The sequence below is a fragment of the Adiantum capillus-veneris genome, chromosome 25, assembly GCF_014529385.1.
Source record: "Adiantum capillus-veneris isolate H3 chromosome 25, ASM1452938v2, whole genome shotgun sequence".
Taxonomy (NCBI): Eukaryota; Viridiplantae; Streptophyta; class Polypodiopsida; order Polypodiales; family Pteridaceae; genus Adiantum; species Adiantum capillus-veneris.
In genome coordinates, this window is record NC_140955.1 from 99,639,415 (window position 1) to 99,711,503 (window position 72,089).

The window sequence follows — 72,089 nt, forward strand, 5'->3', positions numbered from 1 at the left end:
GGAGGGAGCGTGAACTATAGATGCAAAAATCATCTATGAAGACCCGTATTGACGTTCCAAAGTAGGGTTGGAAGACAAAAGTCACATAGCGCTGAAATGTGGCCGGAGCATTGGTGAGGCCAAAAGGCATCACTCTGTAAGCAAAGCATCCCAAGGTGTGATGAAGGTTGTCTTCTTCTGGTATTCTTCCGCAATTCTAATTTGGAAGTATCCTGAGTAGCCATCACATACTGTGTAGCACTCATGACCCGCCACTTCATTGAGAATTTCATCTTGGAATGGGAGGGGAAATTGATCCCTCTTTGTGGCTGCATTGAGAGGTTTATAGTCCACACAGACTCTCCACTTTCCATTCTTCTTTGGTGTGACTACTACTGGAGAGACCCATTCTAAGTCTTCGACGGGGTAGATGAAACTTGCCTATGGCAAATTCCTCACTTCTTTGAGTAGTGCCTCTTGTTGGATTCTCTCGGTTTGTCGGGGGTGCTTCAAATTGTGTCAATCTTTTTGGGTCTTTAAGGATGACCTCTATCACTTCGATGCTACTGTCACTCTCATCAGTTGTTGTTGTTGTCTCTTCTCCTGAGGTAGACAAATAGTTGCTGGTGGACTCATCTTCGGAAGCCTCCAAGATCATGTTGCGTTGCTTCCCAGTCCTCATGTCGTAGAATATGGACTTCCCTTTACGGTCCTTCATTTGAATCATTCCGGTGCTCCAGTCTTGCTTAGCTTCCATAGCCATGAGCCTGGGTCTCCCAAGAATGATAGGGTAGCCCTCCCCTTTGTGTGGCATGACAAAAATGTCTACCTCCACTTCTGTATTGAATGCTTTTACTTTGACCGCATTCACAATGCCTACGCATTTCACTCTTACGTTTTTGCCATTTTAGCTCGGCAGGGTGCCGGCCTACTCACCTCTAGGCCTAGATGGTGCATCATTTTTCCCTCATGAGGCATATTTGCACGCCACCATCTATGTAGACGTTTTAGATTCGTTGCCCCTTGATGTGGGCATCCATAGTTGGTAGGATGTCATCGAGATCCCTCCCAAAGATAGCCCCAGCTATCCTTGGTCTTGATTTCCTTGTACTCACCATCTTTGTCCATTGCCTCCTCATTCTTGGTGCAAGGTGGAGTAATTGGGGCCAAGTTATCTTCGGGCTCTGCATCAACACATCCTGATCTAAGTCATAGGGTTTAGCATACTCACCTAGTGAGAAATCCGCGATGTCTATCTTCCGTCGCGGTTTAGCTGCTTGCTTGCTAGACTCAGCTTTCCCTTTCATTTTCTCTTCCTTTTGAGAGGCTTCTTCGTGCTTGGCACCCTTCACTCCCATAGCATCCACTTCTTCTACTTTTGCTTTCCCTTTGTGCTTCTCTCGAACTAGTTCTTCTACCTTTGCCTTCCCTTTAGCTTCCAAGGTAATAACACTCGCCGCTTGGTTTACAGCAGGTGTGGTGGGGGTAGTGGTGGAATAAGAGGTGGTAGTTGTTGTTGTACAGGTGGTCCAAGGATCTGGACCGGTGGAATCGGCCCTGGTTGCCTCGGTGGTGGTGGTCTTGCCCTTGGCGGAAAGATTTGATTATGTCTCCCTCCTCTATTGAAATTCTGCCTCCTTGGATGTGGGCAGTAGTACATACCATGGCCGTATTCCCCACAATTATAGCAGTGGTACTCTTGGTTTTTCCTTTGTTGTCCTCTTCCTTGTTCTGGATTTCTGACAGGTGCATGCCCTTGCTGCACCATATGCACGGATAAACTCTCGAGTTGGGTAGTGATGCGACTCAGCACGTCTTGCTGCTCTTTTGATGCCTCTTGTGGTTGGGCTCTATGAACAGTTGTTGCAGTCACTAGGGTTAGTCGGGCTAAGTTTGATTCCTCTGACTCGTTGACTCTTGCTTGCATGTGCAGCTTCTTGTCTTTAAGGCGGGCTACGTCTACTACCAACTCATATGTTGCAGGAAACCTTCCCGTCACCTTCTCCTTAAGCGACGACCACAGGCCAGCAATGAAACGGTCCTTCTTTAGGAAATTAGGTACTCCTTCACCTTCCTCCAGTGAGGCAACCCATCTCTCCCACAAATCCACAAACTTGGACTCGTAGGTGGCATACTCTAACAGACCTCCCTACTTCAATTCCGTCAGCTGCCATAGCTTCTCCGAGGTTGTGCACCAAACCTCTTCACAAAGGCAGCACGTAACACATCCCATGCATTTTTGGTAGCTTGGATCAAATCATTGTACCAAGACTTGGCCTCTACTTTCACCAGTAGAGGAAAAATTTGAAGCCGTGAGGCGTCGTCATCCTTGTTGAAAACCACACAAGCAATGTCAAACTCATCCAGAAAGTCGCCGGTGACGTCTTCTCCCTTCTTCCCACTGAACGTGGCGAAAGAAACACTTGCCATGGTAGTGACTCAAGAAATTACAAACTTTTTGTTTTAATTATATTAATGACAATAGCGGCTCATAGTGGCTTTTTATAGGGTTGGGTGGATAGATTAAAACAAGATAAAGATGGAAACATTGAAGGAGTGGTGGTAATCCAATATGGGGAGAATGATAGGGTTTGGGGAGCTAAGGATTTCTCCTAGCACCGCGGCGTCGAACAAATACACAATCTTTTGTTGGTAGAAGATCTTTCTATCTACATAAATATTCACATGCATATGCTGCAAAAATCTAAACGAAAACGTTGTTGGCCCGTTTTCCATCATGCACAAAGGGTAGAGCACTTACCTATACTCTTACCATGCCAGTGTTGATGAGTCGGCACATCCACAGGAGGTCGTCGCCTTTCATGGGATCTACCTCTCTTCCAAAACAGCGAGAGCAGTAGCCGAACCACTCTTCCTTAGGACATGGGAACCTTCTTACCACTTCTGCTTTAGGATTGTCGAAGTGGACTAGCAGTACTCGCATGCGTCGTGTGAATTGGTAGGCGACCTTCCATCGCTTAGCCTCGGATGACCTTCTCTTTGGCAAACTAGGTACGGCCCGGCTTTCTGAACTTGACGCACTCGCTTGGCCAAACACTTCTTCCTTTGGGGTCATGTGTTTCCAGACTGGCTTAGCCTTTCCTTACCTTTGGCTGGAGCAGCCCCTTTAGGCCATTTTGGAGTAGAGATTATATCTTTGATTGCAGTTTCCTTAGCAAAGAGATGCCTTACCGTTTTCTTTCCTCCTTTGATGTGGATGACTTCCTCGCGGTGAATGTTGATGTAGACAATTTCAACCCCTTCACTGCCTTTGTTGTTGGCACTCATTGACAGTGTGTTTTGGTTGTCAACAGTGATAGCACTTCATAGACCTCCCACTTGATGCTCTCAATTTGTGGTTAGAATGAGCAACATGAGATAGGGAGCTTACCTCTTGAATACCGACAACACTACAGCCTGGCAGTAGTACTTCAATGAAGGCGGCTAGTGCCTCCTTACTCTCCTCCTCTTTCGTCCACCAGTTAGAGAATTCCTTCAGCCATTCGTCCATGATTGATGATGTGCGTTAATTTTAGCATTGTAAACTAAAGGTTTTCAAGAATCCCTCCTTCGTGGGGGCACCAAATGACGGGCGCAAAGCGCGACATGAACCCCGACGGCCTCTAAAATGCCGAGAGCCGATGCACGCCGCAAGCTGGTCATGGTAAGCAAACAGGGGGCACCACCTAGCTTTGAGCGGCTAGGATGCAGACAACAATGATTTAAAAATATCACGAATTCTACACACACACACACACACACACACACACACACACACACGAGAGAGAGAGAGAGAGAGAGAGAGAGAGAGAGAGAGAGAATAGACAGGTGATGAAAACCCTCGGGGGTGTGAGGGAGAATTATTCTCTTGCCATATTTACAGCAACATTATTTCCGGCCAGGTGGCACATCATGGTGATAGAGAAACAGAGGGAGAGATAGTGAACCTACTTGGTGCGTTCTCTAGAGATGACTCATTGACATGAAAACTTGCTAACATGAGTGTGTGTGCATCGATCGTTGGAGTCGAGATGTGGACATTGCTTCCTTTACATCATACAATCCCCAAAGCAAACCACTATGCTAAGTCCTCTCTCTTGTGATGCAAATGTTGTCAATTCCTCCCACTAAAATACTACCAAGTGCTGACCTCTCATGAACTTGCCCCCCCCCCCCCTCGATAGTGACCTCTAAGTGCCCTTTTATAGGTGTTGGCTGCTTTAGATTAGGGTAATCTAGCTTGATTAGGGTAACCTAATCAGAGGAGACAAAGCACGGCGGTGGGCCCTGGGTGGTTGACCCTTGCTTTGTCTTGGTAAATATTATAAGGAAAACCTCTAGGTGGGCCTCTGTGACCATCACCTAGAGAGATGAGAATTTACAAGTTTGGGATTTTTTACAAGATTTGGTTGAAACTGGGAAAAATTGATGATAATAACCTATGATTTATTGACGAGGGCATCGTGGACATGATGCTGGTGAATAGCAGCTTCGCCGGTGTGTCGGTGTAGCGCGTTCGTCACTTTGGAGTCGGCCGAGGCAAGCCTTTGGCGCCTTTGCTTGTTTTGGTGTCGGTGTCGTGAGATTTAGGCCGTCTTCCTTCTTGTTGATGGCGTCGATGTCGTTGAGTCCTTTGTTTTTTTTGTATTTTATTGGTGTGTGTGTATATGCATGCGTGTGTATGTATGGGTGAGTGTGGGTAGGTGTGTGGATATATGTACGTGAGTGAGTGGGTGTGAGTGTGTGTATATATATACGTGTGTGCACGAGTGTGCATGGGAATGGGGGGGTAAAGCATATTATGTATATATAATATATATGTGATTTTTTTATGTTTTTTCGGTGGTTTTACTGCTCTGCAGGGAACGTAGAGCGTGAGAGAGGGAGAGTATGTTAAGGGGTGTGTGTGTGCGTGTGTGTAATGGGGATGAAATGTGTGTGTGTGTGTGTGTGTGTGTGTGTGTGTGTGTGTGTGTGTGTGTGTGTGTGTGTGTGTGTGTGTGTGTGTGTGTGTGTGTGTGTGTGTGTGTGTGTGTGTGTGTGTATTTACCATGTGCGCCCACACGAGCTTGCTCACGGTGAGAGGGCGACAGAGAAGGGGGAGGTTCGGACCGACCAGCATGCACCGAGGGGTTGAGCGGGTGAGGATGGGGTGTGTGTGTGTGTGGGTGTGTGTGTGCAATGCGAATGAAGTGTGTGTGTGTGTGTGTGTGTGTGGGTGGAGAGCCTCCGGTTTTTCTGATGCGCCCGCACTGGCTGCCTAATGCAGGTGAGCGAGCGCGAGGGGGTGAGAGAGGGTGGGTGAGGTGGTGAGGGAGGGAGAGGGAGATAGGTTTCAATGGCGCTCGCATGGGCTGGGTCCGGGGGGCGAGGGAGAGAGCATGGCGTAGGTGAGGGCGCATCCGACAGAGGGGGAAGGGGGGGATTTAGTCAACGAAGAAGAGGGGTGTTTTTTTTAGGAGTTATAGAGAGAGAGAGAGAGAGAGAGAGAGAGAGAGAGAGAGAGAGAGAGAGAGAGAGAGAGAGAGAGAGAGAGAGAGAGAGAGAGAGAGAGAGTATTATATTTAAGGCAGGGTCCCACCATGGGGGGGGGAGAGAGTGAGAGAGAGTGTGTGAGTGGACGGGAATAGGGAGGGGCTGTGTAGGGAAGTGATCAATGGAGAGAGAGAGAGAGAGAGAAAGAGAGAGAGAGAGAGGGGGGGGAAGATGGGGCGGGGGGGGGGGGGGTATAACGCCGAAGGGGTGTGGATGAGAGGGGAGATGGGGGTATAATATGGCGGCCCGCCATAGCTGGAATATGGACGATGGCAAAGAGAGCAAAGAGAGAGAGAGAGAGAGAGAGAGAGAGAGAGAGAGAGAGAGAGAGAGAGAGAGAGAGAGAGAGAGAGAGAGAGAGAGAGAGAGAGAATATTTTGAAAGAGAGGGAGAGGGAATATACAAAAATGCGTGGCAGCCCGCCAGAGGGTGTGACAGAGGTATCTCGTCTCGTGCGCCCACTGGGCCAGGTGATGCAATAGCAGCAGAGTAAGTGAGAGAGAGAGAGAATTGGTGGAGCCAAGGTGTAGGAGAGAGACTGTCGTCTGGTGATAATGGAGAGGTGTGGCCAAACTGGTGGCGCCCCGCTAGTGGTTAAGCCTAAAGGGTGGTGAATGGTAAAGAACTTTTCCCTTTTTTTGTTTTTTTTTCTTTGGTAGTTGGGAATGAGCATTGAAGAAATTGGGAGGAGTTCAAGCTAGCGATGAAGGAGGAGTACTTCATGGAGGAATCTGAGAGAGTAACAAAGAGAACTTTCCTAGAGTGGGTAGCCAAGCCGAAGGAGGGGCTCTCTCCAATAGAGCTACTCAGGGAGTTTGAGCGACAATATGCTCAACTCACAAGGAGAGAGAAGGCCACACTCAACTCAGAAAAGACAGAGCTCTTCTTACAAGCAACAAGAAAGGAGCTCTAGGAGCAATTGGAGCTACTTCTTGAGGACAAAGATGCTGAGCAGGGACTGAAGACAGATTGGAACAAAGTTGAAGCTGCTGTTTCATTACTTGCCAAGCGCCAAGGGAGATGGGATAATATGGTTTTTGGTAGTGCACCATCTACCTCCACAACTTCTGAAAAGATGGTAAATATTTCTTCCTTTATACTTCCAAAAGTTGATGACGCTGCAATAGATGAGCTTGTGAAAGGTATGAGCAATTTAAAATTAAAACTTGCAAAGCTTAAAGAGAAGGGGCAACCATTGGCACCATCTTCAAGGAAAAAAAAACAACCTAAAGAAGGTTTTGTTCATAGATGCATATGGTGTGACAGCACAGAGCATGCTAGGAGAGAATGTGACAGCTTCAGTGAAGCTTTGAGAAAAGATATTGTCTTCTTCAAGGATGGGAAGATTCACTTAAGGGAGACAAGTTTACCCTTAAGGACTAACTTTGGGAAAGGAGGAATGCAGAGTCTGGTAGAGGATATGGCCACTACCCATGCCATCTCTACATCCGAGGCATCTACTTATACAGTCAAGATTGAACCATTGAGGATTTTTAAAGAAAATGGTAAGCTGCGGCCAAGTGCTATGGAGCTAGCAAAGAATGGGAAGCTTGTGCATGCCTATATTGCAAAATGTCAAAACAACGAAGTGTTTGTGGAAGAAAAGCACAGGCGAGAGAGTGGTGACGAAGGACCATAAAAAAGAATTACTAGAAGAAGTGACACAATACCTCCTTGAGCTCCTCCGACACAGGAAGCACTATGGAAGAAAGTAGAACTGGGAGGAAAAAGGAGTCATCAAAAGGTAAGTCTAAAACTCCAACTTATAAGTTACAGTCTGATATTGAGGCTTCTAGAGACTTAAAGAAAGTTCTATAAGAAAGAATTTTGAATAGCAAAATAGATTTTACCTTGGGGAAGGTCCTTGGCATAGCCAAGCACGAGTTTAACGAGGAGATCATTGATATCATCAAGAGGAAGAGGCAAACTCTTGTTGCCATCATTTGCCCATAATCTGAAGGAGAAAGCTCAAAGACACAGGTAATACATGTGGAAGACAGAGAGCATGATGAGGATGTCGTAGGTTGCTACCATTCTTCTGGAAGAACAAAGCAAGTACAGTTTTCAAATGGAGATGAGGAGTACGAAGCCATTCCAAGAAGTCACTTTTCCAGGAATCATTGGGCAAGAGCTACGACAGAGAGAGTGGTCAAGGTGGGTGATCTTGAAGAGACATTTGTTGCCTTGATTGACCATGGCTCAGAAATAAACATAATGTCAAAGAGCTTATTCAACAAGTGCAAATTACCAATGAACACAGATCATGGCTGGATGGTTAAGGTAGGAAATAATTCATCAGGTGAGTTATATGCAGCTTGTCCTAGTGTGAAAGTGACTATTGGAGATGTAAAGGAAGAGCAAAGTTTCTTTGTTCAGGACACATCTTCTTATGATCTCATCCTTGGACAACCCTACATTGTAGGGGTTAGAATGGAAACAAAGGTAATGGATGATGGTTCTGCTTATGCTAGGATAAGAAGTAAAGATGAAAAGCGTGCTGTTCAATTTCTCACTGTCTGTGTGAATCATGAAAGAGACCAAGTACCTCATCTGCCAGAGTCCTAAAGGCAGGTGACTAGATCCACAACCCATTTATAATGCATGGCTAGTGGATAAGTAGGATGTAACCTATCACGATGTCTCACATTTGAATACATTTAACATGTTACACATGATTCCACAAAGTGGGATACATCCTTGTACATACCTTTCCACCAATACCTTTCCTTTAGCTTTGAAAAGGTTGCCCACACACCACGGTGTTCAGCCCATAGGTTCTCATGAAACTCCTGCATGAGCTTTACTTGACTCTGTTTGTTACATACTACCCTTTGTGGTATAGCACCCCTCCGTTTTGGATGTTTCCATAAGTAACCATCCTACAGAAAGTACTCGTATGCTTTTCTGCGTATCCTCTTAAACTCATGCTGATAGCAATCACCCTGTTTTGTTAAAGTACTCAAATAACGACCAATAAGCAGCCAATCTCCTTCATACCCATCTTCTAAAAACAACTCAAGTGCACTAGGTGTGCCAACATCATTATGCTCAACATGATTAATGGAGTAGAACCTTGTGCCTACATCTTCACTATCATCTACCATGTCTTGCTCATCCTCATACCTTGCCCGTGATAGCATATCCGCTATCGGATTGTCTTTTCCTACTATATGCTTGAACTCAGGATTCAAGGACTTAATGTAGGTAATCCATCCTAGCGTGGCAATGTCTATTGTTGAGCAGGTTGTAATCATTCCAAGGAGTGGTAGACAATCTGTTTCCACAACCACATATGCTCCAATCAAGTACTCCTTTTGACACTTTAGTGCTGTAACCATGCCCCACAACTCCCGTTTTACCTGTGGGTAGTTCCTTTGTTGAGTACTTATAACCTTGGCTCCAAACCTTACCACATACCTATGTCCCTCTTCGTCATCTTGCCCTATTGCCCATCCAATTCCTGTCGGACTTGTATCCACTGTCACTATTACTGGCTTTCCACACTCATAGTTTACCTTTCTTAAAGTCAGTGCTTGTTGTAGCAAATCTTTTAGCTTTCTTATAGCCCTTGCTTGTGCGTCTCCCCAATGAAACTTTTGATTTTTCCATATAACATAAAACACACATGCACCAAGAAATCAGCAAACTTCACTCACATATATGCATACCTCCTTCATCTTATGAATTGCATCAATTTTTGTTGGACAAGTCCACCTCCCATCGGGACCACACATGTGCCCAACAATCAACATCTCCTTCACTCCAAACACAGACTTTTGTCTTGAGAGGGTAAGGTTCACCTGTTCTAGTATGGATAGGATTTTGTCACAATCGTCTATGTGTTGTGCCACAAAGTTGCGGCACCCCTTGGAATCCAAAGCTTCATCTTTATTACTTACTTCACATCCTTTGATAGGAACATCATCAAAAAAGGGCATAGTTACTTGGGGAATAAAGTCACGTAAGACCTTATTCATAACATTCATCATATGTGCAACCGAATTGGTTGCTCCCTGTGGTAAGGTACACATCCTTACCAAACCCAAAGGTGTCCTCATGGCAGTCATATCCCTGCTTTCCATTTCTAGTTGGAACTGATCATACTCTGAGTACAAATCTCCCATAGAATATATTGCCCTTCCTGCAAATGCTTCTACAAACTCATCCACAATTGGCCTTGTACCCATATTCCTGATTGTGACTTTGTTGACTGTTGCATATCTTGGATGAAGTGCAGAGCTCCATTCTTCTTTGGTACTGTGAACCAGCTGTTTGAGTATGGAGCACATGAAGGCTCCAAAATACCCATCTTGATCTTCTCATTTAGCAGCTCAATTAACTTTAGTAAGTGAGCTTTTGGAACTGGTATTGGCCGTAAGCTCCAAGGTACATGAGGGATGGTAAAGATCACCATAGGAGCAACATTGGTAGGATCTACACATCCTATCTCATGTGGCTCAAATGCAAATGCTTTTCCATGTTTAGAGAGCATCTCTTCAAAACATTCCCTTTCAACCTGTGTCAAGGAGTCCTCATTCCCAATCTTCAATTTCTTTAGAGACTCCTTTGTAAACCTGTGTCCAATCCCTTTTGGATCTCCAAGACTAGGTTGCAAAGAAGCTTGTTCTAGCTTTTCCTTGCAGTCCTTTGGCAAAGGAAGTGGCACTGGTTTTATCTTCTTTGCCACAGTCTTGTACTTGGTGTCCACCTTTACTTCATGTTTTTGCTTCCTATCCTCCTGTTCTTTTTGAAATGCCTCAACCACATTGTACATTTCAAGTGAGCACACTTTCACTATCTCATTTTGGTCATGCGAAGGATAATCTACTATGGACTGCAGATCTTGTAATGTGTCCACAAAAGAAAACTTCTCAAACACACCTGTTATGTTTTCATTGTTTCCTAGAAGAACATGTTCTTTCCACTCCTTTTGTAGACTATGTACATGTTTGCGAGAACCTCGACTCCAGTTCTCACATTTTAGAAAAGAGAGATATCCATATTTTGTTAGACCTGCAAAACCTGTACAGAAAACCTCCTTATGTGAGAGCCTTTCCGTTTTTGTACCATCGTAATCTCGCTCTACAATGGTACCTGGCCAAAATCCATTCTCTCTTGATGATCATAAAACTCTTTACTCAATCTGGGCAATGGGCGCTCTCAGAGACTGTCATGATCTCCTTGAGGATGTAATCTGCCGCTATGGTTGTGTGGGAAAGATAACTACAGACAGAGCAGAGCTGGATGCCGAGGAAGAAAGGGAATTCTTTTCTAAGATAGGAATCAAGCTTTCCCTTACCACCGCTTACAATCCGGAAGGCAACGGGAAAAGTGAAAGAGGGCATCCACCAATCATCAAAGCCTTGGCTAAAGCTTGTGAAGGGATAATTAGTGAGTGGACAAAACTATTGCCATATGCTCTATGGACTGATCGCACAACACATAGCTCACAAACTGGCTACACGCTTGCAGAAAAGATGTATGGTCAAAAGTCTGTAATTCCCATTGAAGAGACCATTCCCACATGGAATGTGCTACCTTGGCAAGATGGGCTTAGCAGAGAAGAGCTCCTTGCCTTGTGTAAAAGACAGCTAGAAAGAAGGCCCGAAGACATTGAGGTTGCAAAAGAAAGATTGAAGAATGCCAGGTTGAAAAGCAAGGACTACTTTGATAGAAGACACGGTCTAAGAAGGAAGGTAATTAAGCAAGGAGATTGGATTTTAGTGTATGACATTAGTCTTGATAACCATCATACTGTCATGCGAAAGGTTTCAAAACGATGGTTTGGACTGTATATAGTCAAGTTACGTACATGACAATGCCACTTACACCCTGGCTGAATTGGATGGAACAGAGATAAAGATACCCATTGCAAGAAAGAGAATCAAGGTATTCAAAAGAAGAGAGGATAGTCATTCGGCTGATGAAGTGAGCGAGAATGAAAGATAATTTCAAGATATTTTGAAAAGATAGACACTTGCCACACAAATCCCTTGGATATTTTTATGCAAATATCTTCTTCAAGGGGCAACTTCACCTATAAATAGAGCCTCTTGCCCCTCACTTGGGCATCCAACGATCCATCAAGCAATCAAGCACTCAAGCAATCCCCATAATCAAGCCACTCTATCAAGCCATCACCCAACCTCATAGCCATCTCCTTGAGTGAAACTTTCTCTCAATTTCAGCCCAACACATCTTGAGCTTGCTACTTCATGCCTCAAGCCTTCTATCTCCTCACTTGTAATACTCATACACTCTATGTAACCTTCTTTCATCAATAAAGACGCATTTTTGGTGGCTCGCAAATGGTGTTGGGTACTACTACTCATCTTCTACTTCATCAAGTTGGCTACAAGACCACAAAGTCTTGAGGTGTGCTTCACTTCTTTGGCTTGAGCTTGTGTGGGTCTTTGTGTGTTGGTTGTCTCTCGTATCTCTTTCATTCATTGTTTCACTGCTTTCTAAACTTTCTTAGATGAATAATCCCAATGGTGTAACCTTTCAACCCTTTCACTTTGTGCAAAATATTAGGATTAATGTTTGTATTAGCCATAAAATTCACTTCCAACAGAGAATTGTGTTACTCTTTGGGCCAGAGAGACTGCGAGAAATTATTATTTCTCCACGTCCTCTTATTTTGCCACTGCTAGACTACTCTAATTCTTTCGATGTGCACATATTTATTCTCCTCTAGGGGTTGAGTCTTGCTTTCTTAATATTACTACGAACCAAGAAGACTTGTACACACGGCTCACTCCTATCACTAGGCAAAACATCTACATCTTTGTAAGCACTAAGTTACAGTCTCAAAGAACCATTTGCAGTCTATTTGGAGCACAACGACTTCCTGCTATAAATGCATCAGTGAACCCTTTCATCTTACCTTTGATTAGATACGATCAAAGCCTTGATGTTGAAGCGGTCCGGGGCGGGCAACAAGAAGAGCAACCTCTAGACACCCTTCAAGGCTCCCGTGTTGCTCAATGGGGCTGGGGCACAACACAACACAAACCAAAACAACAAACCCCCAGCCAAATCCCAACTACACAAGGGGCACCACCTAGTTTAAGAGCGAACTAGGACGCAAAAGAGGAGAATCGTTAGAGCAACCCACAAACAAGCAAGGAATTTACACTAACCCTAACACCAATGGAACACTCTCACACACTAAAACACGAGAGAGAGAGAGAGATGGTGCTCGGGCTGCTTTGAAGTGTATCGTTAATTATCAAGCAAACATAAATATATATATGTAAGAAAGAGAGAGAAGGGGGAAGGGGGTGCTTGTTGCACTAATGCCTTCTTACAAATCTGTCATGACCAATCAAAGTGAGATTAGTATTTGTTCAACATAGCCTGTGTAAATTACACCACAACACATCACAAGAAAAAAGCCACCCCAATCACTGTCTTAAGGCCAGGGGAGTCCTCTCCACCCTGTCGCCCTCTTACAGCATGTGGGATTTATGGCTAAATTGATAACAATACCCGTAGACAAGCTATCAAGAACTTAAATAAAACACCAAGACACTTACACACCATTATTGTCCATGACTTCACATTGGAAGGGAGACAAGGTATCCATGCTTAGTCCAAATTCACCCTCCTTGATTCAGCAAATGTTGGGCTTACTCTAGTAGGAGAAATGATAGATTTTCTACTTTCAATTTAATGATCACTCTCTCTTACAATGGCATAGAGTTCCCTTGCTAATCACCCCTAATACAACACATACATATGCCTAATGCCAATGAGATTCCACTCAAGAGCTCCTTCTCAAGAGGTTGAGCTTGGCTTCTCAAGCTATAGCATAGTGCTCTTTCTTCTCCCCCCTTTTGTGCTAGCTACACCCTCCTTTTATAGCAATTTTGAAGGCTAGGGTTACTCCTCTAACCATGGTTGGGTTAGATTTTCAGCAATTTATCTAATTTCTTTTGCTTGGAATTATCAAGAAGTTGGTGGGGAAAGAGAGAGAAGAGAAATGGAGGTGATAGGACTTTTCATAGTGGGTTAGTGTTAGTAGAGTTAGTATTAATTTACAAATGGAATTGGATATTTACAATGGGAGTATCCATGTAGGATACAAATAAGGAAGAAAAACTCTTAAGAGGTAAGAAAAGGTGGATTTCTTACAAGGTTGATGCTCCAAGTGTCTTGAGTAGGGCCAATTTTGACGCTTGTTGACGGTCCACTAGCTTTGACGGTACATTTTTTCTCCACTCTTGACCTTCCTTGAGAGACAAGGTAATTGAAACTGAGTAATCAACCACCATGATGCTGTCTTTTAAGAGAAGAGGCTGAATTTTGTGGTTTTTTTGATAGATATGGGTAATTTGGAGGAGGAAAAATGAGACTAGGTGGTCAATTTTGGAATGGAATTGTGTGTGGGAGGTATGAGTTCACCATGGTTTCTCTTATTCTTCAAGGTTGAGGAGAAGGTGAGTAGGGTGCAGAGAGGAGTGGTGAGAGAGGTGGGGATGATGAGTGGAGAAGTGTGTGTGAAAGAGGAAAATGATAAAGTGGAAGAGAGAGTGTGGCTGCATAGCATGGGAAAACTGGGGTCCACTAATAACATCATAGCTCACAGCTCGTAGCTCAAAAAAATATGAAAAAATTTGAGGCAAAAGTTCAGCCCACGAGCTACAACTTTTGTTTGTATCACCTTTTCAAATTCGGAGAGCAAGTGAACTTTAAAAATTCAGCAAAACCGACCGTTTTTTTCCACTGCACAAGGTCCTTGTGGAGTCCTTCTTTGGATGATTCTTTTGAATACCTCCAAGAGTGAGCCCTCCATAGTGCATGTATGCATGCCACCTACCCTTGACCTTATTTGGTAGGTCTATAATTGAAGATATTGTTGAGATCATGATATAAGTGAATAGTACAACTAAGAAAATCAAATATTGAGGGGTCTAAAAAATATGTACATGTCAAATATAAATAATATAAGTGGAAAAAATATAAAGGGGTCAAAAAAAATCTCTCTCATTATGAGGCTACCATAAAAAGATAAATATTTTTGGTGTTCTAATTTTTTAGAAAAAAAACAAAATAGATGTAGGAAGGGAAAAATCACAATAGTGAAAAAATATACACATAAATAAAGCTAGTTTTTTTGGATTTTTGTTGGGGTGGAGCTACACCAAATATAAGAGAAGCTTACATGAAAATATTTCTATATGGAATAAAGAGTATGGAAAATGGTAAGAAAAATTGTGGTAATGGTGAGGCAATGTACAGAGCATAAATAACACACACCTAGGTAGAAATATTTAAATAAATACCAAAATAATTATGAAAAAATATTTTATTTAGGCCCTATATACAAAGAAATATTTACATACGCATGGGCCATAATATACTTATTTTTTTTATTTTTTTGGCTCAACTAGCCCAATGACTAGCTAATTGAGGGTTTTTTATTTCAATAAGGAGATATGGGAAAAGTCCCCTAACTCACGCGCACCTATATACAGTGAAAGGGTGAGGGTAAACACAGTGTTTGAGTGATTTGATAGGGTGAGATAACTCACTATGGCAATTACAGAGAGCCGAAAAAACGGCTATCAATGTTTTCATCTTTGTTTTGTTTTGAGGGTTTCACGTGTGCGTATGTGTCTACATGTAAGATTCCAATGGCTACAGCTACAAACACTAAGCTTGCTTAAGTGAAAGCCTTCACATTCTCCCCACAAACCCTCACAGCTAGAGGCCCGATGCCTTCTTGGCAAGACCGCCAACTCTTTGACAATGTGGCAAGATAGGCCCTACAAAGTCTATTTCCCATTTGGCAAATGCTCGTTCTCCCATTATTGGTCGCAGTGGCATGTCATCACGTTGCACCCGTACCTTAGTACGTTAGCAAGCGTCACATCATCTCACGTAATATTCAGCATCCATCAACAGAGTAGGCCACTAGATTCCTACTAGGAGTATGGATTTTATGGTTTTGTCTACAGAAAGTGTTCTCTTACAGGAAGGGCATGTGCTTGCTCAAGTATGGGTAGGTACTCATGTTCTGCAGCAAAAATCCTTAAGTTTTCATCTATTCCTTTCCGATAAAGGTGGGTTTTGATGATAGCATAGTTTTTCTCTTCTTGTTGAATCAAGAATAATCTAGCTCTACTCAAGTTCTCTGGTAAAACTCCTTGCTCTAAGTGATCCACAATGTACTTTTCCCACTTGGTTGTTGTTGTTATCCTGAACAGTGTACCATGCTCGATTGGCTTGTTGATTGCACAAACATCACATGAGCTAGCATAGTCGTGTATGATTCCAAGTACCATCAGTCTTTTATATGTTTGCATTTTGGCATGATGAATACCCGTAGTTTGTACATGAAACTTGCTTTAGATATATCTCTTTTTTTGAATGGCTCGATGCATAATCTGAGTATGTTTTCATGTCCTTGCTGATTGATGGTTGTCTATCATATGGCAACAAACCAATGGTGAGCTATGGTATAACCTATTCGCTCTACCTTGGTACCATATGTATGTTGAAGAGATACTGCAGGTGCAAAAATTTTAGGTTTGGTGCAGGCTATGATGGTCCTCTCTCATTTTGGTTTCTTTTTTGAAACTCACACTTGTTGATTGATGGTTGTCTATCAATTGGCAACAAACCAATGGTGAGCTATGGTATAACCTGTTCGCTCTACCTTGGTACCATCTGTATGTTGAAGAGATAATGCAGGTGCAAAAATTTTAGGTTTGGTGCAGGCTATGATGGTCCTCTCTCATTTTGGTTTCTTTTTTGAAACTCACACTTTTGGATCCCTCAGCCATATAGGTAAATGATCTCTCTGAAGATGTATCAGAAAGACTCTCCTGCAAGATCAACTCTAAGGTAAGTATGGTCTCTTGTTTGACACTACCCTCAGTTGAAATATGGCTTGATTGGTCTCTAATGCTAGGGTTTCTACTTTGATAAAGTTTGCATGGATGCAAATACATCAAGAAATTGAAGCTTGAAAAACCCTAACCTGTTACCTTTTATGGTGCATTCAGTCCTTTGATCAAAAGCAGCTTATTTCCACTCTAATCCATAGAACTTGTACAAAATTCACTTGGTGGCTATAGCTTTACAACCGTTGGGTTAATCAAAATCTACTGGAATCAGAATTTGTTGAACTTTTGACACAAACTCCTATTTTGCTTGCAATATGCACAATCCAAATCCAAATTAAATTTTGAAAACACCACTATGCTCCCAAGGACTAGTGCTAACTTTGATATCAATCTAGGTAGATATTGTGATTGACAGGGGGTCATGGATCACGATCCATGTACCCCAGTGTTAGAATCACTTGAAACTTGGCACACGAGTCTCTCACAGCCTCTTGATAGCTGTTAAATGATTTCTAGGTGGTTTGATTCCCCTTAGTTCTCCCAAAAGTTATTTTGTCGGTCTGTTTTGCAATTTTTGGTCCCCATTGACCCTGGCTTGTTTGAGCCTCTTCTTGAAGGTTTTTGGTACCCCTGTTTTTGGATAAGTTGTTGGTGTTGGTCTTTGCTACAAGTCTGTAACGTCACAATCCCAAACTCTAGTAAGGGGACATGGATTCCAATCCATATTCCACCATTTTGAACCCTACACTTGGTTAGATGGTTACTTAAGTCTATGGAGTTTTCCTATCCACTTTTTTTTTGGATTTGAACTCTTTTCTCCCTGCCAAAAGCAAAATTTTGTGGCTGCTTGTGGTTTTTGCCTTGCAACTTGTACTTTGGTGTTTTGATCGACTTTTTATTGTTTTTTTCTATGACAACCTTCACAAAAATTGTTCCAAATGATATCATCTACTCACTGCCCAAATATCAGTCTCATATGCTTCAGGGGGTCATGGATCGCAATCCATGTTCCACCACATTTGGTCATGTAATTTGGTCAATTGTGTGCCTAGGCCCTGTAGAGGTCAAATTTTCACTTTTTTTTTGGTTTGAACACCAAAAAGTCAAAAAGGCCCAACTTTTGTCTATTTCCAAGATTTTTTTGTGTCTTTGCCCAAATTTTTTTATTTGACTGAGCTTTTAGAGTCAATTTTTCACCAAAAGTGTGTATCTGGAGATTTGGAACCCAACAGAAACCTTTGGTATCAGTTTTTGTCCAATTTGTCTCAGGGGGTCATGGATCCCGATCCATGTTCCTGCACTTTTTAGCGTAAAACTTTCCAGATCAGCTCTCTGTAGCTTGTCTAACCCCTCTTCTCACTTATTTTTGGGTTTGACTTTGCTTTTGTGCTCCAATCATCAAATTTCTAAGATTTCAAAGTTTATGGTCTAGGTAACCAAAATAAGGCTTGATAGTTTTTTCCTTGATCCGTTATAGATGTTACCTAACCTACTCCTAATTGCAAAATTGAATCTTATGACTAATCAACAACGAATGGTGCAAAACTGGAAGAAAAATGGAATATGAAAAAGTACTTTCAAAGCATCACAAAATATGTAGAATAAAATGCTTTTGTATCTCACTCACAACTCCTAATACCTCTCAAGAGTAGGCCTAGCAAGTCCTTGACTTCTAGCCTCTACCACGCACTAAACCCCATGTCTAGGTGCCGCTAAAGTTAAATGAAGTGGAAATCAAAATCAAAAGTCTATAAGTAAAAAGTTACGACTAGGTCACTCCCCACCTAAGGCTCACTTTCCCGGCAACGACACTAATGTTAGCGGATTGCCACGACGAACATCTGTAACATAGATTTATGGCACTAACATAGTGTCAAATACTCAAGAAAGAAAGTCGGATGGGGCACAAAGACTCTTTGAGGGTGTCAGCCTCAAGAAGTGAACCTACAGAATGACAATATCTCTATCACATGCAAATATATCGCTCTCGGATCTAGCAACCTACATATGTCCTATGTCACCACACTTAGTCGTCAACCCATTTTGGCACTCAAACAAAGTCCAAATGCTACAAAACTTTAGGAGGAGGTCTAGGGCACAGAGGGGACTGGCCAAACAAGTTTGGTAGCAATTTGAGGAGGTACCAAAATCATGATCCATCATGATCAAGGTCCTAGAAAGAGCAATAGAACATACCAAAAAGGTTTTCCTAGGGCCTAGGAACACTCTCCTATGGTCAGAATGTTAAAAAACAGTCATTATTGCACTCAAAATAGACAATTTAGCCTACTAATGAGTACTCCCTAATGATAGTAGAATCGACAATGAATATACTTGAATGAAAGAGCAATAGACAAGGAACACAATGCAAGTTTTGGAATCAAAATGTGATTACTAGAGCTCAAGATATGAGGATTACAAGATGCATGAGAGTAGCCACTCTCAGTCGTCAACTTGATAATAATAAGGGTTCCCATAACAAGGTCAAAGCGTGCATGGCATTTTGAAAGAGAAATCAAAAAGCAAGTCACATAAGGCCTTGAATGACGAGACCCATTTACACACAAAAGAATAGACATCCAAAAATTTGTATTCCTTTCCCCTTCTCCTCTATGGCATGTTTTTTTTTTTGCAAAACTCACAAATTGTGAGTAGTAAATTAAAGATGAAAAAGAATTAGAGACAATAGCCCTGCTCAAAACAGGCTAGGGCATCAAAACTCACAACCAAGTCCCTCATCTACATGTCCATGATTCGACTTTTTAAAGGGAAGCCGAGAAACCTATTACAACATCACAAATAACATCGAGCTGACCATATTGGGTGCCACCATTACTGACCCACTCACGCCAAGCCAAAAATGTCCAATATAATTAGCAGATACATAAAAAATATTTAGGAATAGAGATAAAGTCCCACAATGGGTGGAGTCAATCACCTCCTTCACAAGAAAGACATCCCAACAACAGACGACCCTCGAACCACAGAAACACCTAGATCTCAACAGCACCATCAACCAGCCCAGCAGGGGGACCAAGGGCTACCACGAACTGGTATTCTTCTTCCACAAATGGACCACTTCTCCCTTGGTCCCAAAACCTTAACCAAAGCATCCTTCAAAACCAAACCAACAGGCCACCATCAGCAAAGATTCACCCAACCCAACAAAACCAACCAATGAATAGTAATCAATGCATCGGAAGAGATCCACCATCCAAACTTCAACAAGGGAACAATCAGGCACATCAAATCCCTTGCCAGCAACAAGGGAGAAAGGCTATTGCTAAGCCCCTAGCACAAAAAGAAAAGCCAACTATGAGAGGGAAAGAAAGCAACTATGTAAGGTGGGGCAGTCGGGTGCCCCGACTCGGGAGCACCCCTGTCCACTGATGCTATGGCTCCCTACCACAGTTTCCTTGTTTTGCATGTATAACTAAAAGTTCCACTATGCAGCAGTGAAGCGCGGCCCCAAGATGACCCACAAGTGAGGCCCCTCCTCGATGTGAGCATGCCTGAGCTGCCACCCCCGTCCTACAACAGAGCTCCCCCTCCCTTGCTTCGGCACACAGAGAAGGTCCTTCTTTTAGGTTTTTTTCTCTGTGGCATGTTTTAACATGCCAAAAAGTACATATAGATAAATAAGAAAGAGAAGGTGGATGAGCTGTGTAAGAAAGAACTGAAAGCATTTAGTTCTTTTTTACACAATCTCATGGCACTAATGGGACCAAAAGTTTAACCTTTGAATCATTGCATAGATAAAACTTGGGACGAGAGGTGAAATATAGTATAAGACCAAAATAATATGGCCAGGCTTATGCTAAACCACCTTAGCCAAATTATAGAGCAACCAAAAGACTACTCACAAGTGGCCAAAGATGTAAGAGTAGTGCATCTTAGCAATATAAAGATTAGTGTATAGCCAAGAGAAGTGGAAACCTTGGAAAGGCCCATATCAAAGAATGAGTGTTGGGTGACCTTGAAGGCAATGGGAAAGAGAAAATGGAATAACCAGATAAGCTTTCAAAAAGTTTTGAGAGCATCTTAAAGTCCTGATAGCTCAGATGGCAAACAAGGCTTTGTTAGAAGGACATATGGATGCTAGCATGAAAAAAGGGCTGATAAAACCTATTCCCAAATTAATTTGGTTCTCTCTCTTAAAGCATTGGCGGCCTATCTCAATGATAACATTGGCCTACAAGATTATAGTCAAGGTTATCGCTCTAAGGGTTGCTCCTATTTTAGAAAAAGTGATTACATCCCTAAAGAAAGAATAATTTATAACAAGATTTTGGCAACAATGATTGGCATTGAGTATGCAAATTTCACCAAGCAAGAATGTATCCTTTTACAACTTGACCTAGACAAGGCATATGGAAGAATCTCTTGGTCATACATTGAAGTTGTCATGAAGTCATTAGGCTATCAACCCAGAATGTGCACAATTATGCACACCCTAAAGAAGATCCTCCAAATTCCTCTTCAATTACACGATTGTAGGAAGTTTTGAAGTGAAGAGATTAATCAAGAAAGGCTACCCACTTTCCTTGCTTCTCTTGGTAGCTGGGTCACATCCACTAGGACATCACACAAGAACAATTCTACAAAAGGACATATTCAAGGTCTTTTAATTATCGGGGGCAAACAATTGCTAGCAAAATTGTTTGTAGAAGATTTTTTGTTCTTCATAAAATCCACCCCTAGATGCTTAAAAGAGCACTCGAGATTTTTCAAATGTTTGTAACAACATCAAGCTCTAAGTGCAGCATCAAAAAATTCGAGATCGATTTCACTCACCAAAAAATGACTCATTTGACCCCATTAATGGTTAGGAGAGATTATCTCAAAAACAAAAGTGTTCAGACACCTCGATGCACCATTGGGAGTGGAAATCTTAGAAAAGCATAGATTCATAGACAAAATTAAAAATAAAATGAGAAGGTGGGAATATACACCTCCCGTTTCACAGTAGAGTGATTGTGATTAACTCCTTTAGGATTCCCTACATATCCTTTATCTCACCAATTTTGTAAATGGCCAAGTGAAATTGGAAATAATTCCCAAACACTTCCTATGGAAAAATAGCACAAAATATATGACTCCATGGTAGTGTGGAAGTGGGAATGGGGGTAGAGACCCAAGGATCAAGGTGGCATTGAGATTTTGACCCCAGAGTGGCACATCAACTCCATGTGTGCAAAGCTAGTGGTTTCATTGACAAATCAAAAGCAGGATTGGATGGTCATGGCTTGGGATATGATTGACAAAGAAAACCTTTTCTCGTGATGAAGAGGCCCATGTAAGGAGGCAAAAGTGCATGAAAAAATCCTCGCTCCAAGCTAGAATTTCCTAAATCTTGGGGGTTGCACAAGGGAGGTACTAAGAAAATGCAACAAAGCAGCATTGTCACTCTACTGGAGGGAGACCTTCAGATACTTCAAATGCTCCATCCTACACTAGTCCCCTTGGATCTCTAAGCTAGGTGGAGAATCCTTGAATACCTTTTGGAGGGAAGTTTCCACACATGTGAATAAGAAAGGGAAATCCAAGGTGGCACATTTCTAGGATGATGACAACTTCTACCAAAAGGTGGTTTACTAGTTAGTGGTACAACATAGTTTAAATATGAATAAAAGACTATTGATCAATAGAGTCTCTTCAATTATGTGCAATAGTCCAATACTTCCCTCTAGGTCAAAGCTCGATTGGAAATCTTGGTGAGAGCTAGGCATTGGCCCAATGGTAGAATCTTTTCACTTCCCAAATCACTGGGAAATATTGGGGTAAAGGCAGTGTGCCTCTTAGCCCGATGGGACACATCAGAGGTATTTGACTGCCCATCACTTATACACCTTATTCTTTACTAGATATAAGAATAAGGGGCTCTCTCACACGCATTGTGTTGAGCTACTCCACCCACATCCTATGCTCTCTCTCTCTCTCTCTCTCTCTCTCTCTCTCTCTCTCTCTCTCTCTCTCTCTCTCTCTCTCTCTCTCTCTCTCTCTCTCTCTCTCTCTCTCTCTCTCTACACACACACACACACCACATTTGTGCATTATTCAATTTGTATCCGAGTGCATGGAAATTGTGAAGAGCACGGCAGTGTCAAGAGCTTCATGGAGATAGCTTGCTTGCTACTATTGGTGGTGGAGAGATCAAGAAATCTTGGAAGCTTTGTGAGAATGCAATGGGAGCTTGTGAGCTCAGTGAGAGTGATGTATGCTCTTGTGGAATCTTAAAAGAGAATGTGAAAGATAGTGTGTAGGTGAAGGTGCTCCCCTAAAAAATTGTGTGCAATAGTAGTACTATTTTGCAAATCGTTTTTCTCCTTGTAGAAGGAAGATGTGAAAATTCTACCCGTAGTTTTCCTCCATTTCAATGTGGTCAACAGCTTTGTAAAAGAAACATTTTTGCAAATTCCTCACCATTTTGTTGATACTCAGCCCAGAGTGACTACATACAAGAGTTTTTAGGTTTTTTGTTTTCACACGGTGTGAAAATTTGTGAGAGATACCCTGGGTCTATGCACAAAATATACAATTTACACCTTTATACAATTTTCAATATACATCAGAGTTGCGAAGGAAGAGGAAAGCGAGAATGATATGCTCAAGATTGATACTGATTTTTTTGGGGTCATGGTGGAAGACTCTCATGCAAAAGATGAGGTGCAACTACAGGTGCACGATGTAGGTACGAAAGAAGCAGTCAATATGCTAAGTGGAGATTTGACCAAGCAAGAAAAGGAAAGCTACGTCCAATTATGTGCATCCTTTCCAAATTTGTTTGCAACAAAGTACAAAGATCTGCAAGGAAAAAGGGGTGTTGAGCATAAGATAATCCTCAAGGAAGGGTACAAGCCTAAGGCGCAAAAGTTAAGAAGGTTGTGTGAGATTCAAAAAAAAGCCCTTTGGCACGAGATCAATCAAATGTTGGATGCAGGTATTATATACCCAGTGAAGGAGTCTAAGTGAGTTTCCCCGATGGTTATCCCTCCTAAAAATAATGGGAAGTGGTGAGTGTGTGTCGACTATAAACCCTTGAATACGGCAACCAAGAGAAATTACTGCATGTTTCTGTTTCAGGATGAGATCCTAAACCAGATAGTTAGACCTGAGAGGCACTCCATCATGGATGTGTTTTTAGGGTACTTTCAGATAGGGATTGCTTTTGAAGACCAGCTGAAGACAACATTTATCTCTCCATGGGGATGTTTTTCCTATCACAGGATTCCATTTGGGTTGGTGAATTCATATGCCACCTTTTAGGATTGGATGAACATGGTATTTTGTCCCTACTTGGGCAGGTTTATCATGCTTTTCATGGATGACATTGGGTGTTTTAGTTCAAGGGAAGATCATTTGTCAAAGTTGGGGATTTGTTTTCAAAGGCTTGATGAAGAAGGAGGCTAACTGAACCCTAAGAAGTGTAAGTTAGCACAGCCTTCAGCATCAACATTTTCCATGTGGTGTCGCAAAATGGAATTGAGGCGGATCCAAAAAAGGTCAAGGCTCTAGTCTTGATGGAGTCCTCTACCAGTTCTCAAGGTTTGGAATCATTTGTGCATAGGATGAAGTATCTATCGAGGTTTTTCTGGTGTCACAATATGTATACCCCCTTCAAAAGAAGGCGTAGTAGGTGCATGGCTTTGAATGGGACAAGGAGGTTCAAGAAGCTTTTGATCCAGTGAAGGAAATCTTGTGCCAGCTGCCAACGGTATGCCTACTTAATCAAGAAGATGATTTTTATGTTGCCATGACGGTAGGCACGGTGGCTATTGGGGCAGTATTACTACAAAAGGTGGGAAGGATCTATAAGCCTATCTATTTTGAAAGTGCTGATTCTACCGCTCATTTTGATGCAGATGGTTTCACCAAGCCCCTGAAGAAAGATTGCCATCTGATTTAGCAGAAAGACCCACATTGTCATAGATGTGTCCACACCATTGGTGTTGCATCGAGGTCCCATGTGTGCCTCGATTTCACCATTCAAAATAGCAATGTGCATGTTGTAAAGGGTGGGGATGGATGGCTTACTACCACATGGGGAAACATGGCATGTGCCAGGTGTGCACCCTATGTAAGCATTGTCTCTTTTTCCATCACTTGTTGCCAGTTTAAGGTTTTCTTTGTGTTGAGACCTCATTGTGTGTTTACAAGAGGCTAGCATCAACAACATCTATTGTTTTTAGATCGATGAAATTTACGATGGTGGTTGATGTGGACAAGGCATTGCTGTTGAGTATACTACATGGAGAAGCATCATCCTAGGCGTTGAATCTATTTGCATAGTATGGATAATATCTTGCTTTGACATTTTCTCACTCTGTGATATGTCTAGTTTCAAATATTGTGATGCTAACTTAATGTGTGTTCTAGGCTTGCTTGCAGGTAGGTTGAGCACAAATATGTCAAGGAAAGCACCCTAGCCCTTTCTACAAATGAGAGTAGACTATAGCTACTTTAGAGCTGTGGCAATGAATCCCTCCTCCTCCCTCGCCATAGCAGGCATGAAGTATTCCATGGGAGCTCTGGAATGTGTTGTTGTTGGCTTTGATGTTGGTGGTGAAGAAAACAAATTCAAGCATCACGTCAATTGTGAGAGCCCTAGGTCTTTGTTAGTATTGGATGCATTGAGCAATGATCATCATCATCTTCGTAGTCCTTATTCAGCCCCAACTCCATTTCTACACTCTATTCTTGATAGGCTTTTATCAAGACCGGATTCTTGACCTCCTTATAGAGAGGGGGGTTGGTATAGGGATTAATGTTTTTACCATCAGATGAGAGGAGCCAGCTATGGTGAGTAAGGTTGTATAGTAGTGGGCAAAAGGAGAAGCTAGACAAAAAATTGATTCCTTATGATTGTCGTGATGGTCATCTTCATGGATTTTTGTCATAGTCGTCTTCACGGGCCGACATCTCTTGAGAAAGTAGGAGACCTTTTGAAAAATCATTTTTGAGGGTAGCCTCCACTAGTCACCTCTGAGATTAGGGTTGCCCCCCATAGAATTGTCAAGTGCGTGTACCCTTGGATCATGGGTGGGACACTTCTTAAGTGCTTGCTTCTTTGCAAGTGTTGTCTAATCCCTCGGAAGGATATCTACATGTACGAGGGTGATAGAGCTTTTTGGTCCACAAAATGCTATTACTAATAGATTTTTATGAATGAAATTAAAGAAAGACACTCGGCAATACTTTGAGCTCACAAGATGTCCTCAAAAGCTCAAAGCTTGTACTCCATGTCTTGAATCATGATAGAGGAGATGCCTCTACCAGGATCCTCACCCTGAGTCCCCGAGTCCCTCCTCGAGTGTTTGATTCCACAATTCCTTCTAGTTTTCCGGCACGTACAAGCATAAGCAAGACTTTAAGGTCGTGGGATGTCCTTTGAAGCTCTAAGCTTGTACTTCCATGTCTTGAATCATGATGGAGGAGATGCCTCTACCAAGCTCTTCGCCTGAGTCCCCGAGTCCCTCCTTGAGTGTTAAATTCCACAATTCCTTCTAGTTGTCCGGACGTACAAGCATAGGCAAGACTTTGAGCTCATGGAATGTCCTCTAAAGCTCTAAGCTCGTACTTCCATGTCTTGAATCAAGGCGAGGAGATGCATTTACCAAGCTCATGGAATGTCCTCTAAAGCTCTAAGCTTGTACTTCCATGTCTTGAATCATGATGGAGGAGATACCTCTACCAAGCTTCTCATCTTGAATCCCCAAGTTCCTCCTTGAGTGTTTGATTCCACAATTCCTTCTAGTTGTCCGGCACGTACAAGCATAGGCAAGACTTTGAGCGCGTGGTATGTCCTCTAAAGCTCTAAGCTTGTACTTCCATGTCTTGAATCATGATGGAGGAGATGTCTCTATCAAGCTTCTCATCTTGAATCCCCAAGTCCCTCCCCGAGTGTTTGATTGCACAATTCCTTCTACTTGTTCGGCACGTACAAGCATAGGCAAGAATTTGAGCTCATGGGATGTCCTCTAAAGCTCCAAGATTTTATGTCCATGTCTTGAATCATGATGGAGCATATGCCTCTACCAAGCTTCTCTCTCTCTCTCTCTCTCTCTCTCTCTCTCTCTCTCTCTCTCTCTCTCTCTCTCTCTCTCTCTCTCTCTCTCTCTCTCTCTCTCTCTCTCTCTCTCTCTCTCTCTCTCTCTCTCTCTCTCTCTCTCTCTCTCTCTCTCTCTCTCTCTCTGTGTGCAAACATTTGGAGCGACTTTTGTAGATTTTTCTCTCTCATTTATCAGATAAACAGGGTTAAATGCTAATGTCTTTGTATTTTAAATCCTCAATATCAAGTAAAACCTATTGCATTTTAAAACACAATGGATTTTACTGCCAAAAATATGGCACATGTGTTTTGGAAAATACCATTATCATGTTATAGGGGTTGATGAAGCTACTTCTCCCCCATTCAATGGATATAGGGATTTATGAATATATACAATGCCTTCTACGATTGCAAGAGCTAGGTACAAAATTAATTATTGATTGGTCGATTTGTTGTTGTGCAAGTGTGATACTATGATTCAAGTCATTCAATGCAATGGGCTCACATAAGATTGAGGTAGAGTTGCAACCAAGATTAGCTCAATCCCTAGAAGTGAACATAGGCATGCCATTGACCTTTTTTCTAGCACTACTAATGTACCCATGCTATCCCACATCAATTTTGATAGCCATTATGTTACACTTGACAAAGCATTTTCAAGAGGAATACAAACACATTAAGGCCACATATGTGTAGTCTAGCTACAATCCCATACTCTCCATGTCAACAACCGTTCAGCGCCAGTTTTTTCTTTGGCCTTTTATGGATTAGAAGGATTAACTACCATGACCCCAACAATGCTTCCTTAGGTAGTTGTGAGCTTTCTTTAGGCTAAAAAATTAGGTAAAGTTTATCTTTCAATAAATACTTTTTTTTGTAACACGGGAGTATTGGGACTCGACAAATTACTTTTACAACACAAATCCATCATTGTGATATGAAACATCCATATGGTTGAAATGTTCTATTATCTCACAAGAATCAGAATAGTATTGTTGAATTCCATGAATATAGATTTCTCTTCAAATGAGTCTAAAACCAATGGAGTGTGGAATACGAACCCAATTAGCTAGACCATGTAGCTCTATGAGATTGAGAAAATGGAAAAATATACCTAGTTCTCATGGCTAAAGCCTAATCTTGGCTAATGCCAAAACTAGTGTCACCCGTAGTTTTTTTATACTATCTATTGCTGGTCAATACTCACAAGGCTAACAATGTGAGAGAGCATTAGTCACATCCTAATCAATCATTTTCCAAGCTTCCAACAATTGAATTGGCCATTGAGTAGGTGTATTCCTAGGCTTCTCTTTTCCCCTAGCTTTTAGTACTTAAAGGGTAGTTTGCAAGTTTCTAAGAAGGTCCAATAATGTAGAAACAAGGCCTCTAGATGCAAAAGTATTGTATTCCCAACCAAAAAATTCTAAGATGTTCTAGACAACCCTCTAAAATAGTCGATTATCAAAGTTGCCATATTCCTTAAGGTGGATGGTAGTAATTTGTTCACACATCTTAGTTCTTTAACAAATAGTGTTCATGTATGCTATTTCTTTGTGGTAATTTAAGCATTAATGTTTGTAAAAATTTAATTAAATTAGTAATTATATTTTATTTAAATTGTTGTATTGGAAGTGATTTAATAAGTATTTACATTTATTTTGTAATTAGCATCAAAAAAGTTTAATTTTGTAATTATTTTCTTTGAATAAAGACCGTGCATTGATCTTAAGCTATGTATCCTTTCAGCCATCACAAAGACATCCTTAAAAGTGCATGCAATGGCCATACATTTCACCATGGCAATATAGATATAATCATATAAACAATAGGCTATATATGATGTGTAAGATATGTCAAATAGATGTTATATGTTAATTGATCTAATGGTTCAAACTCATACATTGAAGCATTGAGCACTTCTAGTGGTCTAAAAAGGCATTCGTTTGTAGCATCAATGCATAATTCTTACAAACCTTGGATGCTTGCTCGATTTTCTCACTCACTTGTTTGGACTTGCTTGGTTTTCTTTGCTTGCCTTTTTGACTACCTCCTTTTGTTGAAAGAACTCAAGCAATGTCTCGTCGACGGTTGTTGCGTGTATTAGCGAATCTCCAATAAGCGCATGCAAGAGAACTAGAATTAGCTTGTTTTCAAGAAAGTATACATGATATACAACCATAATCTCTAGGTTTGTAGTATCAACATTTCCATGTGGAAATAAATGCCCGAACCTTGGTCACCTTCTCCACTAGATACACATTGAACTACACTAGTCATTCGAGACATAATGTTGTGTACTCTCGTGTCCTAGTATGTATGCATCAACTATGTGTATCCACATCGAACATCTCCTCGAATGGTGCATGCATTATGTTTGACAAGTGATTATACACACCATACCGCTTGTCTCTAGGGACCTACATAGATAAATTGACACCAATGTAAACATGACATGCCAAAAAGAGAAAATATTCACCAATTAATGGATCACAAACCTATGGCAGGAGGTTCTCTACCCATGCCTTCTTTGCATGGAACTAGTAAGGCAACACATGGCATGCTACTTGTTTTTGCCCCCTTCTTCGTCTTGATTCCAACAATGAGGGTGTTCATGGACCACCTTGAGAATTGCCTCCAACTCTTGTTGATTCTTGTCAATGACAATGGCAGTAGGTCAAATTGCACCTACCCTCACAAACACCATCTTGAAGGTCAACTTCAAGGCCCATTTTTCTTGGTTGCTATCCACATCACTTGTACACAGCATTAGCCATATTGGAATACCCACATCATTGGGCAAGATAGTAGCATAGACACACAAACCAAAGGTGTTTTCCTTGAATGTACTTTCTATATCCCATGCATTATGGCATTGTAAAGAAGTGTGCAATGTGGTTAGTGAAGCATCCGGCCTTTGACTATGAGGGTTTAGAGCAAAATTAACAAAGCGAATAGCAAATTATTTGAAGAAAAAGACACACTTAAAATGAACAAAACTCTAGCCCTGAAAGCTTCACTCTAAAACATAACCAAGATCAACTCAAAACTCTTGTGTATGTGATGATCTGGTGTAGCTCACTCCCAATTGCATAGATACAGTGCATGTTCACCCTATCTAAAATCCTTTCTTCCTCCTTCAGTTCTTCATCTAGGCCATTTCATGGAAGCTTCAACACCTCCATAAACAAGCCAACACACCTTTTTGAGGAGAGAAAACCCTGATTGGATCACCCACATGCACAAATACAAGGTAGAAAACCCTAATTAGGTCATCCACATGCACAACTACAAGGTAGAAAAACCTAACTGGATCACTTACATGCACAGATACAAGGTAGAAATAATGTGGGGACGACACTAACACACCATAGAAGCATCCTATGTATTCCTTCTTAGAGAGGCCTAAAAATCTCTCCAAAAAATCTCTTTTGATACTAGTAGTCATGGACACTGTTGTTGATGTGGCAATTTGACCCATCTTTTCCCAATTTTGGGTTATGTTTTATCATTTTATGGGCTTTTTTGAACAATTTCAGCCAAAAATGCCCTCCTTTGCATGTAAAAAACCCAAGAGAGCTGGAAAAAGTCCCTAGGTTTGTGGAAAATTTCCCTTGGACTCAAAATACATGTTGAACCTCATTTTTTCACTTATCAAGGACTTTAGATACATTGTTTATGATTGCATATGAAACTTGCTATAAAAATGCTCAAAAATGGTCATGAGACTAGAAGTGGAACCCCATTTGATGGCTGAAGCTGGGCATAAACAACACTCCATTAACACCCATACCAAAGATGTGCAGGTACTCCATCAACGGATAACACATTCTTTGACTCAAGATCCGCATCTAGTCTGAGCATGTATGCACAAGCCGGACATGTGCAAGCATGGATTCTACATCAATCCTTGAATAAGCCCTTTCTTCCAAAAGGTATAAACTATAGAATTGCCGCTCCTAAAAGATACTCTCAATTAGGATTTGGGGCGTCAACTTCAAGTATAGCCCCTTGACTCCTCACTTGCCCCTTCACGTTGTGTGCTACCATGTCTTCTCAGCATAATGCCATATTGGCCCTCATACCTCCACCTTGTGCAAGCTCTCTCCCCTCTCTTGGTTCTCCCAATCTCCCTTTCCCATGCTTCCTCATGAGTCTCAAGTCATCCTCACATGGCATCTAGCTCCATGCTATATTCGGCCCCTTCCCCTGCAACTTCAAACTCTTGGTTGACTGGCATCCCCTCTTTTTTAAAAAAATGATAAGGATGATATTCACTTGAAATTCTTGCAAGGACTAGTTCCCATCAATCTCCATTTGCTTGTATTCCTTCTTCTCTTCATAAAATCATCATCCTCTCTATCATGGGCATGAGTTGTGGATTCAATCACCAAAGGCTAGCCAAAGCAAATACTATAATAGCCTCCATGCAAGACGATCAAGTTTGGAATGCCACACTTACACCATGTATGATGTTCACAAGCTTCATGTAGAAACTTTATTAGAGGGTATAGTGCTTTTGAATAGCATGCAAAATGGAATCCAGCATCATTGCTTGCTCGACCCCTTGTTGAGCATTTATATTCAACAAAACATCACCTATAAGTCAAAAATAATAATAAGAACTCATGGTGTAAACTGACTTTTCTTGAAGACAAACAGTTTTACAAGGTTTTGTACAAACCACCCCAACTCATTCCATCACGGAGACCCTCTTGGACCACTATGTAACAACTTCATGCCATATGAACCTCTTGGTGCACTGCAAGCACAATATATTAAGATGATTTTAGACTTGTCTCTGTATGCTTCCATCAAGGGTAACATATAAGCAAGAAGATCATGATAAGGTATATCAGCGACCCCATAATGCTCAAAGAAATTTGTGAAGAGAGTTTCATACTTCATACCTATCTCCATACCACCATACACAAATGTAGGGTTCTTGCCATGAAATATACTAAAAACATGCACAGACTAGAGAGAAAAATACAGCCACAAGGTCCATCATCTATAAACCTGCATTGAGACTTGCAATCTATCACCTGTCCCCTAATAAAGGGGATTCTTAGGCTCATAAAACCACCCAAACAAGAAGAACATATTCATCAGATCCTTGTGCAAAGAGAAACCCACATGTATCTTCTGTCAATTGTTGAAAACTCACATGAGGCACTGCCAGATGGAAAACATGACTTCCAGATCTAGGAATTGGCACCACCATCAGATCCCTACAAACACTCACTTTATCTATCACCTTCTCCTCTTCCATCGGCTCTTCAAAACTAGGCTCTTCTTGCCCAACTCCCTATTTCGGCCCCACATCTTTGCAAACAACCTCTCACACTTTTGACAAGAGCCTACAACTTGGTATACATGCCAAACAACACAGTACAAAGCACAATGTTATTACGCAGCAAGCCTTACTCAGCAATCTCATCACAAATTCTTTCTCCCTTATTGGCTGCATCTAGGCTGCCACAGGCTTTCAAAATACAAGAAAACATTGTTGCATTAGGGAAGAAGCCCTCACTTTCCATTTGTTTGAAGAAACCTGGGTGCTCCTTCACCGTGATGAAGCTGAGCATATCCTGCACCTAAAGTAGTCGAAAAGACAATAGGTGAAGTAGAAATCTTGAAAGACTTCTCGTGGATTTTTAAGTGATGTCAATCAACACACTTCTAAGAACATCATTTCCCTTTGAGTTCCATAGTCGAACAATCTCAACAGGTATCTTACTACCCATCCTAGCATTGCCGCAAGCTTTCAAGACACCAAAAGGTACTTTATTTGGAGTGAGGCCATGGAGCAGCAATCCTTTAAAGTAGATTAATGCCTCCTCCACAAGATTATGCTACAATAATTTGCAAGCAAGGTATTTTGAGGAAACCACTCAAAATTTGAATCTCCCCATGCATTTGCTACCCTTTTGCTAGCACTCTACATTTGACATAGATATCGACCAAAGTAGCTCCAAATGAACAAACAACCCCTCCTGTTGCAATGTCCCAAAATAATTTGGAGCATCTGGAATCTACTCATGTTCCATATAACCAGCTATAACTCAAGACCAGGAAATGATACTCCGAGCAAGCAACTCAACTTTTTAGCGCGCGGGGGGGGGGTCACTATATGTAAATCTTGAATATCACGTGCATTCAAGACTATTTATAAAACCCCTTAGCTGTGATTTTTTCACCAATAAAAGGGGCCCTTTTTTATTCAATCTGTAATTTTTTCTCCAAGATCATTTTTTTTGTACCCTTCTGTATGTGAAAATGTAAGAAAATATACAATAAAATAAACCCTACTATTAAACCCATGTGATAGACATTTTTTTAGTGCCCCCTCCCCCCCCCCCCCCCCCCCACCCACCCCCGTGCCCCCCGAGTTCATTGAGAGCTTGTGCTGCCTTCACTAGAACACCGCATTTTTCATACATATCCATAAAAGCATTGTCAATGTGGTTCTCTTCCCCAATAGATCTTGCTTCAAAATCTCATCATGAATTTTCTCCATTCCCCCTTTTCAAGTTTTTGAATGCTACTGGAAGATTTTAAAGGTGACACAAAGGTGCTACATTAGGGGAGACCCATTCGAATGCATCCACTCTTAGCAATTTAAATCATCTTGACCGTGGATGCATCTTGACCATGGCCATGTTGGGCATATCCTGCTATGATCGCATTCCAAAAGATTACATTTTGAATGGGAAGGTCACCAAAATCTTTATAGGCTTTGCAAAGGGCATGATACTTGGTGCACATGTCAACTAACAAAATCCCAACACTACATCACTTCCAAGCAGCCCTTGTGTAGAGTTGCTACCTATGCCTCTAAGGCACCTCAGCTTGATTGGTGTTAAAAAAAATTATTGCAGACACCATATAAGAACAAAAACGCAAAACCTTACATCACACACCCTCCTCCCTAATTTGTACACGAGCAGTGGACATGTTGCTTCTAGAGAGCTAAATATTGTTCTTGCTTTTGCTCTCTATTGACTGTTGGGTCATATAAGCTTAGCAGCCTCTGTAGGAAATATATTCACCTACCCCTTTTCCCTCCATCTATAACCATTTTGATGATAAACACAAGCCGCAATGACTACTTTCCATATAGTGTAGCCATCTCCAAAACATGTTGCTCATGACATTCATATTTCAACAAGCCATAACCAAAGAAATGTTTCATGTCAAACTCCCAAATGTCATAGCTAATAGCTTCTACTTTAATATTCCCATTCATTCATATTGCCCCTTTGGAACATATGATGTGCATTTTACACCTTGTAGTTCATAAAAACATTTAGTATTGATCTTTGAGCATGCACACATGAACAAGGTTGATCTGAGAACATAAGAAATCAGAAATAAGGTGCAATTTTCTAGCATCTCATACTATTGTCAATCATGTTGTCATTGAAGCTTCAAGAGCTTTATCCTTGCTTCATCCCTTTGAACCTTGAGGGTCATACATTCATCCGTTCAATAGTGGGATTGTGAAAGCCCCATTTGGCTTCAAGGCTAGAGTCATCATCATCAACATCAAAACAAAACTTCCTACATACATCTGAATAATCCACTTTTGGCTCAGCATGGACCGCAACAACACTTGCATTTGGTACTTGTAAATCCTCACTTTGGATATATGTACCTTTCAACCAGTCATCCTGACCCCCCAAACCAGCCAAAAACTCTTCTATTGTTGTCTCCTCATCAACAAAAGTAGCAAGGCATGCAAAACTATTAGCATTAGTGTATATCAGAGGACCCAGATGCATGGATACTCCTTCAAAGTGATCATCATCTGAAGGTAACCCATTATGACCATCGGTCTTTTTATCACAAAATGATGAATTACCATAAGATCAGGTGCTTGCATTGATGGCCACCTTGCATGTTTCATCCATGACTACATCCTCATATGTCCCCAGCACATTGTCAACATACATAAGACCTTCATCGCCTTAATTAATCTCACAAGCCAAGGAGCATGCTCACTTCCAAAATTTAGCTTGCTGCACATAAAATTCCAACATCTAATCTACTATAGGATCCATCCACCTGATAGGATCCACACGCCTGCAAGAAATTGACTTCAAGTTTCCCTTTGTGGAGAGTTCTCATGTTTCGTCCTCAGACCCATCTACATCACATCTAGCCTCATGTTCCCCTACATAATCTTCTTCAGCTAATTCCACCTTGTCATTAACCATTTCAGGAACACATTTTGTCTCCTGACTTGTATTCTACTCCTCCAAGTGACATGCCTTCGCTACTTGTGGGGTGCAAAAAATCCTCATCAATGCAAGTTCACAAAGACTCTAGCTATATTGTATCTCTTCTAGCCAATTGCAATAGAGCTCCCATGCCCTACATGTCAAACCCTACCATGCATAATTTGCACGATCTTAGTCATTGTAGATTTGCAATCACGCAATTTTCTCTACACAAGGCAAAACCATGCTTGGACGTCCTCTCAAGAGTGCCTGTAAAAAACCTGTTGGTTTCCATACCCAAATCAAACATCAAACACCATGAAAACTTTTGTGAAGGTTCCCTTGAGTGCAATTTGAGGCCTATGTCAATCCTCAATGGAGGGCACCAAAACCTGATGAAAGGCATTGGACAACACAGAGAACTCCCCACAAACTTGACTTTGTGTAGTGTGGAGCACCCTTTTATGCTTAATGACCTCTCATATAGCTACACTACCTCACCCTTTATCTCCCTCTCTCACATACTTTGATCTAGAAACAACAAAAAAATGTTTTCTACTTTTTGTACATGGGTTGACTACGCCTCTGCCCCTTTTAACTTCCCTTGCTAACTTTTTGTCAAAATCAAGAGTGAACTTGCAACAAGAGATTGTTGTTTTTCCAATTATGTCAGAACCTATAAAAACCATCATGAGACCACAAGTGGAACCCCGTCTGATGGTTGAAGTTGGGCATAAACAAGACTCCATTAACACCCATACCAAAGATGTGCAGGTTCTCCATCAGCAGCAGATAACGCATTCTTTGACCCAACATCCGCTTCTAGTCTAAGCATGTATGCACAAGCCGGACATGTGCAAGCATAAATTCTACATTAATCAATGAGTAAGCTATTTCTTCCAAAGGGTATAACTCCAAGGCTGCCCGCTCCTTAAAGATACTCTCAATTATGACTTGGGGTGCCAGCTTCAAGTGTAGCCCCTTCAACTCCTCACTTGCCCCTTCACATTATGTGATGTCAGGGCTTCTTATAACAATACCATCTTGGCCCTCATACCTCCACTTTGTGTGAGCTCTCTCCCCTCTCTTTGTTCCCGACTTCCCTTTCCCATGCTTCCTCATGAGTCCCAAGTTGTAGAATGTGGGTATAGGATCAATTGTAGCTGTTGAAAGGCACATGTTAGAAACTGACTCTGAATAGCTAAGTCGGATTTTGACTTATCGGATATTTACTGAGCTGTATTTTGCTAAGTCGAATGTAACTGTCTTTCAGTTGCAGTCTGCTGAATGTCTTGTGACTGGGTAGTTAAGTCGGATTTATCTAAAAAAGTGGGGAATGTATCTGCGCACGAGGTATCTGTTCTCTGATATGAATGTGATGATGATGGTGCAGTGCAGCAACTATTCAGTGTATTTTCTGCTTACTCTGATATTTAGAGTAGTCATTTTTACTGTGTTTGAATTGTTGTTAATGAAGTATGGTGGAGTAGATGGTTATTATTGCTGTGTATGATGTTCATGTGTTGACCTAACCCACAACAGTAGGTGAACTTGCAAAGGCATTGTAGGAAAGGTAATATAATCTATAAGGGATTTATAATCAGGGTATGATCAGTGCCAGCTATGGAAAGCAGGAACTTGACTACTTTTGTGTTCGGTAAGGATGTGCATACAATTTCACATATGATGAATGGTATGAACAAAGTCCTACATGACTTCATGCCTCAAACTATGACGCCCTTTCTTGATGATGTGCTGATCAAAGAATGTGATGCAAGTGATATAGATATGGTTCTCGACTCAAGGGGATGCCACAAGTATGTGGAGAATCATATCAATGATCGTGATAAGATCTTGTCAATGTTGGAAGAACTGAACCTTACTTTGTCTGGGAAAAAGTCAATGTTTGGAGAGAATGAAGTTCTTATTGTGTGCAAGCCATATGGTAGAAGGCCTTGTCCAGTAAAGATTGATGTAATTCAAAGAATGAAAGACACATGTATAAATGCAACTGAGGTTTGAAGGTTCTTGGGTGCATGTGTATTTTTCGTTAATTGGATTCCACATTATGCGCATATAGTAGAACCTTTGTATCAAATCTCGAGAAAGAACCAAAAATTTCAATGGGAAGAAATGCATACACATGCCATGAGGAAATTAAAGAAGTTGTTTATTGTGTCTCCAACTTTGAGAAACGCAAACTATGAATTTGGAAGACATGTGGTTGTGACAGTGGATACTAGCCCCATAGCATTGGATGGGTGATTGGGCAAGATGATGAAGATGGAAAGAGATATGCTGTGAGATTTGGAGCCAAGGTCCTATCCACAAAGTAAAAAGAGAATTATGAGAAGCAGTCACAACATTGAATGTGATACAGAGTATTAGATAGGAACAAATGTAATGGTGGAGACGGATTGTCTACCCCTGCTTGGAATGATCACAAGCTGCTCAACTCTTGGAATTGCTATGTTGAGATGGATTGCCTACATATAATCCTCAAGAGAACAAGGAATTCAAGCAAAAGAGTCGAAATCTAAGTACTTAAGTCTGGTGAAGTGAAGGAGAAGGTCCAAAAGACACTCACGTACTGAGCACAGTGAGATACGAGTGGAGAAACTTCAACATCGACAACCCTTCTTGGAAAGGTGGAAGCTATTGAGACATCTTTTGATGTCACATGTGCTACATTTATTCCTTGAAACACCCATCATCTCCTTCTTTCACATTGCATGCTTTTGTTGACAAATTTCTCATATGCATATTGAGTGTCCCATAATTGGCACTTGCATCAGGCACTCTCCGTGTTTCACCCAAGCACTCACCTTTCATGAACATGTACTTCACGTTCAACTGCTCAACTCCAATAAGAGCGTATACCAAAGGTATTTTTTTTCCCACAGGTTTCTTTTCCCTTTGGTCATCCAAGTTTTAGACCCTAATTTAAAGACACCTATCACCATCCTCTTGTACATATTCCTTCTACATCAACAATAAGGAAATGCTACTCAAATCAATTGACAAATAAATTGGAGCACCAATTTCAGACCATAGCATACTTCTCCTCAATGGCGAGTCGAAGAATGCCCTACAATGAGAAAGCTGCAGACAACACTAACAACATGATTGCACAGGAACAAAGAAGTCCCCAATGAAGAAGAGCACACATAAAAGTAATTAGAGGATCTCAAAAGATGAATGGTTATGATGATAGATGTCCGCTCTAATGGATCATAGTTCTTGTTGTGGTTCGACAAAGTTACAAGCAGTGCAACAGATGAAGCCAAAATGACAGTAAAGACCACATCGCCATCGACAATCAGGTCATGTCGGGGACGACATGAACGCGGAAGGGGGGAGTGTTGACTGCTGCGTCAACAACACAACATAACTCAAGTTTCGTACCAAAGTATTATCTTTTGCGAGTTATGAAATGTTGTGGATTATGGCTATAAACGTCATTTGTAATGAGTAGTTATTCTAGTTTCACAAGCCGAGGTGCAATGGCACTTCCAGATTGTAAATACAAAGCCATTTGACCCTTTCAACCCCAAATTTTGGTTAAACCTAAGGTAGCCTTAGTATATAAGGTACCTAGGTCATTTTCTAAAAGGAAGAAAGACTTTAATCATAATCAAAACTTTAGCGCTGCTGTCTACTGTGTGTGAGAGAGAAAGAGAGTGAGTGTGAGCTTTATCCTCTTGCTACGTCCGGCTTGCTCAACACATTGGAGATCCGACTGCACCATTGTTGTAGGCTCGAGGAGAGATACGCGACAACGCCAAGCATTCCACGCGAGACAAAGCGCACACGCCGATGCATCCACGAGCTATTTGTGGTCGTAAGTGTATCAAACAATGTCTGTTTTCTGCATGCTAGTAGTCAATAGAATCGTGACGACATAAGCTACGCATAGGTACTCATAAATTTCAGTTTCGGGCACTTTCAAAATTTTGCTCTGTCATCCTACGCGTTTTCCGCAGACGCGTTTAGAGTGAGGGTTTTGAGTGTAGAAGCGTAGCGACAGGTGTATCCTAGTGAGGGGATGGTGTTCCTTAATTTTCTTACGAATCTGGCATGATTAGGTGAGTTACCTTCCGTATGTGTGTATGTGGCTAGGTGGTGTAGTTGAGAGCAGTGAGGTTCTTGATTGTGGTTTAGTTGGCCTTCCTGAGTGTTGTATGTGTAGGATGGTCTCAGCCTGACAAGATAAAGATATTTCCTCCGTGTGCCTATCGTGTCATCTGTGTCCTCGATTGACATTATGTTGATCTAGGTAGTGTTTGCATGCACTTCATGGGTGTGTGAGTCGCTCCCGCAACATTGGTGCCGTTGCACGGGACACAAGGACCTAAATAGGTTTCCTACTAACACTCGTGTGATGGTTGCTTGATTTAGTTTCGACTAAAGAAAGTGTTTTTCTTAAGTGGATCCGGAAGAGGATATTCCACGATCAAGTGGATAGCCAGGAAGCGTGTGTCTTGCCGAGGGTCTGCGACTAGATAGGTTTAGTTAGGATCTGTGGATTAGAGTAGTTTTTGGTGGTCGAGGGATTTGTGAGGTGATAAAAGCGTTTACTAGTCCGTGTGTGGCAGTGAAGCGTTTTTCTACTCATAGATGCAAAACCCCATATGATTTGTAGGAGTAGCTTTAGGTAAGTGATCCGATTCTGATCTAGAGCTATTCAGCACTGAATTATTTGCTAAAGTGCTTGATTGCATTTGAAATCACGGAAAAGTGTGCTTTTGAGGGTAAAAATGCATTAAACAAGCTTTTGTGGATATTTTTGTATGACTGACTAATGTTGTGCATATAAAAGAGCATTTGCAAGGGTTCTGTGAAGAAAACCTACAATTCTATAAACATAGACATCCTACACGTGGGATGTCTCAAGGGGGTTCTGGAGACCAAATTTCAAAATTCTGACTGCACCAGTGTGTTCAGAAGGGGGGGTTTACCCTAAGTGTACATTGAAACTAGAGTTTTGACCAACTCTTGACATCCAAAAGACCAAAGACGGAGTGTCAAAAATGCGAAAACAAGAAACTTAAGATTTTGAGCACAATTTTGCATCAAAACTGGTAGGAATGCTTGAAAAGTAGTGCTCAAGACTTGGGGATGCCTGTGGATTAATTCTGCCAAAAATTTCATCAGTAGACATCCTACGCATAGGATGTGTAGAGAGTGATTCTTGAAGCAAAAATCAAGTTTTGACATCATACCCATATTCTGCATGTTCTGTTGGACACACACACCAAAGCTCATGTCATTTGGACATATAGACTGAGAGTTAAGGGGATGTTACTCTTTCAGAGAAATATTTTCCCAAAAGTGGTGATTCTGAGCAATTTTGATATCCAAATTTTTTTGTGATCACATATTCTTGTTATATGCATCAAGAAGCACCTTGGGTAGAAACAGAAGTCCATTCTGAGAAAAAACAACATCCTACGCGTAGGATGTCTACAAGGTGATCTGGTGGAAATTTTGAAATTCTCAGTTGATCAGTGTGTTTAGAAGGTAGGTTTTACCCTATTTTCACCTGGAAAGTAGAAATTTGACCAAATTTTGACAGATCAAAGCCAAAAGACAAGAATTGCCAAACATCCTACCCAAATTGTATCAAAGGCCTAATTTTGAGACCAAACCATAGGATGACTCCATAGGCATGCTCTAAATATTGTATTGAGTGCATGTGATAAATTTCATCTCATTTAGGTCAGTGAAAGTGAAGATTAAACAGACTTTAGCATTTTTGACTGAAAAAGGCAAGAATAGCTAGTTTTGGGGTCTTTTGACATCCAAACTCAAATCTAAGCATACCAGTGGGTTGCTGAAGACTAGGGGATCTTTGGTCTAAGTTTGGGTTCATTCTGGGCAAAAATACATCCTACGCGTTGTCGTGCTGTGACACGTACATAGTGGGAACGCATGCTACAAGATCTATCTTGTATTTTTTTAGATACATAATTATATTTCCTATAGTGTACATATGCATATTTAAGTATAATAATAAGCCTTCTATCTCATCCTATTATTTTTCTCAAGGGTAACATATCCTTACTTTACCATCAGAAAATACTATGGGAAAAGCATCAATAGCTCCGCCTCTTTAACTTGGGGCAGAAAGCATTGATTCTTTATTTCTACTATTTCATTATCATCTCACACCCTAGCTAGATCCTATATCTAGGGTAAACTCCAATATATATATATTCTATGTATTTTTTATACTTTTCTTATATTTCTTTTTAAATAGCTACTAGGAGAGAATCAAATCCTAGTGGGACACTAGGTGCCATGATTTCAAAGATACACTTATTTTAATGCATTATTGCAAGCATGATTACAAAACTTTGTCAAGGAGCAATGTCATGCTTTCATATGGCATGAGGTGTCCTTTGGAATTAAATGAAAGTCTACGCTAAGGAGACCACATGAAGACTTTTGCTGCCATAAATGGACCCTATTTTGATGAATAATTTACACAAGGTTCCAATCTGAATTGGAAAACGATTTTAAAATGAAAATCGTAGCTAATGAGCTGAAGTTTTTGCCCATATTTTTACTTTTTTATTTGGAGCCACGGTTGAGGAGATATGATCAAAATACTGGACCCCAGTCTACCCACATCATGCAGGGACAGCTCATTTCCAACTTTTCCAATCCCTGTTCACACTGGCTCCTCTCTTCTTGTGTAAACCCTTGTGGGTTCCCTTCACCTATAAAAGGGGACCTCTTCTTCCTTGGAAAGAAAAAAGCATTCAAGCCATTGATGAGAGGAATTCTTGAGGGAGTGAGTAGTAATGCCTAATTGTACTTAGCCCCATTAACATAAGCCCAAGCCTACACTTTCTCCTAGAGGAAGACTAGCCATTCTTGTACGCTATCCTTGGAAGATCAACTCTAATCAAAGAAGGTGTTGTACTTGGCGTATCAATCAAAGTGGAGTGCTCCCCTCTTCTTCTCTCTCCCATCAATAATGGTGCCGAAGGGTTTCAAGTAAGATGTGTTCTACATTGATGTTTTCTTGATTTCTTGTTGTTTTCATTTTCATCTCTAATCCAACATATATATATGTATCTAATCTCATCTCCTTAACCAAATCTATTTCTCTCACTCTTAGTAATTCATCCTCTCTACAAATTTTAGGTTCTCTTTGCTACAGGTACATCTCTCCCCGCAGTATCCTTATTGTCTACGGGCAAGAATAGGGCTTGGGAGGGAAAATTCTCATCTCTTCACTTCTCTCATATCTACATTTCTCACATACTATCCTAAATGAATAACGCACATGATGGTCATTTCTATCGCTTTCACTCTGTACGATCTATTAGAATTAACGTATGGATTAGCCGTAAAATACACTTTCAACAACGTATAGTGTTTCTCTTTGGCCTAGAAAGGCTTAATGAAATACTTCTATCACCGGATCCCATCATACTACCTCTCATAGACTATAACTTTTCTTTTGATGTAAGCGTAGTTATCTTGCTATGAACCAAGAGGATTTGTACACACAATTAATCCCAATCACTAGACAAAATATATATATTATGGTAAGCACAAAACTACAATTCCAAAGAACAATTCGTAGCCTATTTGGTCAGCCAAGATTGAATGCCATTAACTCATCTGTTAACCCTTTCATATTACCCATGATACGATATGACCATAGCCTTGATGTTTTTATTTTCGTATTGTTTTGACATTCTCTTTTGTGTTCTTTCTTTGTGTGTGTGAGTGCAAGAGAGAAAGAGTGAGTCTTCTTTGATTGCACTTCTTACCAAACCCTAGTCTTCATGGCATCTATGGTTTAACTCCTTCACATAGTTTTAGTTGAGTTCTCTCACAAACTCTCACAGCCATAAGCCCGGTGCTTTCCTGGCAAGACCACAAATTTCTCGACATATTTTTGGTGAACCCGACGCGAATCTGCTAGGGTGAGAGTTTGTGGGTAACCATGGGTGATCATGTTGAGCAACAAGGTATGCATTTTGACCCAGCAACAATGCAAATGTTTCAAGCATTTGCAATGTTCATGCAACAACAACATGCTACTGAAAGAAGGGAGATTTCAGCAACGAAGGCCATACAAGCGGTCGTCAACAGAATGGATCAGTTCAATGGCAAAGATGTAACCAAGTACTTACGTGAGTATGTGAAGGAGATGGAGCTGCATCGCGTGTCAGAAGGTGAGATGATTCAAAGCTTTGAGCTAGTTGTTGCTCCAGAAATTAGGGAGCATGTTAGGGCAATTAAAGATGGGCATGGGAGAAATTGGGAAGAACTCAAAGTAGCTTTAAAGGAGGAATATTTCATGGAGGACTCTGAGAGAGTGACCAAAAGGACATTCTTAGAATGGGTAGTCAAGCCAAAGTAAGGACTATCAATAACAGAACTACTTAGGGAATTTGAGCGGCGCTATGCACAACTCACAAGGACAGAAAGGGCCACACTAGATGCAGAGAAGACAGATCTTTTCTTACAAGCTGCAGGTAAAGAGTTTCAAGAAAATTTGGAGCTTCTTCTTGAAGATAATGATGTTGAGCAAGGACTAAAGACCGACTGGAATGAGGTTGAAGGTGCTGTCTCACTGCTTGCCAAATGACAAAGAAGAAGGGACAAGATGGTAGTAAGCACTACAAGTCCTTCCACCTCAACTTTTGACAAAATGGTAAAGCCTACTTTTATCGCTCCTAAGTTTGATGAGTCCATGCTAGATGAGCTTGTGAAGGGAATGCGTGACTTGAAGGTGAAGTTTGCAAAGCTTGAAGAAAAAGGCCAACCATCAGGGCCACTTCCTAGGCAAAGACAACAGCCCAAAGAAGGGTTTGTTAATAGATGTATTTGGTGTGATAGTACAGACCATGTAAGAAGATATTGTGATGATTTTAGTGATGCTTTGTCAAAAGATGTTGTCTTTTTTAAGGATGGTAAAATCCACTTAAGAGAGACAGGTCTACCCTTGAGAACTAACTTTGGGAAGGGGGGAATGCAAACCTTAGTTGAAGATATGGCAACCAAGCATGCCACCTCTTCAGTTGAGGCAGCTACTTATGGAGTAAAAATTGAACATTTTTGTGATGAAGAGGTGAGTGACCATCATGGTCAAATTTGGCCAAATGTCATGCAATTAGCTAAAAAGGGAAAGCTTACAAAAGAGATTCTACATGAAGCAGGTGATTGCATACGTCTAGAAACAGGATGGAATGATCCAGTGGACTCATTGTCAGTGCATGCCTACATTACAAAATGCCAACAAAATGAGGCAATTGTAGAAGAGAAGCGCAGACGTGAGAATGCTGATGAAGGACCATCAAAAAGAGCTTCTAGAAGTGGGGGAAGAAGCGACTCAATGCCTTCTCAAACACCCTCAACACAAGGAGCATCTCCACCTGAAGTACTCATGGAGGAGTCTACAAGAGGAAAGAAGAAAGAGCCAACGAAAGGTAAGACAAAAGGCCCAACTTATAAACTACAATCTGATATTGAAGTTGCTACAGATTTAAAGAAAGTCTTGGAGGAAAGGATCTTGAATAGCAAGATTGAGTTCACTCTGGGAGAAGTTCTTGGCATTGCAAAGCGTGAATTCCACGAGGAGATCATTGACATCATCAAGAGGAAGAGGCAAACCCTTGCTGAAGTTTCTCGTCCACATGTTGAAGGGGAAACCTCGAAGACACAAGGGATGCAACTGCAAAATAAGGAGAATGATGGAGCTATGGTAGGATGCTACCAATCTAGTGGGAGAGTGAAGCAAGTGCATTTCTCAAATGATGATGAAGAAGTTGAAGATATTCCTAGGAGTTACTATTCACGAAGTCATTGGGCAAGGGCTACTACAGAAACTTTGGTCAAGGTAGGTGATCTTGAAGAGCCATTTGTTGCCTTGATTGACCATGGTTCAGAAATAAACATAATGTCAAAGAGTCTCTACAACAAGTGCAAATGGACGATGGACACAGATCATGGTTGGATGGTAAAAGTGGCAAACAATTCATCCGGTGAATAGTATGCAGCATGTCCAGGTGTGAAGGTAACAATAGGTGATGTAAAGATTGACCAAAACTTCTTTGTACAGGATACATCTTCATATCATCTCATCCTTGGACAACCCTACATTGTGGGAGTTCGAATGGAAACAAAGGTAATGGACGATGGTTCAGCATATGCTAGAATACGTAGCAAAGATGGTAAACGAGCTGTCCAATTTCTCACAGTCTGTGTAAACCATGAAAGAAATCGTGACAACCTCAGAGAACATCCTCTACCAAAGGTAAGCAAAGAGTTTCATGATCATAGAGAAATGATGGGTTTTGGTCAAGTACCATTGTAAAGCAGGATTGCAGTGGTACAGAAAGAAAAAGGGTCTCGCTTGATCCAAAAATAGGTGAAACTTTCTCGATGAGCTCCTTGGTAACAAGGAATTGATCAGTATGTTTTACAAAACTTGAAGATTTGAAGAGATATGAGAGGCAATATGTGCATAATGTACAAATAGGCATGAAAAAGAGTGGGTTGCTAAAGCCTACTGAAAATGTTTTGGGTTTGTGTGAACAAGTTTCTTTTGTAGATACTATGGGTGATCTTGATGCTATAATGAGGTCTAGTTTGCATCTTGAAAATGAAGTTGTGGAAGTTTGCTCTATGGAAATGTATCAAGTAATAGAAGCCTTTAAAGAAAGCCAAACAGTTGGCCCAGAAGTCCATGTTGAAACTAAATACAAGAGTGTAGCAAAGAAAGTGAAACCAGTAGCTTCACCCTTACCACCCAACAACAAGGAAAAGATTGAACAGGCTTCTTTACGACCAAGTTTGCGGAATCCTAAAAAGATCGGGCATACCTTCACAAAGGAGTCCTTTCAAGAGTTGCAGATTGGTTGCAAGGAGTTTCTAACACAGGAGGAGACAAAGTGCTTCAAAGAAATGCTTTCAAAGCATGGTAAGGCTTTTGCATTTGAGCCACATGAGATAGGATGTGTTGATCCTTATATTGTAGCTCCTATGGTAATTTTCACAATACCTCATGTGCCTTGGAATCTGTGGCCTATTCCGGTTCCAAAGGCTCATTTGCCAAAGTTAGTAGAGCTACTGAATGAGAAAATCAAAATGGGAATCTTGGAGCCTTCTTGTGCTCCATACTCAAACAGGTGGTTCACAGTTCCAAAGAAGAATGGTTCTCTACGCTCATCCAAGATATGCAACCAGTGAACAAGGTGACAATTAGAAATGTAGGAACAGGTCCAATTGTGGATGAATTTGCAGAGGCGTTTGCAGGGAGGGCAATCTACTCAATGGGGGATCTCTACTCAGGGTATGATCAATTTCAGCTTGCAATTGAAAGCAGAGACTTGACAACCATGAGGACACCTTTGGGTTTGGTAAGGATGTGTACCTTGCCACAGGGAGCAACCAACTCGGTTGCACATATGATGAATGGGATGAATAAGGTCTTACGTGACTTTATTCCTCAAATCACAATGCCTTTCATTGATGATTTGCCTATCAAAGGATGTGAAGAAAGTGACAAAGATGAAGCTTTGGATCTCAAGGGATGTCGCAGGTTTGTGGTAAATCACATAAATGATTGTGATAAAATTTTGTCTAGGTTGGAAGAAGTGAATCTTACATTGTCAGGGAAAAAGTCTATGTTTGGTGTCAAAGAAGTGCTCATTGTGGGGCACATGTGCGGGCCATATGGTAGGAAACCTTGTCCATCAAAGGTAGATGCCATCCAAAGAATGAAAGAAACATGCACTAGCATCACTGAGGTTAGAAGGTTTCTGGGAGCATGTGTCTTCTATGTTATTTGGATTCCACATTATGCACATGTAGCTGATCCTCTTTATCAGCTGCTTAGAAAGAATCAAAAGTTTAAATGGACAGAAGCACATGTAAAATCCATGAAAAAGCTAAAGGAGTTACTCCAGTCAGCAACGACTTTGAGAAAGGTAGACTATGAGTGTCAAAGGCCAGTGATTGTGACAGTAGATACCAGTCCTACAGGGATTGGATGGGCAATAGGGCAAGATGACAAAGAAGGACACAGGTATGTGGTAAGATTTGGAGCAAAGGTACTAAGTGCTCGCCAAAGAAACTATCCACAGATAAAGAGAGAGTTATGGGGTATGGTTACAGCCTTGAAAAGTGGGAAAGAGTACCTAATTGGTGCATGTGTGGTTGTAGAAATAGATTGTCTACCACTTCTTGGGATGATTACAAGCTGCTCAACACCAGACATTGCTATGTTGCGGTGGATTGCATACATTAAGTCCTTAAATCCCGAGTTTAAGCACATTGCAGGTAAAGACAATACAGTGGCAGATATGCTATCAAGGGCAAGGTATGAAGATGAGTCGCAAATGATTGATGAGGGAGATGATGTAGGCACAAAATTCTATTCTATCTCTCATGTCAAAGGTAACAATGTCTGCATGACTAATTCACTTGAATTGTTCTTGAAAGATCTTTATGAAGGTGATTGGCTTTCTATTGGAAGGTACTTGAGTACTCTAACAAAACAGGATGATTGGTCTGAACAAGAATTCAAGAGGATACGCAGGAAAGCATATGGGTACTTTTTAAGGGATGGTTACTTGTGGAAGCATCCTAAACAAAAGGGTGCTACACTACAACGGGTTATATGTAAAAAAGAGACTCAAGTAAAGCTCATGCAAGAGTTTCATGAGAGTCTATGGGCTGGACACAGGGGTGTGTGGGCAACCTTCTCCAAGTTGAAAGAAAAATACTGGTGGAAGGGTATGTATAAAGATGTATCTCAGTTTGTAGAGTCGTGTGTAACTTGTCAAATGTATTCAAATGTTCGACATCGTGATGGATTGCACCCTACATATCCACTAGCCATGCACTATAAATGGGTTGTGGATCTAGTCACGATGCCTTTAGGACTCTGGCAGATGAGATACTTGGTTCTTGCACGAGAGGACCTAACTAACCAGGTTGAAGGAAGAGCATTAAGAGCTAAGACCACAGAAGCTGTGTGCAAATTCCTTCTTGATGAGGTGATTTGCCGTTATGGTTGTGTGGGAAAAATCACTGCAGATCGAGGTGAACTAGATGTCGAAGAAGCAAGGGAGTTCTTTTCTAGATTAGGGATCAAGCTTTCTCTTACTACAGCTTACAACCCTGAAGGCAATGGAAAGAGTGAAAGAGGGCATCCTCCTATCATCAAAGCTTTGGCCAAGGCTTGCGAAGGAAGAGTTGGTGAGTGGCCAAAATTGTTACCATATGCTTTATGGGCTGATCGTACAACACATAGCTCAGTAACTGGCTACATGCCTGCGGAGCTAATGCATGGTCAAAAGCCAGTGATGCCGATTGAGGATACAATTCCCACATGGAATGTACTACCTTGGCAAGAGGGGCTTAGTAGGGAAGATCTCCTTGCACTGCGTATAAGGCAGCTAGAGAGAAGACCTGGAGACATTGAAGCTGCAAAAGAACGACTCAAAAATGCAAGGTTGAAAAACAATGACTATTTTGATAAGCGACATCGACTTAGGAGCAAAGCAATTGACAAAGGTGATTGGGTTTTAGTGTATGATAGTAGCCTTGATAACCAGCACACAGTCATGCGTAAGTTCTCAAAAAGATGGTTTGGACCGTATGTTGTAAAGCATGTGCATGAAAATGCTACCTACAGCTTGTCTGAACTAGATGGTACAGAAGTAAAGATTCCCACTGCAGGAAAAAGGATTAAAATGTTTAAGAGAAGAGGAAACAATGATCTAGAAGATATGGATGGGAAAGAAGAGAAAAACACAGGTGAAGATCAAAGTGAACATGAAGCTCTGGAATCATCCAGTGAAGAAGAAGACAAGGAAGATGTACAAGAGGTCTAATCTTACAAAGAGACAATGTGGCACATACCGGAGGATGTGCAGGTTTAGAGGGGGTGGATGTCGTGCTGTGACACGTACATAGTGGGAACGCATGCTACAAGATCTATCTTGTATTTTTTTAGATACATAATTATATTTCCTATAGTGTACATATGCATATTTAAGTATAATAATAAGCCTTCTATCTCATCCTATTATTTTTCTCAAGCGTAACATATCCTTACTTTACTATCAGAAAATACTATGGGAAAAGCATCAATAGCTCCGCCTCTTTAACTTGGGACAAAAAGCATTGATTCTTTATTTCTAGTATTTCATTATCATCTCACACCCTAGCTAGATCCTATATCTAGGGTAAACTCCAATATATATATATTCTATGTATTTTTTATACTTTTCTTATATTTCTTTTTAAATAGCTACTAGGAGAGAATCAAATCCTAGTGGGACACTAGGTGCCATGATTTCAAAGATACACTTATTTTAATGCATTATTGCGACCATGATTACAAAACTTTGTCAAGGAGCAATGTCATGCTTTCATATGGCATGAGGTGTCCTTTGGAATTAAATGAAAGTCTACGCTAAGGAGACCACATGAAGACTTTTGCTGCCATAAATGGACCATATTTTGATGAATACTTTACACAAGGTTCCAATCCGAATTGGAAAACGATTTTAAAATGAAAATCGTAGCTAATGAGCTGAAGTTTTTGCCCATATTTTTACTTTTTTATTTGGAGCCACGGTTGAGGAGATATGATCAAAATACTGGACCCCAGTCTACCCACATCATGCAGGGACAGCTCATTTCCAACTTTTCCAATCCCTGTTCACACTGGCTCCTCTCTTCTTGTGTAAACCCTTGTGGGTTCCCTTCACCTATAAAAGGGGACCTCTTCTTCCTTGGAAAGAAAAAAGCATTCAAGCCATTGATGAGAGGAATTCTTGAGGGAGTGAGTAGTAATGCCTAATTGTACTTAGCCCCATTAACATAAGCCCAAGCCTACACTTTCTCCTAGAGGAAGACTAGCCATTCTTGTACGCTATCCTTGGAAGATCAACTCTAATCAAAGAAGGTGTTGTACTTGGCGTATCAATCAAAGTGGAGTGCTCCCCTCTTCTTCTCTCTCCCATCAATAATGGTGCCGAAGGGTTTCAAGTAAGATGTGTTCTACATTGATGTTTTCTTGATTTCTTGTTGTTTTCATTTTCATCTCTAATCCAACATATATATATGTATCTAATCTCATCTCCTTAACCAAATCTATTTCTCTCACTCTTAGTAATTCATCCTCTCTACAAATTTTAGGTTCTCTTTGCTACAGGTACATCTCTCCCCGCAGTATCCTTATTGTCTACGGGCAAGAATAGGGCTTGGGAGGGAAAATTCTCATCTCTTCACTTCTCTCATATCTACATTTCTCACATACTATCCTAAATGAATAACCCACATGATGATCATTTCTATCGCTTTCACTCTGTACGATCTATTAGAATTAACGTATGGATTAGCCGTAAAATACACTTTCAACAACGTATAGTGTTTCTCTTTGGCCTAGAAAGGCTTAATGAAATACTTCTATCACCGGATCCCATCATACTACCTATCATAGACTATACCTTTTCTTTTGATGTAAGCGTAGTTATCTTGCTATGAACCAAGAGGATTTGTACACACAATTAATCCCAATCACTAGACAAAATATATATATTATGGTAAGCACAAAACTACAATTCCAAAGAACAATTCGTAGCCTATTTGGTCAGCCAAGATTGAATGCCATTAACTCATCTGTTAACCCTTTCATATTACCCATGATACGATATGACCATAGCCTTGATGTTTTTATTTTCGTATTGTTTTGACATTCTCTTTTGTGTTCTTTCTTTGTGTGTGTGAGTGCAAGAGAGAAAGAGTGAGTCTTCTTTGATTGCACTTCTTACCAAACCCTAGTCTTCATGGCATCTATGGTTTAACTCCTTCACATAGTTTTAGTTGAGTTCTCTCACAAACTCTCACAGCCATAAGCCCGGTGCTTTCCTGGCAAGACCGCAAATTTCTCGACATATTTTTGGTGAACCCGACGCGAATCTGCTAGGGTGAGAGTTTGTGGGTAACCATGGGTGATCATGTTGAGCAACAAGGTATGCATTTTGACCCAGCAACAATGCAAATGTTTCAAGCATTTGCAATGTTCATGCAACAACAACATGCTACTGAAAGAAGGGAGATTTCAGCAACGAAGGCCATACAAGCGGTCGTCAACAGAATGGATCAGTTCAATGGCAAAGATGTAACCAAGTACTTACGTGAGTATGTGAAGGAGATGGAGCTGCATCGCGTGTCAGAAGGTGAGATGATTCAAAGCTTTGAGCTAGTTGTTGCTCCAGAAATTAGGGAGCATGTTAGGGCAATTAAAGATGGGCATGGGAGAAATTGGAAAGAACTCAAAGTAGCTTTAAAGGAGGAATATTTCATGGAGGACTCTGAGAGAGTGACCAAAAGGACATTCTTAGAATGGGTAGTCAAGCCAAAGTAAGGACTATCAATAACAGAACTACTTAGGGAATTTGAGCGGCGCTATGCACAACTCACAAGGACAGAAAGGGCCACACTAGATGCAGAGAAGACAGATCTTTTCTTACAAGCTGCAGGTAAAGAGTTTCAAGAAAATTTGGAGCTTCTTCTTGAAGATAATGATGTTGAGCAAGGACTAAAGACCGACTGGAATGAGGTTGAAGGTGCTGTCTCACTGCTTGCCAAATGACAAAGAAGAAGGGACAAGATGGTAGTAAGCACTACAAGTCCTTCCACCTCAACTTTTGACAAAATGATAAAGCCTACTTTTATCGCTCCTAAGTTTGATGAGTCCATGCTAGATGAGCTTGTGAAGGGAATGCGTGACTTGAAGGTGAAGTTTGCAAAGCTTGAAGAAAAAGGCCAACCATCAGGGCCACTTCCTAGGCAAAGACAACAGCCCAAAGAAGGGTTTGTTAATAGATGTATTTGGTGTGATAGTACAGACCATGTAAGAAGAGATTGTGATGATTTTAGTGATGCTTTGTCAAAAGATGTTGTCTTTTTTAAGGATGGTAAAATCCACTTAAGAGAGACAGGTCTACCCTTGAGAACTAACTTTGGGAAGGGGGGAATGCAAACCTTAGTTGAAGATATGGCAACCAAGCATGCCACCTCTTCAGTTGAGGCAGCTACTTATGGAGTAAAAATTGAACATTTTTGTGATGAAGAGGTGAGTGACCATCATGGTCAAATTTGGCCAAATGTCATGCAATTAGCTAAAAAGGGAAAGCTTACAAAAGAGATTCTACATGAAGCAGGTGATTGCATACGTCTAGAAACAGGATGGAATGATCCAGTGGACTCATTGTCAGTGCATGCCTACATTACAAAATGCCAACAAAATGAGGCAATTGTAGAAGAGAAGCGCAGACGTGAGAATGCTGATGAAGGACCATCAAAAAGAGCTTCTAGAAGTGGGGGAAGAAGCGACTCAATGCCTTCTCAAACACCCTCAACACAAGGAGCATCTCCACCTGAAGTACTCATGGAGGAGTCTACAAGAGGAAAGAAGAAAGAGCCAACGAAAGGTAAGACAAAAGGCCCAACTTATAAACTACAATCTGATATTGAAGTTGCTACAGATTTAAAGAAAGTCTTGGAGGAAAGGATCTTGAATAGCAAGATTGAGTTCACTCTGGGAGAAGTTCTTGGCATTGCAAAGCGTGAATTCCACGAGGAGATCATTGACATCATCAAGAGGAAGAGGCAAACCCTTGCTGAAGTTTCTCGTCCACATGTTGAAGGGGAAACCTCTAAGACACAAGGGATGCAACTGTAAAATAAGGAGAATGATGGAGCTATGGTAGGATGCTACCAATCTAGTGGGAGAGTGAAGCAAGTGCATTTCTCAAATGATGATGAAGAAGTTGAAGATATTCCTAGGAGTTACTATTCACGAAGTCATTGGGCAAGGGCTACTACAGAAACTTTGGTCAAGGTAGGTGATCTTGAAGAGCCATTTGTTGTCTTGATTGACCATGGTTCAGAAATAAACATAATGTCAAAGAGTCTCTACAACAAGTGCAAATGGACGATGGACACAGATCATGGTTGGATGGTAAAAGTGGCAAACAATTCATCCGGTGAATAGTATGCAGCATGTCCAGGTGTGAAGGTAACAATAGGTGATGTAAAGATTGACCAAAACTTCTTTGTACAGGATACATCTTCATATCATCTCATCCTTGGACAACCCTACATTGTGGGAGTTCGAATGGAAACAAAGGTAATGGACGATGGTTCAGCATATGCTAGAATACGTAGCAAAGATGGTAAACGAGCTGTCCAATTTCTCACAGTCTGTGTAAACCATGAAAGAAATCGTGACAACCTCAGAGAACATCCTCTACCAAAGGTAAGCAAAGAGTTTCATGATCATAGATAAATGATGGGTTTTGGTCAAGTACCATTGTAAAGCAGGATTGCAGTGGTACAGAAAGAAAAAGGGTCTCGCTTGATCCAAAAATAGGTGAAACTTTCTCGATGAGCTCCTTGGTAACAAGGAATTGATCAATATGTTTTACAAAACTTGAAGATTTGAAGAGATATGAGAGGCAATATGTGCATAATGTACAAATAGGCATGAAAAAGAGTGGGTTGCTAAAGCCTACTGAAAATGTTTTGGGTTTGTGTGAACAAGTTTCTTTTGTAGATACTATGGGTGAGCTTGATGCTATAATGAGGTCTAGTTTGCATCTTGAAAATGAAGTTGTGGAAGTTTGCTCTATGGAAATGTATCAAGTAATAGAAGCCTTTAAAGAAAGCCAAACAGTTGGCCCAGAAGTCCATGTTGAAACTAAATACAAGAGTGTAGCAAAGAAAGTGAAACCAGTAGCTTCACCCTTACCACCCAACAACAAGGAAAAGATTGAACAGGCTTCTTTACGACCAAGTTTGCGGAATCCTAAAAAGATCGGGCATACCTTCACAAAGGAGTCCTTTCAAGAGTTGCAGATTGGTTGCAAGGAGTTTCTAACACAGGAGGAGACAAAGTGCTTCAAAGAAATGCTTTCAAAGCATGGTAAGGCTTTTGCATTTGAGCCACATGAGATAGGATGTGTTGATCCTTATATTGTAGCTCCTATGGTAATTTTCACAATACCTCATGTGCCTTGGAATCTGTGGCCTATTCCGGTTCCAAAGGCTCATTTGCCAAAGTTAGTAGAGCTACTGAATGAGAAAATCAAAATGGGAATCTTGGAGCCTTCTTGTGCTCCATACTCAAACAGGTGGTTCACAGTTCCAAAGAAGAATGGTTCTCTACGCTCATCCAAGATATGCAACCAGTGAACAAGGTGACAATTAGAAATGTAGGAACAGGTCCAATTGTGGATGAATTTGCAGAGGCGTTTGCAGGGAGGGCAATCTACTCAATGGGGGATCTCTACTCAGGGTATGATCAATTTCAGCTTGCAATTGAAAGCAGAGACTTGACAACCATGAGGACACCTTTGGGTTTGGTAAGGATGTGTACCTTGCCACAGGGAGCAACCAACTCGGTTGCACATATGATGAATGGGATGAATAAGGTCTTACGTGACTTTATTCCTCAAATCACAATGCCTTTCATTGATGATTTGCCTATCAAAGGATGTGAAGAAAGTGACAAAGATGAAGCTTTGGATCTCAAGGGATGTCGCAGGTTTGTGGTAAATCACATAAATGATTGTGATAAAATTTTGTCTAGGTTGGAAGAAGTGAATCTTACATTGTCAGGGAAAAAGTCTATGTTTGGTGTCAAAGAAGTGCTCATTGTGGGGCACATGTGCGGGCCATATGGTAGGAAACCTTGTCCATCAAAGGTAGATGCCATCCAAAGAATGAAAGAAACATGCACTAGCATCACTGAGGTTAGAAGGTTTCTGGGAGCATGTGTCTTCTATGTTATTTGGATTCCACATTATGCACATGTAGCTGATCCTCTTTATCAGCTGCTTAGAAAGAATCAAAAGTTTAAATGGACAGAAGCACATGTAAAATCCATGAAAAAGCTAAAGGAGTTACTCCAGTCAGCAACGACTTTGAGAAAGGTAGACTATGAGTGTCAAAGGCCAGTGATTGTGACAGTAGATACCAGTCCTACAGGGATTGGATGGGCAATAGGGCAAGATGACAAAGAAGGACACAGGTATGTGGTAAGATTTGGAGCAAAGGTACTAAGTGCTCGCCAAAGAAACTATCCACAGATAAAGAGAGAGTTATGGGGTATGGTTACAGCCTTGAAAAGTGGGAAAGAGTACCTAATTGGTGCATGTCTGGTTGTAGAAATAGATTGTCTACCACTTCTTGGGATGATTACAAGCTGCTCAACACCAGACATTGCTATGTTGCGGTGGATTGCCTACATTAAGTCCTTAAATCCCGAGTTTAAGCACATTGCAGGTAAAGACAATACAGTGGCAGATATGCTATCAAGGGCAAGGTATGAAGATGAGTCGCAAATGATTGATGAGGGAGATGATGTAGGCACAAAATTCTATTCTATCTCTCATGTCAAAGGTAACAATGTCTGCATGACTAATTCACTTGAATTGTTCTTGAAAGATCTTTATGAAGGTGATTGGCTTTCTATTGGAAGGTACTTGAGTACTCTAACAAAACAGGATGATTGGTCTGAACAAGAATTCAAGAGGATACGCAGGAAAGCATATGGGTACTTTTTAAGGGATGGTTACTTGTGGAAGCATCCCAAACAAAAGGGTGCTACACTACAACGGGTTATATGTAAAAAAGAGACTCAAGTAAAGCTCATGCAAGAGTTTCATGAGAGTCTATGGGCTGGACACAGGGGTGTGTGGGCAACCTTCTCCAAGTTGAAAGAAAAATACTGGTGGAAGGGTATGTATAAAGATGTATCTCAGTTTGTAGAGTCGTGTGTAACTTGTCAAATGTATTCAAATGTTCGACATCGTGATGGATTGCACCCTACATATCCACTAGCCATGCACTATAAATGGGTTGTGGATCTAGTCACGATGCCTTTAGGACTCTGGCAGATGAGATACTTGGTTCTTGCACGAGAGGACCTAACTAACCAGGTTGAAGGAAGAGCATTAAGAGCTAAGACCACAGAAGCTGTGTGCAAATTCCTTCTTGATGAGGTGATTTGCCGTTATGGTTGTGTGGGAAAAATCACTGCAGATCGAGGTGAACTAGATGTCGAAGAAGCAAGGGAGTTCTTTTCTAGATTAGGGATCAAGCTTTCTCTTACTACAGCTTACAACCCTGAAGGCAATGGAAAGAGTGAAAGAGGGCATCCTCCTATCATCAAAGCTTTGGCCAAGGCTTGCGAAGGAAGAGTTGGTGAGTGGCCAAAATTGTTACCATATGCTTTATGGGCTGATCGTACAACACATAGCTCAGTAACTGGCTACATGCCTGCGGAGCTAATGCATGGTCAAAAGCCAGTGATGCCGATTGAGGATACAATTCCCACATGGAATGTACTACCTTGGCAAGAGGGGCTTAGTAGGGAAGATCTCCTTGCACTGCGTATAAGGCAGCTAGAGAGAAGACCTGGAGACATTGAAGCTGCAAAAGAACGACTCAAAAATGCAAGGTTGAAAAACAATGACTATTTTGATAAGCGACATCGACTTAGGAGCAAAGCAATTGACAAAGGTGATTGGGTTTTAGTGTATGATAGTAGCCTTGATAACCAGCACACAGTCATGCGTAAGTTCTCAAAAAGATGGTTTGGACCGTATGTTGTAAAGCATGTGCATGAAAATGCTACCTACAGCTTGTCTGAACTAGATGGTACAGAAGTAAAGATTCCCACTGCAGGAAAAAGGATTAAAATGTTTAAGAGAAGAGGAAACAATGATCTAGAAGATATGGATGGGAAAGAAGAGAAAAACACAGGTGAAGATCAAAGTGAACATGAAGCTCTGGAATCATCTAGTGAAGAAGAAGACAAGGAAGATGTACAAGAGGTCTAATCTTACAAAGAGACAATGTGGCACATACCGGAGGATGTGCAGGTTTAGAGGGGGTGGATGTCGTGCTGTGACACGTACATAGTGGGAACGCATGCTACAAGATCTATCTTGTATTTTTTTAGATACATAATTATATTTCCTATAGTGTACATATGCATATTTAAGTATAATAATAAGCCTTCTATCTCATCCTATTATTTTTCTCAAGGGTAACATATCCTTACTTTACCATCAGAAAATACTATGGGAAAAGCATCAATAGCTCCGCCTCTTTAACTTGGGGCAAAAAGCATTGATTATTTATTTCTACTATTTCATTATCATCTCACACCCTAGCTAGATCCTATATCTAGGGTAAACTCCAATATATATATATTCTATGTATTTTTTATACTTTTCTTATATTTCTTTTTAAATAGCTACTAGGAGAGAATCAAATCCTAGTGGGACACTAGGTGCCATGATTTCAAAGATACACTTATTTTAATGCATTATTGCAAGCATGATTACAAAACTTTGTCAAGGAGCAATGTCATGCTTTCATATGGCATGAGGTGTCCTTTGGAATTAAATGAAAGTCTACGCTAAGGAGACCACATGAAGACTTTTGCTGCCATAAATGGACCCTATTTTGATGAATAATTTACACAAGGTTCCAATCCGAATTGGAAAACGATTTTAAAATGAAAATCGTAGCTAATGAGCTGAAGTTTTTGCCCATATTTTTACTTTTTTATTTGGAGACACGGTTGAGGAGATATAATCAAAATACTGGACCCCAGTCTACCCACATCATGCACGGACAGCTCATTTCCAACTTTTCCAATCTCTGTTCACACTGGCTCCTCTCTTCTTGTGTAAACCCTTGTGGGTTCCCTTCACCTATAAAAGGGGACCTCTTCTTCCTTGGAAAGAAAAAAGCATTCAAGCCATTGATGAGAGGAATTCTTGAGGGAGTGAGTAGTAATGCCTAATTGTACTTAGCCCCATTAACATAAGCCCAAGACTACACTTTCTCCTAAAGGAAGACTAGCCATTCTTGTACGCTATCCTTGGAAGATCAACTCTAATCAAAGAAGGTGTTGTACTTGGCGTATCAATCAAAGTGGAGTGCTCCCCTCTTCTTCTCTCTCCCATCAATAATGATGCCGAAGGGTTTCAAGTAAGATGTGTTCTACATTGATGTTTTCTTGATTTCTTGTTGTTTTCATTTTCATCTTTAATCCAACATATATATATGTATCTAATCTCATCTCCTTAACCAAATCTATTTCTCTCACTCTTAGTAATTCATCCTCTCTACAAATTTTAGGTTCTCTTTGCTACAGGTACATCTCTCCCCGCAGTATCCTTATTGTCTACGGGCAAGAATAGGGCTTGGGAGGGAAAATTCTCATCTCTTCACTTCTCTCATATCTACATTTCTCACATACTATCCTAAATGAATAACGCACATGATGATCATTTCTATCGCTTTCACTCTGTACGATCTATTAGAATTAACATATGGATTAGCCGTAAAATACACTTTCAACAACGTATAGTGTTTCTCTTTGGCCTAGAAAGGCTTAATGAAATACTTCTATCACCGGATCCCATCATACTACCTCTCATAGACTATAACTTTTCTTTTGACGTAAGCGTAGTTATCTTGCTATGAACCAAGAGGATTTGTACACACAATTAATCCCAATCACTAGACAAAATATATATATTATGGTAAGCACAAAACTACAATTCCAAAGAACAATTCGTAGCCTATTTGGTCAGCCAAGATTGAATGCCATTAACTCATCTATTAACCCTTTCATATTACCCATGATACGATATGACCATAGCCTTGATGTTTTTATTTTCGTATTGTTTTGACATTCTCTTTTGTGTTCTTTCTTTGTGTGTGTGAGTGCAAGAGAGAAAGAGTGAGTCTTCTTTGATTGCACTTCTTACCAAACCCTAGTCTTCATGGCATCTATGGTTTAACTCCTTCACATAGTTTTAGTTGAGTTCTCTCACAAACTCTCACAACCATAAGCCCGGTGCTTTCCTAGCAAGACCGTAAATTTTTCGACAGCGTATGATGTCTACTGCATGATTTTGAAACCAAAATTCTATTGTGACCATACCATGCTGTTATATAGCCTTAGATAAGCCTCCTAGGCAAATTTGGTCCTATTTGGAGTTGATTTGACTTGGGAATTCATCATAACAGACATCAGGATTTTGGAACAGATTCTTGATCATTTGACCAATCTATAGGTGTCACAATCAAAAAGTAAAAATAGCTGTGAGCTTAGCACATCAAGGGAAAGCTACAGTGCAAGTTTGAGCTGAAACAGAGCAAAAAGACATCCTACGCGTAGGATGTCTCACGAGTCATAAAGTGGTCAAAATTCTACTTTGGCCATATAGGGAGGTTCTAAGTGTCTCAAGGATTCCAAAATTGTTTTCAAAGGTGAATTTGGACCTTGTTTGGCCTATTTACCAAGCAAAGACAAGAATTGTCAGACATCCTCTCTTGGAGTGCACTAGAAGCTTATGCAGCGCAAATCTTGAGCTATTGGCATCCAAATTCAATTTTGAGCATACCATTGGGTTTTTGAGCACTAGGAGAATCTTGGGATCAAGTTTGGACAAAATCTGAGCAGTTAGACATCCTACGCGTAGGATGTCTCCAGCTTGATTTAGGACTCCAAATCAATCTATGAGCACACCACTGTGATCAGCACATCAAGGAGAAGCTGGGGTGAAAATTTCAAGTCATTCTGAGCAAAAAGACATCCTACGCGTAGGATGTCTCAAGGCCATTTTTAGGTCCAAATGAAATTCTGAGCATACCATTGTGTTGCTGGACTTAAGGGGAGTCTCTAGACCAAATTTTGTTAAATTCTGAGCATATAGACATCCTACGCGTAGGATGTCTCTAGGCCAGTTTTAGGGTCCAACTGTAATTTTGACCATACATAAGTGTTCACAGTATCACAAAGATCCCAAATCTTCTTTTAAAATTGAATTTGGACTCATTTTGACCAGTCTAAACTGCATTTCACTATTTTGGCCATAACTTTCACAAACGGTATCGGATAGGAAAAGTTTTTATATCAAAACGTAGCCTAAGAGCAACTCTACAGATCTTAGAGCAACCATTTAGTTCAACTTTGAAAAAAAAACGTCATTTGAGGCCTCAAAATACATCCGCAAGTTAGGGGTGTCTGAAAGCGACAATTTGCGAGAATGTCTAGAGAAATTTGGTGTAAAAACCCCAATGACTCAAATCGAGGAAGGCATCAAAGAGCTTGAAATGCCTCAACTAAATACTAGGCCAGTTCCATTAAATAAGGTAGGCGAGTATTACGAGGGAGAAAATGGAAACACCACCCTTCCTATGGAATTCAATAATGTAAAAACCATGGCAATCCTTGACAGTGGAGCTGGTGTGGCCATTGCAACCAAAGAGGTTTGGAAAAAATGGGGAAAACCTGCCTTGATATCCACATGAATGACCCTGCAGCTTGCAGACGGACACAAGGAAAAGCCCCTAGGACTGCTAGAAAAAGTACTTGTTACTTCTTGTGGCATTGAATATGAACACACTTCTGTTGTTGTTGACTTTGGCAAGAAGAACAACTATGACATCATTCTGGGAAGACCATTCATGCGACAATTGAAAATGTTCCAGGATTGGGGTTATGACCATATATACCTGAGACATATAGAAACCATAACAAAGATAAACTTGAGGGACCATAGCTATAAGGATGTGACGAGAACACCGGTTCAGGAGTTTGATTCCGCCATAGTTGCAGGATCAAAACTTCCAGCTTGGTTAGGTAAGCCTAAAGAACTGTGGATGTGTGGAGCTTCACAATGTGGTATCTTGAAACGTGAGGAATGTATCCTAGAGCGGGTTATAGAGGATATGGACTATATCCCAGAACCATTTCCTGAAGAAGAGTTAGAGCCTTTTGGATGGGAACACATCTTGGCTACTCTGGACGTGTGCGCCATGGAGGATGCTCCCACAACAAAGTTTTGTGATGAAAATGGCTATGATGTCGTTCCTTATTTTGCAGTGAGTGTAATCCAAGAAAATGAAGAGAATCCATATATGAGCCCCTAGGGACATGTGTATAGTGTACATAGCATTTAGATTTCTATTTGAATGATTTTCTTTTGTTAAGTTTTGTTTAATATTTTCTTTGTTTATTATTAAAAAATAAAAAAATCCATAATCCACATGAAGAAAAGACTGACGAGAGGCCTGAGCACTACAAAGAGAAGAAGGTACAGGGAAAGATGAAACTTCATGAAGTATGTCTCAGCAGCCACTACAACAGCCGAAGAACTTGTCACAAAGCAGTGTCAACAGGCAACCGACAAGTCATACAAGTAAGAGTCGAGTAGCTAAGCCAGAAAATGAGTGAGGTGTTAGTCCCAAAGCTTCAAGTAATATTCTCTGTGGTCTAAGCGTCTTACCTATTCTAGGTACTGCTCAAGCTGGAAGAGTTGAGCATATTTACGTTGTGTCACTCATGCTGGTATAGGTGAGCAAAAGAGTCAAAGTCTAAGTACTTAAGTCTAGTGAAGTGAAGGAGAAGGTCCAAAAGACACTCACGTACTAAGCATAGTGAGATACGAGTGGAGAAACTTCAACATCGACAACCCTTCTTGGAAAGGTGGAAGCTATTGAGACATCTTTTGATGTCATATGTGCTACATTTATTCCTCGAAACACCCATCATCTCCTTCTTTCACATTGCATGCTTTTGTTGACAAACTTCTCATATGCGTATAGAGTGTCCCATAATTGGCACTTGCATCAGGCACTCTTTCTGTGTTTCAGCCAAGCACTCACCTTTCATGAACATGTACTTCATGTTCAATTGCTCAACTCCAATAAGAGCGTATACCAAAGGCATTTTTTTTCCCACAAGGTTTTTTCCCTTTGGTCATCCAAGTTTTAGACCCTAATCTAAAGACACCTATCACCATCCTCTTGTACATATTCCTTCTACATCAAAAATAAGGAAATGATACTCAAATCAATTGACAAATGAATTGGAGTACCAATTTCAGACCATAGCATACTTCTCCTCAATGGTGAGTCGAAGAATGCCCTACAATGACAAATCTGCAGACAACACTAACAACATGATTGCACAGGAACAAAGAAGTTCCCGATGAATAAGAGCAGACATAAAAGTAATCAGAGGGTCTCAAAATATGAATGGTTATGCTGATAGATGTCCGCTCTAATGGATCATAGTTCTTGTTGTGGTTCGACAAAGTTACAAGCAGTGCAACAAATGAAGCCAAAATGACAGCAAAGACCACATCGCCATTGACAATCAGGTCATGTCCGGGACGACATGAACGCGGAAGGGGGGAGTGTTGACCGCTGGGTCAACAACACAACATAACTCAAGTTGTATCATGAGAAGCTCGAAGCTTTCCGCAAAGCTTTGGGCTTACTCCCCTTTGTGGACTGATCATGTCCTCAGGGCATGGCACTTCCCTTTACTCCTGTGCCAGCTCTTGTTCACCGCATCACTCCAGGGTGGATTTGTTACCATATACATGTGGTAGTGATGTGTGTGAACACACTAGGACCGTCGGGGCATTTTTTCCCTCTTTAGGAGGTTTTATCCCCCTGTGCATTGTATATACGCCCATCACTCTAGGGCTATCTATCTTTCTATTGCACACTAAGTAACACACTCTCTATTGTGTGCCTTGAGATTCCTTCGTCTTCTCCAAGCTTTGTGCGTTTCTCTGCAACCCTAATTCCAACAATGATTAGATCTTTCGAGCAGTTAGTGAGTTCAAATTTGAAGGAGAAGATTCAAGAGGTTACCAAAGCCTACAACGACAACCGGGAATATTTCAAAGTTATGAGCATTATAAAATCTATCAAGAAAAGAGTTCAAGTCTACCAAACTATGCAGATATTTGAGGACAAGTACGATCAAAGTTAGAAGTTGTGATTGATGAGTGTATTGTACAAGATGCTACCTTCTTACAGGCTAATGATGAAGACATAGTTAAAGCTATGTATGAAAAGTTGGGTTTTGCAGATGTTGTGCATGAAGTAGAAGTCTTTGAGGGTGAGGCTTTACAGCTTCAAGAACACAGGGTGAATTTTGCAAAGAATCTTCACGTGCATTTTAGGATACACAGGATGAATTTTGTAAAGAACTTATAAATGCCGTACATGAGGAAAAGAAATCAGGGGATCAAAACAACAAAGTGGTTAAAGTTCAAGAAGAAATTGTGCAAGTGAATGAGTGCAACCATATTCAAGTAGACATGCATGAAGATTCGGTTACAACTGATACTTTTGCTACTGACTCAGAATTAGAGAAAAATATTTTGGGTACAGATTCTACCATAGAGTTGATTGATGATACTGGTACAGATTCTCTCATAGAGTTGATTGATGATACATATGTTATAGGTCAAAGCAAGGCTGCAGTTGAGAGTAGCAGGACCATGGATTTGGGTATACCAGATTTGCCAAATTTGGATATACCAGAATATGAGGACTTGGTTAAGCAAGAGTATGTGCTTGAAGATCTACAAAATGTTGATTCAAAGGGGGTGCAGACTCCTTCATTGACAAGTTGTTGTGAAGCCAAGCTACCAAAGTGGAAAATTGGTCTTGAATGTGATGATGATGAATCATAGGAGGTGCAGACTCCTTCTTTGACAAGTTTCTGTGGCCTAGAGCTACCGATCTGGTAGACTAATCCTGAATTTGCTTGTGATTTAGAGGAGGATCAAACTTCTTCTCTATCAAGAATTTGTGACACAGGGCTCACATTATGGCAGAACGATCATGAACTTGATGATGCTGATTCAGAGGGGGTGCATAGTGAAGTGCAATCTCTCGATGTTGAATATGATTGGTTTCATTGTGCCGATGATACAGACAGGGTAGTATATGAAATTTTCAATGTGCATGCTCAACTTTGTGCTACAGAAGTACAAAGAAATTTGGATGAGGGTGAAAGACTTGAAGATCAGTCTACAGCAAATGTGTTTAGTATGCATGTCATATGTGGAAACCTTAGTTTATAGCAGCCTGAGATGTGCGATGGAAGAACCTTCCGAAGTGGTGGACCTAGATCTTATGTGCTCATTGGACGAAGCTTTGGAAGGATTCTCAAATACTGATGCTGAGGATACTAATCAATCTAGATTCATGCATGAGCAAGTTTGTTGAGATACAGTTGATGATGACCTTATGTAGTTGTTGGATGATGCTCTACTTGATTTTGAGCCTCTACAAGATAGAGAATTATTTTCTGATCCATCTTGCGAGCTTAATGAAGAGAGTTTTACCAGAGACTTGATGTATTCAAATATGCATGATTGGGATTCCAATACTAATGAGGGTGAAGGTACACTACCAATGCTTTTACCTGTTGTTGATGATCGACAATTGGATGATCCAATTGCACAGGGGATATGGCAGTATCTAGTGATATCTGATGCTATATGGGATTCGATGTTACCCTATGATGTAGGGTATTTTGAGCTAGCTTTTGACCCAGGAAGTGACAGATATATGCATGGTCTAGGGCAATTGACTTATATGCCGTATGATCTAGGCGGTTTTCATGAAGGTTTGTGGGTTAATATATGTTTATGCTCTACTGATTGGAAATTATTGTATTTTCTCGATGATCCTAGAGGATGGTGCAAATTTTTTAAAGGAATTCTCATAGTGGGGCAAATGATTAGTTTCCCATTTGATCCTGGGGGCTACTAAAGTGCAAGTTGCAAATTCAAAGAATATGAATTATTTTCTTGTAGCAGGTTGCATGGTACAAGGTTTTGGTTTCTAGACTATGCTAAGTCAGAAGAATTTTGATTATGCGTTCAATAAGATTACATGGCTAGCTTCCAATTGACTTCTTTGGACAATTGATGAAGTTTCTTCACATCTTTTGAGTTGGTTCTGCTAGTAGAACTTAAAGTAAAGAACTTGACGGCCATTCTGTGTGCAGAGAGAGTAAGGAATACTTGAGCTTGATGGGGTTCCCTAAAGTGAGAGTAATGGTCAAGCCATGTGCATCATTAATTGGAACACTTAAGTCTGGCAGGGTTCACTAAATAGGTTTCCTAATTGAATGCTTTGGAGATACGGCGGATACAGTTCAAAGATTTTTGATGGGCAGCTACTTAATGGTTAAGCGAGAACATTGATGATATGGTATAAGCCTTATATTCTTTTTCATATGTTTACCAGTTACGTGAGTCTGATGATAACAAAGAGCTTAAGGTACCTGTGGTGGCAGATGCAGATTGAAGTGCAATTGGCACACAGACCGGAGGCTATGCAGGTTCAGAGGGGGTGGAAGTCGTGTAGCTTCGCTTTGATGCTAAGAAAGATATCAGAAAAATGCACGTCAAGCTTATTTGAAGCTTACCTGATTAATTGTCAATGTTCAGTGCTTGCTAACAAGCTAGTGTATAATTAATGTATGCCAGATGCACCTTAAAAGGGCCAACAGATGCCTTAATGATGCTAAAAAGGAGTATTCTTGAAGTGATCACAAATAGGAGTTTATGATCTAGAATTGCAGTGCTTGAAGTTCTCTATCGGGATGTCTTTACGGCTCGTCAATTGGAGCTACGGTGAAAAAGCTATGGCAGTTTGAAATTTGAGTCAGTTGCAGATCCGTACCGGATTGGGCAACTGCAGCTGAGGGGACATAAATGAAGTGAATGCATGGTCCTGAAGTGTTCACTTTGTGGAGCACATCGGTCTTTTCAGATCAGTGATCGGAGTTTCGGTTGCCAAGATATTGGCCGTTAAAGATTCACCGGGGGCCGGTTCCATACTAGTTTGGTCCGCTCAGCCGGTGTTCCATTTGGGAGTTTTGAGCTTCAGCCAGGGTTTTGAATGCAGTAGAATAAGTGCTCGAGGAGAATCTTGTCTATAATGTCATCACTTGTAGTGCATTGGTAGCTGGGTGTGCTCGGTAGGCAGAAATGGAGCTCGGCACTGCTTTGGTCAACAATTATGAAAGCTCTTTAATGTTTTGGCCGATACGTATACCAAATGTGGTGCCATTACGAAAGAGTTGATGAGATTTCAATGCAAAATGTTGTCTATTGGAACACGTTGATTAGGGGATATTCCCATTATGGTTATGATAGGGAAGCTTTGGCTTTGTTAACCGAATGCGAAGGGAAGGCCTTTCAAGAAATGCATTTTCCTATGCTTGCATTTTAATGGCAGGTGGCAATGTTCACGACACTGCAATGGGCAACAAAATTCACGATGATATTGTTAGTCAAGGGCTGATGGACAAAGATGTTGTGTGAGGCAATGCCTTGGACAAAGTGCATGCCAAATGAGGTGCCCTTTGAGGGCCGCCCGTGAACTAAAAGGGGCCGAATGGCCGCCCATGAGCTCAATGGAAAGGACCTCAGATAATCACCAAAGGCAACCAAGAGAAAAAGGCCGCCCGCCCAAGGAATTAAATGGCCACCCATTATGAGGTTAATGGGGGTGTGGACAAGAGAGAGAAAAGGGGGGCAATGGGAGAAAACAGCGAGCAGGGAGGGAGAGCGAGGAAGACAAGCTCGCACTGGCCGTTGCGGTGCTCGGATGCGCACGATGATGAAACAAGAAGTGACGAGCTCAGCAAGGCCCCGCTCAATCCTGGCAAAAACCATGCGGGTCCAGAATTCGCCTTCCCACCTCACTGGCGCCGTTCCCACAATGACGGCATCGTCGATGCTAAATCGAGATTTGCTATTAAAAGTGAGATGGGGCATGAAGCTTGAGAACGAGAGGTGCATGAGGAGAAGAAGGGAACGTGGGGGTTAAGACAAAGGGGAGAGGATCCGGGAGGTGTGGAGGAAGGTACCAAAGGGCTCTCTCTCTCTCTCTCTCGTCCTTGCCTAGCAAAGCAAGCAAAGGGCTCTCTCTCTCTCTCTCTCTCTCTCTCTCTCTCTCTCTCTCTCTCTCTCTCTCTCTCTCTCTCTCTCTCTCTCTCTCTCTCTCTCTCTCTCTCTCTCCCTAGGAGATAAAACAGGGAAACCCTCTTTCTCTCTCTTGCACTGGGAAAGAGAAAGCACCAAGGGTGTGTAAAGCACAATTGCAATCAAAGAAAAATTATCACATAAGAAGGTTGAAGATTATTTTGGAAATTAAGGCAATGCAAAGCGCACAAGCAGAAAGTTGCAAAATATTTGACAATAACAAAAGCATGATGATTGAGGCAGTGACCAGAGTTAAAATTTGCAGAAACCAAGAGCAGTTGAGGCAAGTAAAGCGGGAGGCAAAAATTTTCTTCACCGAGATCAGTCTGAAGGTTGATTAATCATCGTCTTAAGCCCCGGTGTTGTTAACGGCCTTATTAATCCTATAAAATGGGAGCTTAAATTCCTACTTATCAGATGATCTGAGTGACGGTGCTGCTAACAGCCCACCTTTTCTAAGGGTTAAGTTGTAATCAAAGCATTATTCAATTGATTGATGATTACGGTGATTGCCATAGCCATTTTCACCTACTGTTCTTATTCTCTCGGACACCTCTCACAGCCAGAGGCCCGGCACCTTCCCAACTCACATTTTGAACACATATCCCTTGATACCGACACCACCAACTGGTCAAGAGGTGACAAAGTAAAAGACAGAGAAATAAAGCAAGCTCCGCCAATATCACAAATACAAGGGGATAATGAAGGGAAAGAGACGGCCAAAGAAAAGCAAGAAGTGGGCACCTCTAACCAACCTCAAAGGACACAATCAAAACCAAAATCGCCCCGATCACAGGCCATCGTCGATGAAGGAAGATGATTGATAGACTCATTTGACATGGATGACCATTTGGAACAAATCAAATTAGAGTCCAATGTCAAAGTTTCCTCCACAACCTATGAGGATTAGAGCTGGAGGACACCAAAGAAGAGGTAACTAAAGTGGATAAGAGCTACAACAAAAGATTGCAAAATTGCAAGGTGCCCAAAGAGAGCTTCAAGATGATCTACAAAGGGACCACACGAATGCTGAACATTTTTACCAAGAAGCTCAAGCTTTTAATGAAGCTAACACAAACTTACAAGTGGAGCAACAACGCCTAGAGGAAGAGCTAGAAAAGGAACGGAAAAATAACACAAACCTTGGGGAATCTTATGGGGTGGTCAACAAAACACTTACATAGCTTCTAACAATGCAAGACACCCCAACTCCTACTTCTACTTCGGAAACGCCAGACGCAATCATGCAAGAGTTGAAAGATCTCAAGGTGGCCCTACCTCAAGAACAATATGACATGCAAGTCATGACAGTTGGCCATAAAGCCATCCAAAAATAAAAGGAGGAAGAAATTGCAGAGCTATAGAAACAGCTAGCCAAAGCAAAATAAGAGCTACTTGCTCAAAACACATCTCATGCACTCGCTTTGCAACAAAAAGAATTGGAATTGAGTGCCATCTAGACTCAAAAAACTACAATGGAAAGTCATCAGACAACTGGGAAAGAGCAAAGAGGTATGGCTCTTCCCCCTATAGAGGTGCCAAGCACATCTATAGAGGCAGTGTTACATGATGAAAAAGACAAAGAAGATCATGCCCGATAAGAAAATCATAGATGGATCTCAGAAGTGTGTAATCCTTCTCACAAAGCCTACATGCAATACAAAATCAAAGTTCTTGAGTCAGTTGCACCTCTGATGATCACACCTGACGAGGTGGTCAAGACCCATGGGCACGATATGATTGCACTACCGTTAATGAGATAAGAGGCTGTTTTATGGAAAAGGAAAATGTTGCCTAGTCTAGAGCCCAACAACCGCAAGAGGATTACAGGGATGTCCCTGTAGCGGCAACTGAAATCCAGACAATAATTGACAACCAACCCTTGTGGAGAAACAAGTGGTTTGAGAAGAGATCAATCGATGAAACCTACTACAGAAACGCGCCGCAACACCTCAGGATCGATCTAACTTATTGCCCAATCAATAGAAGGCGATCCTGGGATAATTTCTACAACTGGCAAAGTAAAAGAATGACGGTGTTGAACTACCCTATCCTCACAAAGTCCACATGAAACTTTCCATCAATAGAGAAATATGCGGTCAACAATATAAAAGGAGTCATTAATCAGATGAAGGATGTTCCGAACCTGGCTTGCCAAATGCCTGTAAAAATTTCAAAGATGATAATCACCTACATCACAACATTTGAAGACGTAGAGGCTTTGGAACATCCTAGGCAAGTATTCCTAGAAGGAACCAGAGGGTTATGTTGGAAGTTAGAGACAGAGATTCCCAGTAGAAACATCATCATGGGGTTGTATGCCCGGGTCATGTTTTTGCTTTCACACTACATGCAAACTTTTGAAGAGGCATTCATGACCACATTCTTTGAACTTGACTCATCCATATTCAGCCCCATGACAAAGAATCTCCCAGCTTGGCACATTGTCTACTAGAGCACTCCAAGCAATAATCCATTCAGGGAGCTGGCAGCCAAGATAGAGATTGAAGCAAGGGTAGAAAAGTTCAAGCAACTCACACGGACACTAGAAAAATGAGCATTGGACTACTAAAAGAGATACATCAAGAACTCCAGTGGTTGACCAACAAAGCCAAGCACACAAAGCAGACAAACACAATTTGCACAAGGGCGTGCAAAGACTAGGAAGGGGGGAATGTCAGTAGTCAAGCTAGACAGGTGCCCTTCAAGTCAGCCCCTTTCTCCTTGAGCCTAAAATTTTGATGTACTCCCATTATTTTTCCAAAAGCCTTGTAATTATTTGAATCATCTCTGATTAAAGATGGACAAACTCTGAGAAGCTGAGCTATAGAGTCTATAATGAATTTGAGTTCTGTATGGTCGACCACTGGCCAAGAAAGCCCTAGGTAAGAAGCATAAGTTGTAAAGTGGAAAAGGACCATTATCGTCATCATGTTTTAAAGTTTTGGAGCTTACGGTTAAGAGTACCTTCTTTCCTACAACTTGTAATCCTCATATCTTGAGCTCTAGAAATGACATTTCAATAAAGAAACTTGCAATGTGTTCCTTGTTCAATGCTCTTTCATTCAAGCATGCTCTTTGACTACACATTAGTAGGCTAAATCTGCTGATTTGAGTGCATTAATGATTGTTTTTTGACATTCCAACTATAGGAGCGTGTTCCTAGACTCTGGGGCAACCATTCTGATGTGTTCTATTGCAATTTTTGAGACCTCAATTATGAAGAATCATGATTTTGATACCTCTTTAAAATTCAAGTGAACTTGGTAGGTTAATACCCCCCTGAATGTCCTTGACTACCCCTTAAAATTTTTGTAGCATTTGGACTCTGTTCGAGTGCTGAAACAGGTTGGTGATTGAGTGTGGTGACGTAGGACATAGGTGCATTGCTAGGATTAAGAGCGAGAGGTTTGTGTGTGATAGTGATAGAGTTATTCCATCAGCTCACTTCTTGAGATTGACAGCCTCAAAGATTCTTTATGCACCAGTTGCTTCCCCGAGTATTGACATTATGTAAGTGTCAAAAAGCTATGCTATAGACGTCCATCGCGGTGACCCGCTAATACTCTCTTAATCTATTCATGTCATCCCATTGATTATGTACTTGATAGTGAGTCCATGGCTACTTGCTACCCACAGAAAGAATCATCTATATTTCTAGCGCCTTATGCATAGAGATTGCTTGTCATTGCAATCATATACAACGATCACGAGCAATTATACCAGTCTCAACTCTTTCTAAACAGAGTAGTTGATGTTATAGTGGAAGCGTAAACTATGCTTTAGTGGACTGAGTCCACAATATTGGCATGCCCCTGATTGTGTAGTTGTGTCATACCCCTAAAAAGACCACTACTAAAGACATAATTAGAGATACAACTAAGCAACATCTCTTCTCAAGTTGGAAGCTTATTCACAACTGAATCCCAAAATAATCATATCTCTCCATGGACAAAAGAAAATGACTTATGGGCTAGATTTTCTTAGGTTTGCAACAAGAGATTACCTACAGGAGTCTCTCTTAATGTACTCATGTCGTCCCATGAAATATGTGTTTGATAGTGAGGCCATGCCTACTTGCTGCCCACAGAAAGCATCATCTATATTGCTAGCAACTTGTGAATAGAAATTTCTCATTGTTGTAATCATATACAATGATCACAAGCAATTATACCACCCTTAAGTCTTTTTAAACAGAGTAATTGATGTTATAGTGGAAGGGTAAACTATGCCTTAGTGGAATGAGTCCACAATACTAGCATGCCATGCATGCATAGCAAAAAAATAGTGTGATAAGACCTTGGCTTCAATGATGGTCTGCACAATGTGAGCAGATGCCATATGTGCCTTGCACAATGTGTACTGGCATGGATACATCACATTTGGTCATTGTAAACCATAATTGTGAGCTTATATCCTCTTATTGCCAAACCTATGTGCCATTATCCTTGATCCTAAGTCAATGGATAGTGTTGTGGCACGGAATAGAAGCCTTGCTTTGTAGTAAGTCTGGAAAAGCACATTAGGGGAAATTTGGACTCTCAAAGGGGCCCTATAAGGACTTTGACTTTCTCTAACAATTTTGTGCTGCATAGAGTGCACCCTAGCCCATTTATTTTCTTTATGCATGCTACTCCTATGCCTTGCATGCGAGTGCATGCGGACTTGTAGGTTCACGAGCTTCCACGCAGTAGAGGGAAAGGGTGGGAAATTGTCCTTGACCACCCTGAGGACGTTAGAAAGTGGCCTTGGGTGTGAAAATTGGGCTCCAAATCCACACAAAAGTGTAGAAACGTAGAAGAGCCTATGTTGACGGAGAGAGAGCTTGCAGCGATGCTCGACCGGTTTCGACATAGTGACGAGATGGCGTCTATAGGACCTTGCAAACACACACACACACACACACACACACACACACACACACAGATCTTGTGCCATTTCATCATGGTCACCTCCTTCCTTCCCTGCGACTAAAGGATCATGCCCATGCATCCCTACAAGAGCACCTCCTCGTAAAGAGAGCTGCCCACACCACTTCAAGACGAGAGAGAACGAGAGAGAGAGAGAGAGAGAGAGAGAGAGAGAGAGAGAGAGAGAGAGAGAGAGAGAGAGAGAGAGAGAGAGAGAGAGATCGTGCTTGCACCATGCTAGGCCCTCCATGCCCTGTTGCCCTTCTCCCTCCTCCCCTGAGCTCTGATACAAGTCTAAGACCACGCGGGACTAGACCATGCAGCACCCCACCCAATCTCACTATATATAGGCTCGTAGCCATCCAAACATAGCTCCTCTTGAATGCATGTCCCTCCTGGCCCTTGCCCTGCCCGACCTTACCCTAGGCATGACACCTTTTTCCACACTTGGCTCATCTACAAGTGGGCAACAAACTGGCGACACACAAGGGGCAAAGTGCACAGGTGGACATGCTACAGGTCAGACTTAGCAACACTCTGATCAAACAATTTGCTCAGACTCTGTAATTGCCATAGCACGGGTCTAGGGGGCACTAACAATCTCATGAGGATAACAAGATCAGTAAGGACAAAACAATCTTAGTAGATCTTGATTCAAACAT

General features: G+C 41.1%; 1 protein-coding gene and 1 pseudogene across 1 annotated transcript; one reads left to right on the plus strand and one right to left on the minus strand.

The window, feature by feature from the left end:
- The first annotated feature begins 10,664 nt into the window (after positions 1-10,664).
- On the plus strand, positions 10,665-11,463 carry LOC147425363 (uncharacterized). The gene is made up of 2 exons (XM_086500045.1): positions 10,665-11,132; positions 11,314-11,463. The coding sequence occupies exons 1-2, from the start codon at positions 10,665-10,667 to the stop codon at positions 11,461-11,463; spliced, it is 618 nt and encodes a 205-aa protein (XP_086356171.1).
- A 22,194-nt stretch (positions 11,464-33,657) lies between these two features.
- On the minus strand, positions 33,658-34,631 carry LOC147425364 (uncharacterized; annotated as a pseudogene).
- Positions 34,632-72,089: the final 37,458 nt, after the last annotated feature.

Bases quoted from the DNA above. Each gene is read 5' to 3' on its own strand.
- LOC147425363 (XM_086500045.1), top strand. From the start codon at position 10,665: ATGGGCGCTCTCAGAGACTGTCATGATCTCCTTGAGGATGTAATCTGC. The intron at 11,133-11,313 runs GTTGCAAAAGAA...GACTGTATATAG, and splicing joins GAAGGCCCGAAGACATTGAG to TCAAGTTACGTACATGACAA.